Source organism: Osmerus mordax, chromosome 2 (assembly GCF_038355195.1).
Source record: "Osmerus mordax isolate fOsmMor3 chromosome 2, fOsmMor3.pri, whole genome shotgun sequence".
NCBI lineage: Eukaryota > Metazoa > Chordata > Actinopteri > Osmeriformes > Osmeridae > Osmerus > Osmerus mordax.
In genome coordinates, this window is record NC_090051.1 from 13,802,144 (window position 1) to 13,863,091 (window position 60,948).

The 60,948-nt window shown below is 45.1% G+C and overlaps 5 protein-coding genes across 9 annotated transcripts in view; 2 read left to right on the forward strand and 3 right to left on the reverse strand.

The window, feature by feature from the left end:
* The window catches only part of gpr156 (G protein-coupled receptor 156), a 12,244-nt gene extending 153 nt beyond the window's left edge, over positions 1-12,091 (forward strand). The window contains exons 1-11 of the mRNA XM_067259810.1: positions 1-72; positions 3,267-3,411; positions 6,206-6,333; positions 6,415-6,553; positions 6,765-6,875; positions 6,989-7,114; positions 7,268-7,363; positions 7,464-7,700; positions 8,475-8,530; positions 8,746-8,848; positions 9,931-12,091. The exon at positions 1-72 is cut by the window's left edge and continues 153 nt beyond it. Of these exons, the coding sequence (XP_067115911.1) occupies positions 3,295-3,411; positions 6,206-6,333; positions 6,415-6,553; positions 6,765-6,875; positions 6,989-7,114; positions 7,268-7,363; positions 7,464-7,700; positions 8,475-8,530; positions 8,746-8,848; positions 9,931-11,316 (2,499 nt within the window). The 5' untranslated portion in view covers positions 1-72; positions 3,267-3,294 and the 3' untranslated portion in view covers positions 11,317-12,091. The remainder of the gene's footprint in view (positions 73-3,266; positions 3,412-6,205; positions 6,334-6,414; positions 6,554-6,764; positions 6,876-6,988; positions 7,115-7,267; positions 7,364-7,463; positions 7,701-8,474; positions 8,531-8,745; positions 8,849-9,930) is intronic.
* Positions 3,452-6,317, reverse strand: LOC136965634 (E3 ubiquitin-protein ligase TRIM21-like). Its single transcript, XM_067259820.1, has 2 exons — positions 5,944-6,317; positions 3,452-5,225 (listed from the first exon to the last, which is right to left on the reverse strand). The coding sequence occupies exon 2, from the start codon at positions 5,221-5,223 to the stop codon at positions 3,571-3,573; it is 1,653 nt and encodes a 550-aa protein (XP_067115921.1). The 5' UTR covers positions 5,224-5,225; positions 5,944-6,317; the 3' UTR covers positions 3,452-3,570.
* Positions 12,092-13,965: 1,874 nt separating the features above from the next.
* gsk3ba (glycogen synthase kinase 3 beta, genome duplicate a) lies at positions 13,966-32,174 on the forward strand. 3 transcript variants are annotated; one of them, XM_067259857.1, is made up of 11 exons: positions 13,966-14,746; positions 18,914-19,107; positions 22,792-22,875; positions 25,800-25,910; positions 26,059-26,189; positions 26,331-26,437; positions 26,661-26,758; positions 27,014-27,121; positions 28,316-28,502; positions 28,821-28,919; positions 29,141-32,174. In XM_067259857.1, exons 1-11 carry the CDS (start codon positions 14,659-14,661, stop codon positions 29,206-29,208), a joined length of 1,275 nt encoding a protein of 424 aa, XP_067115958.1. In that variant the 5' UTR covers positions 13,966-14,658; the 3' UTR covers positions 29,209-32,174. The 3 variants fall into 3 exon arrangements, 2 of the variants coding, with proteins under 2 accessions (XP_067115958.1, XP_067115966.1); XM_067259865.1 differs by having other exon boundaries at positions 27,014-27,109; XR_010879322.1 differs by lacking the exon at positions 29,141-32,174 and having other exon boundaries at positions 27,014-27,109; positions 28,300-28,502.
* Positions 32,175-32,241: 67 nt separating this feature from the next.
* On the reverse strand, positions 32,242-41,864 carry nr1i2 (nuclear receptor subfamily 1, group I, member 2). 3 transcript variants are annotated; one of them, XM_067259832.1, is made up of 9 exons: positions 41,707-41,864; positions 39,061-39,245; positions 37,111-37,241; positions 36,829-36,998; positions 36,412-36,731; positions 36,186-36,331; positions 34,759-34,875; positions 34,347-34,452; positions 32,242-34,188 (listed from the first exon to the last, which is right to left on the reverse strand). In XM_067259832.1, the coding sequence occupies exons 2-9, from the start codon at positions 39,237-39,239 to the stop codon at positions 34,047-34,049; spliced, it is 1,311 nt and encodes a 436-aa protein (XP_067115933.1). In that variant the 5' UTR covers positions 39,240-39,245; positions 41,707-41,864; the 3' UTR covers positions 32,242-34,046. The 3 variants fall into 3 exon arrangements, with proteins under 3 accessions (XP_067115933.1, XP_067115941.1, XP_067115948.1); XM_067259840.1 differs by having other exon boundaries at positions 36,186-36,293; positions 36,398-36,731; XM_067259847.1 differs by having other exon boundaries at positions 34,091-34,188; positions 34,319-34,452.
* A 1,058-nt stretch (positions 41,865-42,922) lies between these two features.
* On the reverse strand, positions 42,923-48,400 carry cfap91 (cilia and flagella associated protein 91). The gene is made up of 17 exons (XM_067259956.1): positions 48,294-48,400; positions 48,082-48,158; positions 47,124-47,281; positions 46,954-47,037; positions 46,572-46,628; positions 46,224-46,408; positions 45,936-46,113; positions 45,682-45,839; positions 45,318-45,500; positions 44,925-45,058; positions 44,733-44,846; positions 44,530-44,601; positions 44,265-44,411; positions 43,969-44,190; positions 43,725-43,873; positions 43,431-43,522; positions 42,923-43,218 (listed from the first exon to the last, which is right to left on the reverse strand). The coding sequence occupies exons 1-17, from the start codon at positions 48,379-48,381 to the stop codon at positions 43,010-43,012; spliced, it is 2,307 nt and encodes a 768-aa protein (XP_067116057.1). The 5' UTR covers positions 48,382-48,400; the 3' UTR covers positions 42,923-43,009.
* Positions 48,401-60,948: the final 12,548 nt, after the last annotated feature.

The following is a 60,948-nucleotide window of genomic DNA, read 5'->3' on the forward strand; positions in this document are numbered from 1 at the left end:
GGCATCAGCAAGGCGCATGGACTCGGGCGCTCTTCTGACATCGATCGTGGCTTTGAAACCCAGATGAATCAGGTTCGCTTTATACTTTTCAGTTTGATTTGTTATCATTAAGAAATAGCAATGTGTGTTGGTAAACATGTAGATATGCTAACACATCATGATGGATAGCGTACCAGGTTGATGTTTCCCAATTGTCACCCATTACCCAGCCTACAAATCTGACATAAAACGAATAGCCTAACGACAAAATAATCATATTAATAATACAATTTCAGTTGTGGCAATATCAAACATAGTAGAACCGCAGTTTTTTTTCTTGTTAATAAGATTTTACTATTAGCCTTCATTTAAATTGAAAATGAACCATATAAAGATAGCCTTCTTATGACGTGTTTGATTCAGAGGCGGTTGTATACACAGCGGTCGGAAAAGAAAGAGCATTAATGCTTTAGCATTAGGCCCAAGTTTACTTAAAGGGCTTGTATGGCAAAGTGTTAGTAGCCTATTAAAGTGTATTTTAAAGTAAGGTATTATGAGCTACAAGTAGGCTATAGCCTATACTTTCATTTACACATAGCCTACTTCTAGTTGTAGGCATATATGTGCCCCAAATTGGACCTAATAATAATGTAGGTCCATAGCTCGCAGAGCCATGTGGTAGTTTCAATCGTGTCTTTGTTGGCTCGAGGTGAAGGCATGAAGTGCCAATAACGAAATTCTAAAACTTGATCAGCTTAGAATACATTGCTAAACGGATTATGGACCGAGCAGGAATGTTTCAATATTGGTCCTGGAAAACACTAGTCGCGCTTTGTGCAGGCACCTTATGCACGCGGTTGAGCCGCGCTGCTCCCCCGCTACACTTCTCTAATCTTGAAAGGAGGATTATGCAGGAGAAATTGACAGGCCAATAAATGGATTAAACTCAATTTCTGATAAAAGAGGTTTTGTGAGTAGTAGTAGCATAGTCTAGGCTACAACGTGGAATTGTCAATGTTGTTGTGTCGTTTTGACAGTAAATGCCCTTTGGGCTTCAATACTGTAGCAACAGTGGTGGATTTCAGATAACTGATTTTAGGCTATAGTAGTAAAGCATATAGGCCAACATACCACAAGCAGCTGAGGAATTACTTGTGGTTACCGTGGCTTCTAAAGACAGACGGAGACACACCTTACCATGAGCACTGTCAAAACATGTTCTCCTCTATGACCTACCTTGGCATGTCCCACCATCATGTTCATCTGGGAATGACCCCCCCATGGCTAGGTGGTGAACAATCTTTAGTGGCCCCAGCACAGTGGAGGAGTTTTGTTCATAGTTCAAAACCTATAGAGGAAACACCTCTTTTGACCGGCAGTACCAGCAGGAAACCTGTGAAGCTGGTAAAGCTGTGATCTAAACTGGGAAAGTGACGAAAGGATGAGAGGAAGTCACTACAGGCATTTCCAGCCATTTCCAGGCACCCAGAAAGGAACTGCAAGCATTGTCTCTTTAGATTTCCACTGCAAACAAACTCATGAATGCGGGGCATTTGGCACCGCTTACAATGTAGCCTTAATTCGGACCAAATTGTTATTATAAGCCTAGTTAGGTTACTGAAGATTATGTAGACCTGTTATAGTTATCATTGATGCAAGAGGATTCATTTCTCTAAGGTTTAATGTTAACTTGTTAATTACTCAGGCAGATTGAAAGCACTTGCATGTTGAAATGTCTTTGTGACAAAATATTGCCCTCATATTTCAAGCAAGATCTCATTGGTGTAGTGCTATAGAATTGAGGTTGGCGGCTCGAATCTCACCATTGACACACAGCTGTCTAAAAAACATGATAAACTGTCTCACTGCCAAAAGCTGTCATAATTAATCAGCTATCAATTCTGGGATGATGTGAAGTGGAACCCCCAAAGGGAGTCTCAGTCTGTCCCCAGACAGTGATGTGGTGATGTGACACACACACAGGTGTAGATAGTAGTGCTGTAAGTAGTAGATGAGTCAGAGTGCAGCACTAAAGATGACAACTCGGTGCACAATGACATCACAGTCCTGGGAAGGTAATTGAGCCAGCGACATGTCAGAGCAGTGCGTGTTCTGCCTCATAAAAATGCCTCAGTAGAATGGTGTTGGTAGTCTTTCTGGGTCACTGGATCTCTATTTGTCAGGGAGCTAAATTGATTTAAAACTGATAGTAGTAGTAACATTATGGTAGTCCTGACAGAATGTGTTCGCACACACATCGATAAAATGTGTTATTCAACCATATGGCAGAGATTTTGGTGCAGCTTTGTTAACTGCAGCTCATACCTTTTTTATATATCTATTCTACAACTGCAACGACATTGCACACCGTCCAACACTACTGCTTTCACTACTGCCTTTTTACAATTAGGATTATTTTGTAATTGTGCACACAGTTACCTGAACACTTGAATCAAGTATTCAAGAACTGAATTGAACCTTTTTCTCTGTCTCTTTCTGTTTCTGTTTCTCTCTGTCGGTGTCTCCCTCTTTATTTAGTTTGGTCATATACAGCCGTGGCCAAAAGTATTGGGAGCGACATACATTTTGTGTTTGCAAAGCTTGCTGGGCCTTGGCATAAAATGACTGCTAACATAATTTCAGTAAGTCATATCATCAGCACAGTGGAAAGTGTGAACTGGTTCTAGCCAGGTGAAATCACTATCATTCTGATTGGATTTTAAGAGCAGATTGACTGCTGTAAAAGAGGGGACTATTTGCATATATTGAAAATGTTCGCCCCAAAAAAGCTAAAAAAAATATGAAATGTGCCTTATTGTGATTCCGGTATTCTATAGAAACATGTGAAAACATTTTCCTCAAATACTGAACCAGCAAACTTTGCAAAACACTTATGGCCAGGACTGTACCATCAGTATGTTTCACACGCCTCTAGTCACACGTCTGTTTAGTCAAACTCACATACTTCTGTGTATTTATCAGCATCTTTCCATGATATATGTCATGCCAAGCCCATTGTTAATGCATCCATGTTAGTGTGCAAGGTTCTTAAAAAATTACTAGTTCACATGGAGGTTTACAACAGCACCACATTGTGGTGTATCAGGGCAGGAGTCGATTGAGCGATTTGGGGACACTTTCACTGTACAGTAGAATATCAGCTCATGCAACGCTAGTCTAGCAACATGATGAATGGGTTACTCATCTGTTTTAGAGGGAGAAAATGTGTCAGTGTTGTGTGCTGTTGTTCATTGTAGCTGTATATTTGTGTGTGTGTGTTTCCTCAGAATGTGTGTGTGAGAACCCGGTCCAATCATGGAGTCAGAGCTTAACTGCAGCTCTTACTGTGACTCCCAGTACTGCCTCATCCATCCTGGAGTCAACACACAGGAGGGTCTGGACATACTGCAGAGGCTCTGCACCCTGACCACGGTAAATAGTATACACACACACTTAAGAAATGCAACACAGATTCCTTCAAAACATATTTATTACATTAACTACAGTAGGAAGATCCGAAAGGTTTACACTCTTCTCTAGATACTACTGTAAATAATACAAACTAAAGTATGTTCCTTGAGAGGGGGAGTCTCAGGTGTGATTGACAGGGGAGATAATCAATGGGGCCGAATTGACTCCTCCTTTATTCCGATGGGGGTTGAAGTAGGGCAAGAGTTTCTCAGCGAAGGAGTAGCCCGTGAAGGAGTAGATATGAGAGCAAGATTCCACATCATAGAAGGACACCTGCCCCTCCTCCCAGTCTACATATACCCCCACTGTCTTGGGCTTGTCTATCAGAGGAAGGGGCACAGGGGTGGGGGTGAGGGCCCAATAGTCCTTACCATTCCTCAGGCCCAGGGTCCAATAGCCACTCTCTGGGCTCAAGGTGTTCCCCCCCTTCCGGTTGACTGACTCCTTCCCCACCCCAACGTCCCACTCCACCTTGCCTTTCACCTGCACCTCAAAGTAGAACCTCCCAGAGGAGAAGCCCTGCCTGCCCAGCACGCTGATGCCTGGGAAGAACCTGGCAGGGCCGTCAAGGAGAGTAAGTGTTTTGTCTCCGTGTCGGACCTGCTTGCCATTGTCGGAAAGGAACAGTTTGGGGTGGGCGGTGTCGGGATCCAAGGTGACATCCACCTCACATTCCTGGGCCCTCCCCAGTTCTATGCCACACAGCCTCTTCACCTCCACCCGCACAGCTTCCTCCAGCTGAAGGGTAGCCCTGCGCACCGCTCTCCTCACCGTACCCACAAACAACACGCCGTGCACCCCCAACCCCGACCACTTGCTGCTGCGCGGCGGGGCGCCCGGCCTTTGGAGGTTGTGGAGCAGGTAGAGGTGGTCCTCTGTGTGGGAGAGCTGCTCAAGCTCAGTGCTCCTCCTCTGGAGCTCAGAGATCTCCTGCTCCAGGTCTTTGACGAGCCCCTCGGCCCTCCTCTCCGCAGCTTCCTTCTTCTCCTGGATCGCTTTCAGAAGGTCCGCCTGGCTCCTTAGGAGGCATTGCACCAGAGCGGCGAACACCTCAAGACTCTCCTCCACTTCCCTCTCCGCGTTCCTCTTGCTGAGCTGGACCGTCTTTCGGATGTCTCTCACCTGCTGCTGGCGGCCTTGGATCATGTTCCGCACCTCTGCTTCCGCCTGTCCCAACTGCACGCTCCTCAGCCTGCTCTCCTCCTCCAGGGTCACCGTGCAGTGGCCCCTGTGCTCTCTCCGGGCACATACCTGGCACAGATAAGTCTGGTCCGTTTGACAGAACAGCTCCAAAAGCCGCTCGTGCTTGTGACACATCCTGTCTGCCATGGTCAGTAACGGGCTAATGAGCTGGTGCTTCTTGAAAGAGGGCAGCACCAGGTGAGGCTCCAGGTGGGTCTCACAGTAGGAAGCCAGGCAGTCCAGACAGGAGCTCAGGGCCCTGACCCTGCTTCCTGTGCACACGTCACAGGCCACCTCCCCAGTCTGGGCTGGGGTCTGGTCCCGGAGAGAACCAGAGGACCTCAGCTCCACAGACTTCTGGAACTGGGAGGCCATCTCTGATACGAAGGTGTTGACTTTGAGCTCGGGTCGTCTGTAAAACTTCTGCTTACACATGGGACACTGGCAGACGCTGGAGGTGGTCCAGTAGCCCTGCAGGCAGTTCTTGCAGAAGTTGTGCCCGCATGGGGTGGTGACGGGGTGGGAGAAGACATCCAAACAGATAGGGCACAGGAAGGACTCCTCCGACAACAGAGCTCCAGCCAAAGCCATGACTGGGAACACAGCCAGGAACATAACAGATGCATCACTAATCTTTATGGAGTCAGCTGGTGGATCAAAAAAAACTTTCTCTTTTTCACTTTGTTCCTCAACTTCTATCTATATCTTCCAGTCTCTCTCTTTAGATCTGTTTTAAGCTGCTCTGGGCGCTTTTCACAGCTATACCCAACTTGTCATCCAAACGTGATTAAACATCAATACCAGAAAGCATATGGTGTTATGTTTCATTGAGACGTAATTTATGTGCGGCTGATAGGGAGTTTACATGCTGGGAAAGACTCATACTGACTAACAATAGAGGGAGAGAGAGGTTGGCAGGAAAACGTCACCATCTGTCATAGCATATCATTCACTCTACAACAGTCTACAGGGGTATACACAGTTAACTGTCTAGCACTATAACACGAACACAACACAAACACAGTAGAAATGTACTATATTCTAGGGGCGCCCTGCCCTGGTGGCTCACCCTATAGAGCGCGTACTGCTTGGGCTAAGGCCCTAATGCAGAGGCCCGGGTTCAATTCCGGCACAGGCCATTCTCTGCATGTTTTCCCAACCCCCCCCCGCCCTGCCCGGCACACCCTGTCACTGTTTTTGTCATACATATAAAGCAGGAAAAGGCCCATGTCAACTAGGTTTCAGAAGGTCTAAATATTTGTCAAATTAAATAACTCCAAACGAAGTAACTAATGAAGTAATTCCACTTACCTATGTGTGTTTAGAATGGCCACAGCAGTTCAAGAGACAACGGGGCTGAAGAAAAGCTTGTAGAGAGGGGCTCTCGGCTGTTAGTTTCTATTTTGAAAGTGACAGCATGCCTATCCCCGCCTCATATTTATGGACCGGGTCACTCCAACCCCCCTTTTAAAGGGACAGTTAAGTTCCTAATGTTCCTGGACGTGAACACAGACACATTGACCCCTAACAAAGTGTGTGCTTGCGCTATCATTGTGTGTGTGTTTGGGTGTAGCCGGCAGAGGAGCTGCCGAGACGGTCGCTCTCTCCGGTGTTGTGTGCCGTGGTCTGGACCCTGCTCTCCTCGGGCATCCTCCTGGCATTCGGTTTCCTGCTCTTCACCCTGCGCTTTAAGAACAATAGGTAGGTTCACACACACACACCTGAGAATGCTGACGCTTGACACTGGAGTGTGCCGACGGTGTTTTGTGTGTACTCTCTCAGAATAGTGAAGATGTCCAGTCCTAACCTGAATGTTCTGACTCTGTGTGGGAGTGTCCTCACGTACATCAGTGGCTTCTTATTTGCAATCGAAGAACATACACATCTGCAATCAGGCGGAGAGGCCAGAGCTGTGCTACAGGTAAACCCATATACTCTGGTGGTGACTGACTCATTCATACTCACTCACTCACTTACTCACTAAACAACAACTCACTCATTCACTCACCCCACTCACTATACACTGACTCACTAACTCCTTTACTCACTAACTCATTAAATAACCATGTCTAATGGATGGGTGCATTTCCGGTTTCTGGTCCTGCTGACCTGCTGCGTGGTGTATATCCTAGGCTAGGCTGTGGACCCTGTGTATCGGCAGCACACTAGTGTTTGGGCCTATCCTGGGGAAGACGTGGAGGCTCTACAGAGTCTTCACACAGAGGGTGCCTGACAAGAGAGTGGTACGCTGACTACTCCTCACTGTGTGCGTGTATTTGTGAGTGTGTATTTGGGTGTGTGTGTGTATTTGGGTGTATTTAGGTGTGTCGCTCCTCTCACTCTGGTTGTGTTCCAGATCATCAGGGACATTCAGCTGATGGGGCTGGTAGGTCTGCTGATCCTTGTGAACATCTTGGTTCTGTTGGCCTGGAATCTGTCCGACCCAGTTCAATGCTCTCGCTCCACTGGTGCTGTGGTCAAGGTAACCAAGATACCATCTGTATTATCATGGAGTGTTTTTTATTTACTACCACATCATACCATGTCAAACATCAGATGGAAATCTAACATTCCATTTCCCAATGTTTGTGTGTCTGTGTGTGTGTGTGTTCTGTGTATTTCTGTGTTCTGTTAGGTGTTGGAGAAGGACGTGTCATACTCTCTATTTCAGACAGACTCTTGTTCTTCTGTCTACTCAGACCTATGGATCATTCTTCTTGCTGTGTTGAAGGTAATAATACAATACACGGGGGCCTAAATACATGCATGTTTCAGATATTCAATTTCTTCTCATAACGTCATGACATCATTGCCTCTTCTCAACTCTCCAGGGTAGTCTCTTGCTATATGGGACATATTTGGCTGGTCTGACTAGTAATGTCAGCCTGCCTCCAGTTAACCAGTCCCCCACCATTATCACAGCGGTAAGCCTAGTGACCCTCTCCATGGCCGTGGCTCTGCCTGTCTGGCGTTACCTCCACGCCTGGCCCAACCTGGTCTACAGTGTGGTGGCCGGAGCCATCTTCATCTGCACCTTTGCCACCAACTGTCTGCTGTTTGTGCCTCAGGTAAGAGAGACAGATTAGGCCATACAGTGTCAGTCTGGTTCGGCCACATATCAATCCGCTGTGAGGGGGGGGGGGGGGCGAAAGGGTGTTGAGAGAGGATACTGAAAGAAAGAGAATTGAAGGGAACGAGACAGAACAAGGAAGAAGGGGGTGGGGGGGAGACCGGAAGAGGAAAGGGGGGGTGGGTGTGCAACTTGATACAGAGAGAAAAAGGGGGTGGGGTATGGAAGGAAACAGAAAGAGATCAAATTTGGGTGATTTCATTTGGAGACAAAACTCTCTCTTAGAAAAGCGGGGGTTGAGACAGCGGCTCTTTTGTCGGAGACCAAATACTAGCTCTTTGAGACGGAAACAGAAAGGACGCCTGTCTGACAGCCATCATTCTACCCAGACGGACAGACCCCGGCCCCTCTGGCTTACTATGAGTGCGTATGTGTGCATCGATGTTCCTGCCCTTTTTTCCAAGGGTATGTGACTCACACATAGGTTGTTGATGAGTCAACAGCATGCAAGCTGTGCAAGCCACCTTAATGACACTGTGTTGGTTTCTGCTAGGATGTGGTGGGAGGGGTGGTTTGCTGATGTAAGGATGAAGGAATGCTTCTCCAGAAGACAGAAACAATTATCTGAACAGTGAGAAACACGTACTAGCCCACACCCGGTGTTCTGGTCAGCACCTACATGTTTTAACAGCTATAATATATCCATTGTAATTGTCCAACCATTGTCCTACACCCCTCTTCTACAACCCCTTCCCCCCAAATCCTTCCACAGCTGACCCAGTGGCGCAGGTTCAAGGAGGAGAACAACAGTCCCAGTCAGATGGCCAGGTACCTCAGTCTATCACAAAGCAGCACTACAGATACACTGTGGCTCCATAGACCCTGACATTGGGAGAACAACTCTGAACCTTACCCAAAAAGACTGCAGCAAATACATGCTTTGAAACGTATGACAGTAAACTTGCTGGCCTGAAATACAGAGTGAACTAAAACATCCGTCTGTATGTGTGTGTGTGCGTGCGTGCGTGTGTGTGCTGTTGCAGGTACTTCAGCAGTCCCAGTAAGAGCATGCCATCTGCCTACAGCCAGGACGAGGTCTATGACCTGCTCGGGGAAAACACCTCCATGAAAATGCTCCTCAATGAGGTTCTATAATTAATCTAACTTCTTTCATAATGCACCTCGATAAATAATGCATGGTTCAATTTTGGGGTAATGGGGATGTGCAACTGCCAGAATAACAAATATAATGTAGCTGCAAATGGCAATTCCGGTGTTCAAGCCAGCTCTTTTCTGCATTTTTACAAATAGAATAAAGGTTATGAAATCTGAAACTGTGTGTTTTGAAGAGTCTGTAGAGTCTCCTTGGTAATCTAGTCCAGATTTGACTAGTTACTGGAATTTATATAGTTCATAAGTAATTTGAAAAAAACAAAACTACTGGATAAAATTATTACCGTTACGCATTACCAGTCAACACTGATCTTTTGTGGCACCCCCTTTTGGCCAATTTCAAAATATGTTTCCAAACTTTGTTCAATTTGGTAAAAACCGACCACGTTTTGTGAAATATGGACAAACTCATTGATGTATGGCGCAATTTGCACCAGGCCCACGGAAATGCCGTCACTCCTATTGGTCTGTTTGGAAAACACTGTTTGTTTGAACAGCTCAATTCAAAATATTCACCAGGTTGGTGATGTTTGGACAAACTGATTAATAGCCGAATCTGTGCCAGGTCCGTGCACATTATTGAAACTGGTGGCTCCACCTATTGAGCGATTTCTAAATAGTTTTACTCACGTGGTTCAACATTGTTATGAAACATATCCTGTGAGTTTGAAATTATTGCCCAGTTTCCGATTTATAGTCTGATTTGTGTTAAGCCACAACCATGTTTTGCATTTGTAGCGCCCCCAATTTCTCGATTTGAAGGGAACTTTTAGGGAATGTTTTAGGTATTTATGTGGACATATCCTGTGTTTTGGCCCAACGGTTGTGGATTTTTGTGGATTTATTTGTTGAGCGACACCCCTTTTGTAGTTAATTGGTCAATATTAACTTAATAAGATATCAACAAGCTTCATACAACTTGTGTTAAGCTTGGTCCAACAATGATTCACCAAAATTATTGTAGCAATCAGACCTGAACCCCAAATAAATAAGCACAAAACCAATAAAGTTTCAGGCCACTTCATAATGTTTGTGTGTTTGTGTGTGTCTGCCAGAAAAACGCTGCAATCGACAGTCTACAGGAACAGGTCAACAACGCTAAGGACAAGCTTCTGCGCCTCATGTCAGCAAGCCACCCCCGCCAGGACCAAGATATGGACTCTTCCACTACCAACCTTAACTCCTCCTTCACCCAGACCACAGTCCTTCAGTCAGAGGGCCCTCCCACACCCCTGCCACCAAGAGACACTGACTCTCTGCTCTCTTCTCCACTCCTATCTCCCTTTCCTGACCCTCTGTCTTCTATCCCTGCTGCTTCTGCGTCCTCTCCACCTCCTCCTGTCCTACCCTTTGCCCCTCTCTCCGCTTCCCCAGATAATGGTGGGAGTGGGAGCCAGAGGAGAGCAAGTGCAGACCCCCAAAGTGCAGGTCAGATGGAGGGGCCAACCCAGCCTCCCTCCCTTGCTCTGCCTCAGATGTCCATGTTGACAAGGACAGGACTGAGGACAGCAAGGGAGAGCGAGGGGATGCAGACCATTTCCAGTGTCTCTCCCTCCAAAGACGTTGCTCACCTCTGTTCCTCACTGGGCTCCAGACCCACAACCCCAGAACCCATACGTTGTCAGGGCGACCAAGTTGCATTGCCCTGGACACCAGGATTTATTAGCAATGAGCAGCTACGGGAAGTCCTCCAGGAACTGAGTGTGGATGCTGTCTTGGAAACAGCCTTGCGTTCACCTAATCATGCACGGGTGTCCAGGAGATCCTCCCAGCCCTCCTCCACAGACCCGTCTGTCCCAACCCCCCACTTCCCCCATCCGCCCCCTGTCTTCTGCTACCCAAGTATCTCCCCCTATGCAATGAGGAAGCGTCGTCCTCCCTTCCACTCGCCCAGATGGGGTGCCCCTGCCTGTTTCTATCCAGGATCGGAGCCCCCTGCCTCGGCTTGGAGGAGGGAGGTCACCGGACCCCTCTCGCCTGACAAACATTCGTCGAAAACACAGGCGGAGACGGATGCCATGGAGACCAGCCCCCTCTGGCTCGTAGGCAGTGATGTAAAGGAGAACCGAGTAAAGGACAGGCGGGCCAGGCGTGTCTCCAAGACAGCTCCCCTTCATAGAGGCTCCATCTCTGCGTTCTCAGGACAGGCCCCCCTACCGGACGGAGAGGGGGTCGGGGTTGGCGAGGTGGGGCACGTTCGGGCCGGAGGGAGAAGTGTCAGAGACTCGTGTGGTTACTGCGACACAGACTCCAGCAGCTCAGCTGACTATTGCTACTACCACCGTCCCTACTGTGACGCCTGCCTGGAGCATGGCTCCTACCCCCTCACAGACAGCTCTTCAGACTCCTCAGACAGCGAATACGAAGGAAACCCCAGCCTCTGGCGCTCCTCTCACCCTGTCGTAAACTTCAAAGAGGACCTTCAACCCACCTTTGTGTGACGGGAGCAGAGATGGCAACGTCTAGCTGTGTTAAGTATGAGAAGCACAACCTCTGACACAAATGGAGCAGAGCAACAGACTAAGGGAAGCTGTAATGCTACGATTTTACGGGACTCCCCCTAAGAGTCATAGGTCATTTCAAACCCTGGACAAGAGTATGTGTTGTTATACTGTAGCTACTGTATGAACCAGAAGCATTCCTCCTCCAATCTGCACTTTACAGTCCATGACCAGGTACAGCACATGCCTGCTCATACTGTTTTCATCTCAATGGCCAGTACTGTTATGTTTGACCAGTTGTACTACTGCTGTAGTACTCTAAGTAGACAGTGAGAGCAATGCTTCACAAGCAACACTATGAACTATGTGTGTGTTGTTGAGTGTATCAGTTTGTGTCAGGTTGTTAAAGCTGATGTTCAGGATGTCCTTGTCCTTTTGTCCTTGTGTTTTAAGGTATTACTCTGATTGTCATCCACTGCCTCCTCATAGGAGGGCATACTGATATGCTTCTACAGCATACACTGATATATTTAGCTTTAGTACAATGGCTTTAGTCTTTATGTCTTGTTTTTTTATGCGTATTGTAGTTGTTATCAAGGGCTGTCATGCATTTGGTAATATTGCCACCTTACATGACATATACTATACATTAATGTTTCTTATTGTATGTTTGATTTGTTTGTAATTGTTGATTGTTGGTGTGTGTGAATGTGTGTTTGTGCGTACATCTGTGTGTGTGTGTGTGTGTGTGACTGTGTAGATCCATACTGTGGCATATCCCATCTACATTCTAGTTGTACTACACTAGATTGTATTAATTAATAAATTATAAATTATAAATACATGCATTTTACATGAATCAATGTTTTTGTGGCATAAATTAACACAAATGCTAATGTTCTTTCTCCCTCTTCTCCTTCTCATCCTTCCCAAGGCCCTCTACCACCCCATATTTCCATGGTAATGGTAGAACACTTGTGTGTGTGTTTGTGTTATCCACAGGGAGGATCGGCATGAAGAGAAAACTGCCTCTTCCGTTGCTTCTGCACTCTGCACTCTGTTATAGCTGCCTTCCACTTGGCCATGCGTTATTACCGCCAGGGAGACAGCCTTGGAGAAACTTCTTTTGATACTTCGGAGGACGGAACATACAGACTAAAAATAACAGCACAAAAGTTCCATTAACTATGTTGACATAAGATACTGATGCATGGGGGAGAAAGGGGATCTCTCCCTAGCTTAACATTATTAACGCTCAGTAAACTCTGTTTTGCTAAGATTTCATTTAAGGTTCGTTCATGTTTAGTGGGCACTGGGCAGATCATCAAGATGTCATACCCCATTGAATTCACCTAATAAATAGAAGATGTATAATGTATCATTACAAAGGGTGGATGTTATGTTACCTTGGAGTAATATTTTGTTTTTATATGTTGGATTACCATGTTAATAAGCAGCTGTTAATGTGCTTTCTGAGGACATTGTGCCTGCACAGAGAACATGGGCAAATAATGTATAGAAAGTTTAAGGACTCAAAAAGGAGAAACAAAGGTTCCAGGCATCAGAGGGAGTGGTGGAGGGGAGGAAGAGCATGGAAAGAGATGAGCCAGGAGGGATGATGAGGCAATATAGTATTCTTCTTATTCTCTAGTGGACTCTAAAGTTATCTCCAAAGTGACGAAGGACTTGCAACCTCATGATCTACAGTGAAAGGCTCTACCACTGAGTTATACTCATGCTCTTGTCAGGCTATGAGAGTAGGTGGAAGGAGGTTTCTAACTGCCAGCTTTTATCCTATGACAAATATACTTCTGGTTTGGAAATTCCATCTGGATTTGAGGACATCAGATGGGTTAAAAATCCCAATTTAGAAATAAGCATATGAGAAATACATTTGGGTGACATTTGTTAAATAAGTATATAATCCAAAGCAACACTGAAGGCTATTGGCTAATTGACACATCTGTCCTATACGAGCGTAAAAGGTAACATAGTGTCGCATGGCTCTCGGTATTGGTTAGATTTCCAGAACTGACATAGCAACAATGCTGCTTGACTACCGGCGCTTTGTCAACAGCTGTTGGTAGCTTGTAGAAGCAGACCGTTCCTTACGTCCCATTGGTTCAGTCGGCCATAAATTATTTTTTGTACCCTGCCCCCTCCGTTGCTGATTTACTTTTCCCTACGCTTTGTAACCTCCATTCCGCATATTTAACGGAAAATGCTAGGTGTACGCAACGTCTGTGACACCCCGTGCTTTAAAATATGTGTATGGGAACGGAGAAGTGTAAACTTCAAAGAGAAGGGGGGAGAATTGCTACCTTCCTGGCTTGGGGCTTTATCGCAAGGCCAACAAGCACCGGCGGAGGCGGTGCTAATAAAATGATGCCATGTGTTCCAAAAGAACATCTTTGTCAGAACGAGTCTCTCCGCCTATCTTTGAGTCACGCGTCTCTGATTGGCTGAACTGCCCACCGTAGATTCACCCTGCTTTTGCGCAATCTTCCGATTCTTCACTGCAGTGCTTGCGTAACCCGTCGCCATGCGCATCCACCCAAAGAATCATCCCTGAACATTTACGAAAATTGCGTTACAAAGGTTCTTAGTGACAAAGGCAAGGCAGTCCGAGACCTATGGGGAAGGAATAAAAGAGAATTTCAGCACCATCGGGCCCCACGGAAGACCATCATTTTGGGAGTGCACATAGCGGCCTTGCATCCCGGAAACTACGGGGACCTAATTTGGACTGTGGCGAGTGAGGAATTAGAACAATCGTAAAGCAGTGGAAACAGTTCGCGCAAAGGTTGAACACTGGCAGATTTTCCGATTGAATAGTCGGTAAAGAGCGAGGGAGCCGCCATGGCAGTCGGATCATTGAGTCTCCATATCGGGATATGAGAAGGAACTGCATGGTCTCGAAACGATAGGAATATATAATATTCATCCAGGGGATTGATTAGATACAATTGATTAAGATTGTTCCACTTGTGAGAATTTGTCTTAAACGTTATTCATATTAGGGAAATACATTACCTGTGGTTTTATAAGGGGGGCACAGGGAGAGGCCAGATCCATGACTATTTTAGTCGAAGACGTGTCTCAGAAGGCCTACCAAGAGAAGAAAAACAAGATTTAAAAGGAAGAACTTATGCTTTGAGCGTCAGTTGTGGACTAGAACCGGAGTTTATTTGGGTAAAACAACGTTTGAGAAGGAACATTGTCTAAGGGGGAGTTTAATCCTATTGCGAACAATACTCAATCAACCGACTGAAGGATTGGAAGATATAGTATAACCCCTAAGCAAATTAGTCTGGTAGTCAAAAGGATTTTCAACATTGTACCATGTCGGGTCGGCCTAGAACCACCTCTTTCGCGGAGAGCTGCAAACCAGTGCCGCAGCCCTCGGCTTTCGGCAGCATGAAAGTCAGCAGTAAGTAGTTCTACCTTTTCTGAATGATCTAAAACCTCACGGCCTCATGAACTCAAGATGCAAACCTCATCTCGTAACCAACTAATTGGTCTTCTTATTAACCATCGTTGAATCTTTGCCACGGTTCAACAGTTCTAGCAGCACGGGCTTCTCATTCTGTGTCACCGACTGAGATTCGTTGGCAGTTTTGGGGGGAGGGACCGCTGCTCCGTGACGTGCGCGGCAGGGTTGGTCGATGGCCAGCGGTAGAAGGCCGCGCCTGAGCCAGGGATGGCACCGACCCAATTACACATCGTGGTGATAGTGGAAATCGTTACTGCTGATTTACGTTAGCAGCGTTAACGTTTTCACATTAATCACAAGCTTATGGCCACATTTCTAGACTTTTAAGTGTTGTAGATACAGACAGGAATGGCTACCTTACGCAACTGTCAAACTGAAGGTGCGCCCATGACTTGAACGTGACTCAGGGACCGTTTGGTTGGAGATAAGATGGCTATTAGGCTAGATATCCTGGAAGCTGAACTGTTTGGTACAAAAACGTCACGAAACTGGAAAGAGTATATTACAGTGTGTCAAGCCCAGGTCGTCAACATTTTGGCACTGTCACACTGTAGCCTTGAGACTAGACATCTTGAGATGTAGTGATCAGAACACATTGGGTCTTGAGGGGTGTGGGGGTTTTAAGAGGCAGACTGTCAGTTGTGATCTTATGCAGAAATATTTAAAATGAGTGATTGTTTGGGGAGATTAAACAGTTATTTCTAACCTGTTCAAGAACATTTAGGTAGAAATTACATGCACACCTGCAGAAAGAAGGACACACCTACTCTTCACTGTTAAGAGAGCAGCATGCCTGCTGCGGCAAGTTGAATGCACCCAGGACTTCACAAACCATTAGTGGGGGCCTTCGATCTGTGTGTGTGTGTATGTAATGTGTGTGTGTGCGAGTGAGAGAAAAATGGGGCCCTTTAGTAATGACAATAGATTATATTTGACAATGCATGTGTCCTTGTCTCTGAACCTGAAATGGACAATGTGCATGTTTGGGGGTATGCGTGGGTGTGTATAAGGAGGGAGAATTTGGAATGGCAGTATGGAATGGCAGAGGTCTGCGTTTAGCTTAATGAGTTTTGCAGCAGACACCCCCCCCCCCCCCCCCATCTCTCTCTGGGTTATAAATACTGATGTGTGTTAGTGGGGCGAGGCTAGAAAATGAAAGGTTGGCAGTGGAGGCTAGGGTTGTTGCATGATGGAGTGCTTTAAGGTGGTGGGAGTGGACTTGGACACACAGGAGGTTTGAGGCCAGAGGAGGTTGGGGAGGGAGGTGAAAGAACTGGAGGCAGAGATGCAGGGGTTTGGTGGAAAGGTGGGGTATACTTGAGAGGCATTTACCCAGGGGATGTTGGGGACAGGAAGCTGGTTGAGGCACGGGGGGTAATACAGACCGGTCGGGGGGAAGGCTGGTTAGCTGGAAGCTAAATGGTTTCTGGGGGAAGCTGGACATGGCTGGGTGAGGCTAAAGACCCAGCACTACCACTACCCTGCCAACAGGCCTGTAGTCTCCACCAGGTACCTGTTTCTGGGTGAGTTTCCACCTCTATCTATTTCTCCCCAACCCCCCCCCCCCCCACACACACACACGCGTGCACCAGTGTGTGTGTGACTTACTTGGCTGATGAGCTGTAGCAGCTATCGCCAAAGTGTGTTATCCTTGAGCACTGCCCCCCATCTCTCTCTCTCTCACACACACACACACACACACACTCCTGGTTTTGTTTTGGGATGTGGCAGCTGGGCAAGAACAATGAGCAGCTTGTTTAGCATTTCAAAGCTCCCGCTCTCTTTCTTTCCTTCTCCATGCAGAGGAGAACAAATGATCAAATTAAACGGGCTGTTTGATACAGAGAGAGAGAGAGATAAGACAACAACCTGAAGAACGGCCCAGACAGAGACAGGGAGATGCTTCTTCAAGGCTTTAAAAGACACAGACAAACGGAGAAAGAGAGAGAGATAAAGGAGGGAGGATGGAGTGTCTGTCAGACAGGGTATCAGCTGTTCCTGTGCCTGGCTGTCACTACATGAAACAGTAGCTGAGGTATTTCCCAGAGTCACCAGGACAGCACCTTCCTCTGCTCTGGATCTGAAATAGGGCTGGTAGGCTTCCCTCTTTCGAACCTCAGAAAGCTACATATGTGTTATGGGGCTTTATACAGCCAGCTGGTGGTTAACGACCTAACTGTACATACTTTCTCCCTCTCGATATTATCTATATTTATATCTTTATCGCTGTCTCTATTTCTCCCTGGGACTGAATGTTCCAGTAATATAGCATTGCTGTCCTGTCTCTGAGTACAGGAACAGTCTGCTGTAGTTAAGTGTGTGTCTGTAGTTTTCTTGTCGTTTTAGTCCACATTTGTTTTAGAACGACAAATAAAAACCTACTACTACTATATTGCAATTAAGATGTCTACCATCCAAAGATACTGCACTCTGTTCCACGCAGGCATCCCCAATGCCACCGTGTGCCTCAGTGTCATGCTCTGTGCAGACTGTCGTTTCCTGCTACGGTGATTGGAACTGTGGTAGAGAGGGGGTTGGAGAGTACCTGGGTCTGTTTGCGTGTGTGTGTGTGTGTGTGTGTGTGTGTGTGTGTGTGTGTGTGTGGTGTGTGTGTGTGTGTGTGTGTGTGTGTGTGTGTGTGTGAGAGAGAAAGTGATGGTTTTGACATCAGTATCAGTATGCCCAGAAAGGTGGTGTCGTAGGTTGCTGATGGAGAGCCCAACCATGTGACCTGACACAGTCCCTGTGGCTAGGGGGGACTCACTCTCAGAATGGTGTGGTTGTGTGTTTGTTAGCCGGTACATGGTCATTATGGAGTGTGTATGTGAGTGTGTCATCACATCCTTCTAGTAGTCTGTTCTGTCTGTTTCTCACAGTCTGAGACAGTGCAGAGGCATCAACATCTCAGTCCTGGTGGAGTATTTGGGCAGAAGATTTCTTCCTTTACTCTCCTCAGCCCCCCACCACCCTCCTCTCTTTCTCTCTCCACCTCCCTATATCCTATTTTGGTCACTGTTACAAAGAATCTCACTTCCTCTCCCCTTTCCTGGATGGGATCCTGCTGTGTGTGAACATGGAACCTCTCTCTCTCTCTCCACATAATCACATCTGAGCAACTGGGTCACTCAAGACACTTGAACACCAAACGCTTGAGTGTGTGTGTGTGTGTCTCGCACACTGGTCCTCGTGCATGTGTGTGTACCAAAAGGTACAAACACACTCAGACATTTTGTGCTAAGATCAATACCCCTGCTGGAAAATCTGCTTACCCGGTTAAAGACTTGAGGTTAGGGGGAGAGATTGACAGAGAGAGAGTAGAGAGGAAGAGATGGAGATGGGATAGAGGGACAGTTGATGAATGGGGAGAGAGATATGGAGGATGACGATGAAGTTTGGGTTTTTCCGCAGGTGATGTACAGTACTATGCAAAAGTCACCCAAGATGTTTTACATTCATATTTTCTTAAATATATATTTTTTTGTTTTCTGTATTTGTGCGGCAGTATAAAAGTGCAAAGTTGAACATTGTTGTTTAGTCTTTTCATTTAATGATTTCGTAAACCATCATTGCTTTACTTTATAGGATCCATTATTTGTGTCTTTTGCCCTGTACTGTATAAGACAGATGTGATTGATGAGAGTTTCTCTGTTAAACTGACCCCACACAGAAACACACACAGACTTCCGGGCTATTAGCATGCACCACACATGATCATCTGGTTATCCTTTAACAAGGACCTAACACAGACTTTGACCTTATGATACTCACAATTTCACACTTAAGTTAAAAACTCACTTAAACAAAAGCAGGTTGCCAAATAATATCCTTTTGAAAAAAACTTCCATCCTTTTGATTTTAGAAAGGAAAAAGGTTCATAATGATCTCCCTGGTCCTGTGAATGTGGGTCACGTTATAAGTTAGTTTTGACTTTCTTTTAATCACAAATGATATCTTATGATACAACAATCTGTGGCTGATTCAGCATGAGTCAAATGGTGATGTCATACACTACTAGCTTTGGCTGTTTCACTGATGGGTCATTTCCGGAGTTTTCAAAGACTACCTTTTAGACTTACCTCCTCCCTTTCTCTGTCTCCCCCCCAGGAGATAAAGATGGCAGCAAGGTGACCACTGTGGTGGCGACCCCTGGCCAGGGTCCGGACCGGCCCCAGGAGGTCAGCTACACTGACACCAAGGTGATTGGGAATGGCTCCTTCGGGGTGGTCTACCAGGCCAAGCTGTGTGACTCTGGAGAGCTGGTCGCCATCAAGAAGGTGCTGCAGGACAAGAGGTTCAAGGTGAGAGAGAAACAAGGCATACACACACACACACACGGACATATACAATGTGTATATGTACAATACATACTATAATTAGTATTTTAAGTGCACTGACACTCATGTTGACACTGATACTGCTAAACATGTTCAGACACAAGTCTCTATACACAAGTATAGAGACTGTGAAGTGTCGGTTCAGGTGGGATACACCGCTGCTAGGTGTTTGATCTCCTATCATGAACATGATGATCGGTAATACCTGAGATCTTGTAGTAGTAGTGCTACTACATAATCATCAGGAGTATATCGTTGTTAAGCAGAATTCTCTCAAACAAATGCACACATGCCATCACACCTTCCATTGTGCCTGTGTGAAAGGGAAATGAATGTGAAGACAAATAATGCTGTTGCCTTCTGAATCGACACAAATAGTCGGAGAATCAGCCAGATCTAATATGCATTGTGTCGATGGTAAGAGGGGAGCTGTCAGTCAGTCAGTGCAAGAGAAAGAAAGAGAGCAAACATGTTTGGTTGGTGGCATCTCTTCTAATCCTAGTCATAGGGAGTCAGTAGGGAGTTAGGTGGCTGAGTTGTGAGGGAATCGGGCTAGTAATCCGAAGGTTGCCAGTTCGATTCCCGGTCATGCCAACTGACGTTGTGTCCTTGGGCAAGGCACTTCACCCTACTTGCCTCGGGGGAATGTCCCTGTACTTACTGTAAGTCGCTCTGGATAAGAGCGTCTGCTAAATGACTAAATGTAAATGTAGTCATGCATATGACATTGTGTGTTGGGTCCAGGGGTAATTAGAGCCCTTCCCCTACAGGCACACTTTCACACTTCCTCTAGAAGCTGAAACCCGGAAAATACGATGTTTCATGTTCAGGGTTGCTGCCATTGACATCTTCATTTCTCGCATAGCCTCGCTTGCCTAAATAAAGCTCCTGGATCTCTGGATATCTTCTGTGGTCTCGAGGTTAGATGTCAAACATCTATTTTCGTCAACCTCAGGCTTCAATGCCACTGTCCTGGAACTAGGTAAAGTTAACTAGCAACTGTCATTATATAACAGCATCAGGGGGTCGCGCTAGCAGCAGTAGCTTCCAAGCTGTAGCAACCCTAACCACTGTACTATAGGAAACACCAGGCTAGCAGGATGTAGCCGCTGTAGCTGCTTAGCTAGAAGACTCTGAACTAGCCTGCTACAGCAGCCTCAGGAGGTAGTTTGGTTACTTTGCTTGTTGACACGACAGCAGAGCAGACAGTTCGCCACAGGCATTTTTCTCACACTTGTGTCCAGTGTCCAGTGTTCCCTCATTAGCTGCTGCTTTCTCTTATACCTAACACCCCTCCCTTCTTCTCTCTCTCTTGTTTTCTCCCTCCTTCTCGCTCTTTACATCTCTCTCATTCCCTGTACGGGCTGTTACAAAGAATGAACCGAGCGAGGGCTGAGTCTCCTCACATGACTGCCACATACCTTGCTTACAAAGTGTTCACATACAAACATACACCTGTGTTCTATTTCCCTCCTCGGTCGCCCTTTTCTGTTCTTCTCTCACTCTGTTGTTGGCCTCACTTGTGAAGTAGGCCCCAAGCCTGGATGTCTTCAAACACTGTACACACACACACACATTTTAGTTATGTTAGATTATTGTATCTGTTAGTAACTTTCAAGTGCATACATACCGGTAGACACATACACACAATACACATAGGTAGTTAATAGGCACATAAACAGGTGTACACTAGTGAAATGACATGTGACTAGGCATAGGATATGATCACATGTGCCTACATCTCCACATAGTTTAGACCCAAGTTTGCTCTATCATTCTGAGACACACCTCTGTAATCAATAAGAATGTAACGGTGTGGTTTACGTATTGAGAGAGGCAGGCTGGTGATCTAAAGACTGCTGCTAAAGATGCTTATATTAAGAATGCTGACGCGTGCAGAATGCCAGGTCAGCAGATATGACTGCATGCCGTCTTGTCTTCTCCATATGGCAGCAGCACTATAACTTTTGACTTTGTTTCCTCTTCCTCTGTTCCATCTCTTTCTGCCTCATTCTCCGTCCCGCGCTCGATTCCTCTCTTTAGCCCCCTTTTTAAACAGAGATCCCCCATTACTGCCGTAAAGAAGTCCCGCCTTCGTGCCGTTGTAGCGTGTTTCCGCTAAATCAAACAAAGGCGGCATGATGCCGCCTCGTGTGTGCTTTTAGATAACATGCCGGCGTTCCGGAATCAGAGGTGTGACATCGGCATCCAGCTTGTGTAGCCCCACCATGCCGGCACTCCCTTTTATGTCGATTCGGCCCTGTGACTTCTTCCGCTGCTGGCTTAAAAGGGTATTTTACACACCCTCTCTATCTCATCCATCCTGGGTAATAGAGGGCTTGGCCTTTCCAGGCCATACCGTGTACCACACTGCATGCTGGTCAGGTGACCAGGAAACCAAACCAGAGGAGGATGATGTCACTGGTATGGGATAATGGAGGGGAGGGTTGGGTGTGCGTGGGTGGGTGGAGTGACAGGATGTTGAGGGGCAGAAGAAGATGGAGGTTGACTAAGGATTGAGGAATATGAGGAAGTGTGATTGAATGTTTGTATGTGTGTTTGTGTGTGAACAGCGCGTGTATGCTTTACTGTGTGTGTGTGCTCGGGGTCAGTAAGCTCGCCGTAACCTGACTCTGCTTCTGGCAGGATGATGACGTCTCTCCGTGGACAGGCATTGTACGAATGTTTTCATCAAAGGGATTAAACGCTAATGAAGCGATGTACTTTCAGTTCTGATTCCTAGTTGGCCATGAAGCCCCCTTGTGCACTCTTTCTTTCTTCCTGCCTCTCTCTCTCTCTCTCTCTCTCTCTCTCTCTCTCTCTCTCTCTCTCTCTCTCTCTCTCTCTCTCTCTCTCTCTCTCTCTCTCTCTCTCTCTCTCTCTCTCTCTCTCTCTCTCTCTCTCTCTCTCTCTCTCTCTCTCTCTCTCTCTCTCTCTCTCTCTCTCTCTCTCTCTCTCTCTCTCTCTCTCTCTCTCTCTCTCTCTCTCTCTCTCTCTCTCTCTCTCTCTCATCTTTTTCTCTCTGCATGATCTAGCCAGGTTCCTGGTGTTACACTAACTCTAGTCCTCACAGTGGAACAGTTTTCTCATTCTGCGTCTGTGACACCGTTGTATTGGCGGCAAATGACTGAGACTGCTTTGGGCGGCTTGTGTGTTCAGAACGTTACATAATCACTCCCAACAGAACCAGTGTTGGGTTAGGGCATGAGAAGGGTTGAGGGTCTTGTGGGAAGACAGAGGGACAAGGAGAGCTGGTGTAACGAAGCAGTTCTAGATGTATCTAATATTGGAATTCCTGTCCTTCCGAGGAATATTAAGTATGCCCACACTATACAACACTACATTACACTAACTGACACAGATACATACACACACGCAAACTCATAGTGCTGGAGACATTTATTTTCATATTCATACACTTAAAATATCCATTGTGTGTGTGTGTGTGGGTTGTACGCCTTGAAACTGTCCAGACACAGTTCTTTGACTTCTGCTCTTTGTCTACTATAAGAATCTTGCCACAGAGATGCTCTTTGAGTCACCCTTTAAACTGTACAAGCTCCTATGCTAATTTATTTCCTTCTTGGTCTCTCTGTCTCTCCCTCATTCTCTCCCTCCTGCTTCTCTCTCTCTCTCTTTTTCTCTCAGAACCGTGAGCTCCAGATTATGAGGAAGTTGGACCACTGCAACATCGTTCGACTGCGCTACTTCTTCTACTCTAGTGGAGACAAGGTGTGTCCACCATACTGTTCCTTTGTCTGTCTGTCTGTCTGTGTCTGTGGCTGTATGTGTCTCTGTCTGTCTGTTTAAATTCAGGACCAGCATCATTTGGTCTTGAAGAATGGGTTTGTTATATATGAAGGGTTAAAACCATGTTTAACGCTGAACATCAGAAAACAAGCTTTATATCCAACAAACACTCATACACATGGCGTCAGGTCCATGACTCGGCAGTAATGAAAATCTCCCCAACACACACGCACACACAAACACAGTCCCAGGAATGGCAGACTAGAGCAGGGGTGACCGGATGGGGAGATTGAGGATGGGGGGTTGCCCCAACCAAAGGGCACCTGCTAATTTTAGATGTGACCGTCATTTCTGAGCCCCCCACCTCACCACCACCACCACGTGCTGCTCGCTGACTTTTAGTCAGTGCGCTAGCGTGCTCAGCGTAGTAGCCCAGTAGGGACACCAGAGAATGAGTTCGAGTTACAGGCATGCTTCACCCTCTGTCCCTCCCTCTCACTCCTTCCGTGCCCCCCCCCCCTCCACACGCTCTCATTCTTCTTTCCCCTTCTGTCCTTGTTCCCATGGTAACTCTCTTCCTTACCCGCCCCCAGTCCTTATCCCCTCCCTCTTTCTGTCCACTCCCCTACCCAGTCCAATTGTGGAGCCTGGCATGGTGTGATTTGTATGGCCATTACATCTCTGGATGGCAGACTGAGTGGGTGGGGGGTGGTTGTGTGTGAAAGCCTTGGCTTGTGTCTATGTACATCTGGCAGAATGGGGCAGCTAAAGAGCCTACTGGTCAGGAAGTGCGTGGAAGTAGTTGGTAACGTGTTGTGTTTAGTATCGCTAGCAGTGTTAGCAAAGTTAGACTTTTCACACTAAAATCTGCACCGTTTTGCATGCTAAGCGCTACGATGTTAGCCCTGTTGACTGCTAGTGCTAGAGCTTATGTAATCACTGGAATCTGGACTGCCCAGGAGTTCTGCTCACTCTTTACCCACTTACACAACGCAGATCAAATAGAGTGCTACTGAGACGCACACAAGCACACGCACTCCCTAAAGCCTTGGACACACTATCAGTGATTGTAAGGCCCCTTGTCTAAGCCATGCCTCGTGTGCAGTTGGCAGCCTTGAGAGAGTCAGTGCCAGCCTGAGGGCAGAGGGAGTAGTACCAGTCTGTAGCACGGGGCCCTGCCAGTGACCTTTACATGGCTGTGACAATGAACCATGGCAGCATGCTTTACACACAGAGGTGTGCTCTATAACCAGTATGTATGTGCGACATACAGAAAGAATGTGTGTGTGTGTGGGTGTGCAAGTGCATGTAAGAGACACAGATAATAAGTACTGTATAAGTACTGTGTGTGTGTGTATATTACATTTTACATTTACATTTAGTCATTTAGCAGACGCTCTTATCCAGAGCGACTTACAGTAAATACAGGGACATTCCCCCGAGGCAAGTAGGGTGAAGTGCCTTGCCCAAGGACACAACGTCATTTGACGCAGCCCGGAATCGAACTGGCAACCTTCAGATTACTAGCCCGATTCCCTAACCGCTCAGCCACCTGACTCCCATTATATATCATGTATCACATATCATGTATCATGTACACACATACTGACATGTATGCATTCATACACAAACATCTACACATTATACGCTATGTCCAGATTATGTCGAGTGGTGTGTTTGTGTGTATTACGTTAAGTGGTGACTTAGCTAGTAACTTGCAGAATTGGAGTGCACCATTGGACCCAGAGGGCCAGCCAGAAACGCACAACTCACTTCTCCGCAAGACACAACACGTATGCAAACCAACACATCCACACACGCCACTTCTAGTAGTTAAATACATCACAGACACACACACTTAATCTGACAGGGCACACTGTGTACACTTCACAGTTAAGCTGGAGTACTCACACATGAAGAGCATAGTGCCTCGGTAGTTGCTCACGTAGGCGCGAATGGTGTGTTAGTCGATTAGGATTCGGCTGGGAGGCGGTTAGAAGGCAATCAGGCCTCTGCCTGGGCAACCAGCTGGGACTGAGCTGAGGAAGTGCCTCTCTAGACAGGCAGGAAGTGAGTCATTGCTGTTGCTAGGCTAAATATAGCCTTGGAGCTACAGTAGTAGAAAGTATAGGAGTCTCCCCCACCGTTCGGATCATAATGTTATCCATGTGGAACACGCATCAGGAGACACTACCGGCTGTCAGATGTCAGACAGAGAGGGAAAATGCATGTGTGTGTGTGCTACCATACTGAGGGTAGCCTTTAATCATCCTTGTGGATCATATCACCAAGTAGCTACTACGATGCTAGCTCACATCACTTGAAACCACTACCATGAGTTCACATTGCCACAAACTACTATGCTAGCTCACATTCCTACAGATGAGATGAACGTTGTGTGTGTAGAGTTGGAGAGGAGGAGGTGGATGAATGGAGAGGAGAAACGTGTCTCATTTGTGTGACCTCCACCCCTGTGAGGGATGTGCCAAGGGTGAATACAAGTTTGTTGAATATTTTGTGAATATTCTTTGCGTCACCAAGGCCCAGAATACATTAAGAAGGAAATGACCTCACTGTCTGCGACTGTATGATCGCTAAAACCAATGATGCATTTCCTGTCTTGAGGGGAAACACTACACAATGGTCTGCAGTTAGCAGCCATGGTGACATCATCATGCAAACAGGCTGTTGCTCTTACATCACCGTGGCAACGTGTGTCAGAGCACACTATAGTGGAAATGTATGATGCGGTGAAGATGAGGCAGATGGACAGATTCTTTTTGAGTGACTGCATGCCATACTGATCTGTCACTAATAACACCAAAACAATGGGCTGTTTGTCTCGGGTCTGTAAGGCCGGGACTGTATGTGTGTGCCTTGCATCTAACCTCCTCTCTCCCCTACAGAAGGATGAGGTTTATCTTAACCTGGTCCTGGACTATGTCCCTGAGACTGTCTACAGAGTGGCCCGGCACTACAGCCGAGCCAAGCAAACTCTGCCTATGGTGTTCGTCAAGGTAGGCAACACTGTGGGGGTTGGGGGGGTGATGGAGAGAACTGAGGGTTGTGGGATTGTTTTAAGATTGTGGTGTGTCTTGAGATTGTGGTGTGTCTTGTGATTAAGACCACAGGTCATTTTTTCTCTCTCTGTGTGTGTGCGTGTAGCTGTACATGTACCAGTTGTTCCGTAGCCTGGCCTACATCCACTCATTTGGGATCTGCCATCGGGACATCAAGCCTCAGAACTTACTGCTGGACCCAGAGACTGCCGTCCTCAAACTCTGTGACTTTGGCAGGTGAGACGGGCTGGATGATTAGGATGATGAAGATTGAGAAGAATTCAAAAGATCATGAGGTAGATTATGTCTATGATAAAAACAAGTTTGTTACTGACTGCACTGTGTGTGTGTGTGTGTGTGTGTGTGTGTGTACAACAGCGCCAAGCAGCTGGTTCGCGGAGAGCCCAATGTCTCCTACATCTGTTCCCGCTACTACAGAGCTCCAGAACTCATCTTTGGAGCCACTGACTATACGTCCAGTATAGGTAACCTCATTATAATGAAGGACTGTTGCTGCTCTTCGGTTAAATGAGGAACATCTGTAACTCATTCGTAGCTCATCTTTCAGAAATTGCTTTTGGTGCTAATGAGGCGTTTAGTGAGCTACTGTGAGTAGCACAGTAGCTTTTCGCTACGTCTCTTGTTGATACCCTGCCCTTTTGATGTGCTGATTTCCTCTTCCTGTCTATGCTCCTGCCACTTCTTCAGATGTGTGGTCTGCCGGCTGTGTACTAGCAGAGCTCTTGCTAGGGCAACCAATCTTCCCTGGTGACAGTGGAGTGGATCAGTTGGTTGAGATTATAAAGGTATAAAATATGTGTGTTTGTTGCACAGAATATACAGTATATGTATTTATGTATTTATTTATCTCTAGCAATTACATAGAATGCCTCTTTTCTTTCGTTTTTGTTCTGTATTTCGATATCCACCTCTCTTGTTCCTTCCCCGTTGACCTCCTTGTTCTCTTCACTCCTCGATGCTTTCCTTCTTTTTTTACCTTTTAATCCTTTCATTGACTCTCTACTGTTTTGGTCCCCACCCCTTCCTCTCCTCCTCTTCAGGTTCTAGGAACTCCCACCAGAGAGCAGATCAGGGAGATGAACCCTAACTATACCGAGTTCAAATTCCCCCAGATTAAGGCACACCCTTGGACTAAGGTGAGTCAACAGGTACAGGAACACTTTTACTACTCTTCACCCCTCCCCCAGCATACCCACCCTTCGCTCCATCCACCTGTCTAGTGTATCACACACGCGTACATGCATGCCTATTAGTCACTACCATAATGATCCTCAGTCATCCCCATCATCATCGTCAGTGTCTGGGTCAAGTTTATCGTTACCCTAACCCAGCGATGTGTCTGATATGTATCGAATTTGTAAATTATATGTTTTCACCTAGGGATAGTTAGGTATGAACTTTCAGAGAATCCATACAGGGAAAGAGGAGGCCCAAGGAGCACTGTCTGTAGCTTCCTGACCCCTCTCCAAATGCAAAACCATTGGATATCGTCTCTAGCCAATGAGAATGCCTTGTTGTATTACCTCAGCTTCCCTCTAGTGGTGGATGCATGCAACTACAGCCACTCAGGCATTCGGTTTGCCAAGTAATGCATCTCTGCTCAACCGACCCTGCAGTAGGGTTGGTAGAGCCAGACACATACTGCGGATTGAATTATCCTCCCAAAATAAGCCTGCCTGAGATCATATAAAATGGAAGATAGATGACCTATTCTGACTAGTAATCATTCATAGTCAAAGGGACAGTTTGCTCCAGAATAAAAAAAAAAATGTTTCCTCTACCTTGTAGTGCTATTTAATGATCTGGATAGTTTTGAAGTGACTTGGTGAGTTTTTGGAGATATTGGCCGTTGAGATGTCTGCCATCTCTCAAATATAATAATAATGTTAATAATAATAATGGAACTAGATTGGGCAAGTCTTGTAGCACTCAAACCGCCAATTAAAATAAATAGCAAAGAATTTCCAGAATTCTTGAGCTGTTTACTCAAGATAATAATCCACAGACCTTGGGGTGAGCAGTTTCATGTTGGAACTATTTCTGTCTAACTGCATCATCCAACCGTATCAATGCATAGAAGGAATCGTGCGTCTAGAAAGGAAAATGAGTAAGAAAGTGAATAAGATTTTTTTAATTTTGGGGTGAACTGTTTCTTTAACTTACCCAGCTACATAGCATGCACACTTCCACTGGCCTCAATACATGCAAAACATTAGCATCTCCATTTGAACCAATCAGAGGCTGAAGCATGTGGCTTCTTTCACCCTTATTGCAATATAATCGTTGATTGGCTAGCTGGTTCTTGTACCCCCCCCACGTGACTCAGTGCGATTTACTGCCAGGTGTTCCGACCACGCACGCCCCCCGAGGCTATCGCGCTGTGTTCTCGTCTGCTAGAGTACACGCCCACGGCTCGCCTCACTCCCCTGGAGGCCTGCGCCCACTCGTTCTTCGATGAGCTGAGGGACCCGAGCATCAAACTGCCCAACGGGAGAGAGAAACCCTCCCTCTTCAACTTCACCACCCAGGGTACAAAGCTGCTTCACTCATGCTCACTACTATGTCCATCTCTTCCTCACGCTCGAGGATCTGTCTCTCTCCCTGCTCTCTCTCTCTCTGTATTTTCCCTCCTTTCGTTCTCTCAGTCATCCGTAGGACCTGTTTCTGACCTATGTGCCAGACAGAGGTGTCCGTTGTCCATGTGTAATCTGATGTGTCTCAGTCTGCTGTGTGGCAGGAGCAAATGATGCGTAGTAATCGCCTTCATTCACCTGAGGGTGGCTTTGATGTGCTTACCTGGTCTTGCCTTAATCTGCTCTAATCTGTTGCGGTTTGTCTTTACCTCAGAGCTGTCCAGTAATCCCTCCCTGGCCTCCATTCTGATCCCCGCCCACGCTCGCAGTCAGGGTGCCGCCTCCACGCCAACCAATGCCTCTGCCACCACAGGTCAGAACATCTCAGCCTTTTCTTTCTTGTTATGATATTCCCTCTCTCACTCTCTCTGTCTTTATCTCTCTCTCCCTCTATCTATAGGGTAAAAACCTTTTTATTTAGCTATATATGCTTTGTTCATTAAAGTTCTCACAACACTAACCCTTTGAGGTGTGGTGAGGTGTGAGTTTGCATGTGTGCAGTATCCTGACGTCTTCTCCCCTCTCCCTCTGCAGATGGTAACAGCACAGAGCGAGGCCCCACCACTACCGCCTCAGCCTCTGCCTCCAACTCCACCTCCTGAACCACCCTAGTCCCCTCCCATTGCTCTGGCCAGGGGGGCGTGTCCAGCAGTGTAGAAATCAAAATGGCTGTGCGGGCACCATGCTAAGCCTGACTACATCAACCAACCAAGCAATGAACTACAAATCCCCGTCAGACTGAGCCTTGTTCTCCTGTGCTACCCCCCCTCCCCCCCCCTCACCTCTGATGATGTATGTCTGCTGGGAGGGGGGGAGGGAGGGAGGGAAGAGGCTGCTTCCTGTACTCATTATTAATGTACAATGTTATGTACACAATACTACAGTACTAGCCTGCTAATGTTTCTAAAAGGACAATCTGTATAGATGTCCTAGAGCCGAACTCTTTCACCCCCCCCCCTCACCCCCCTTTCCAAATGAGTTATTCCTCTCCAGTCCACATGAACCCAGCACCTTGGTCATGGGGTTACCCTGGCTCCTCCTATAGTGCATGGCCTGAGTATGGGTAGGATCACCTAGGGTTACCCCTCACCCCTGACCCCCGCATCGACCTCCAGCTCTGCTGACTAGGCATGACGCTCACATACACTCACGCACACACACGGACAGATGCATGATGGTCCTGATAATTGTGGAAAGAAGCAGTCTTGTCTCAGCCGAGGATTTGGACTTAGTCAGAACTTTGCCTGGGGTTGTTTTAAATGGTTAGTCCTGGTTTTATTCTACTCTGGTTTTATTTTCCTATATATTTTTTTTTCTTTTTTTTTCTGGGCAAATTGTGGATGGATATGTGCCATATCAGTGCACTGGATCTGTGTGCTTGTATTATATATGCTGTATATACATACAGCGCATACACACATACAAACACAGTTTATATATTGCTTTTCCTTATGTACAAAAGTATATATAGATATGTATATTATACTTCCGTGGTTCAGAATTCATAGCCGTGAGCTCACACATAATATGTGGTGGACCAGTGGCAATATTTGCTGCTGTCTAAAGCCAATGTCAGAGGAGGTAGTGTGGTTTATCTCTTTTATCTCTGCTACTGCTGTAGATCTCTCTCTTTCTGTGTCACCCCCCCCCCTCTCAGTCTCTCTATGACCCTTGCAGGATGTCCGCTGTATGTCTTCCCTCTGAATAGGTCTCTTGTCTCTTTTCTGGAGATATTCCAGTAGTTCTTAATTTCCCAACCAATCAGCACTGGATCTCTCCTGATTGCTGACACCATGTTTACTATTGCTCTCTCCTCAAGTCTGCCAAGACCTACTTTAAGAAAAGAATCACCATGTTAAAATATGAAAAACACCACATCAGAATATGTATATACAGACTAAATGCTCCTCACCAAATTCTGACTTGTTTGTTGTTTTTGTTTGTGTATCTGTTTATTTTTCATGTTGTGTTAAAGGTATGTATGTATACAGACCCATGTACTGTTTATGAGCAAAAACAAAGATGGGGTTGGAGAGGGTGGGTTGGGTACATGAAGAAAAAAAAAAGAAAAAAAGGTGCAAAACTGACCATGTTTAGTATTGGATATTGTAGATGATGATGATGATGATTACAAGCTTTATCTAGCCATCTAGTTCAATCTTACCTGTACAGGAAAGTAGAAGACAACTGTATTATTGTAACAATAACTAGTCATGTATAGTGTATCTATAGTTTGGAGTGCCTTTGCTTTCATACACCTTCACCTTGTTCCCTCCCACCCACGCCCCCCCCCCCACCTCCAACCATCACTTCTTTGTGCGTGACTCCCTCTTTGGTGCTGTAGGAAGTCCTGCCCCCGAGACACACACAATCAATCATCCACCCATATTGTACTGAATGACTTGTTTCCCCCTCTCCCTTTCCACCTTTCCCATCTTTATATGTAAACATTTTTATTGCAAATATAATGTCAATGTAACATTGTTTTTCTTAAAAGTTATATGGACATGGACCTGATTTTAAGAGAAGTCTGAAGAGAATGTGTTTCATTTTAGTTGTTTTTAATCTTGGCTTACACACACCAGAGTCTCAGGTTGGAAGAGGGGGCACACAGGGTGTTACTCGTTGCCGGGGTCAAATACATGCATCAAACACTTGGAAATATTCAAGATGCATTTGATATGTCCCAAAGTTTGCACTTTTGGGACTGATGGTTTGGCCTAATTGTACTTGTGCAGACTAAATCAAATGCACCCTTTTTGATCCAGCTCTGATATTAAGCAGTAAATGGTCACATGCAGGTTAGATAGACTCCATTCAGGGCCCTAGTTGTGAAGGTCATGTCTGGTTCTTCTCTGGGTTGGTTCTGGTGGTACCAGAACCAGTCTGTGATGTTGTGATGAAGCCATCCTCAGAATCAGTCATTCACTTTGTCTCTCTTCCTGTCTCATTCTCTATTCTGTTGCCTCTCACCTCACTACCCCTCCCCTCACACACACACACACACACATCTGTGATGGGAGGGTTGGTTAGTAGCACCTAAAGGGGGGTTGGTCTCATAGCTTTCCTTGCAGTAATTTTTGGCATCCATGAACATGTTGCTTTCTTTATCTCTCTCCAACACCACCACTAAGCCTGTAACCACTGGGCTACTCCCCCCCCCCCCCCTCTTCAACTCCAGTTCAGGAGTGAACCATGAAGAAAAAAATACACCACAAAGGTCACCAAAAAAGACAAGCCAGGATAGTGGGCTACATATTGTATTACAGCGCACACACTCTTGTTGCAGAAAAATATGCTATCTGGGTTTAAAGAGTAAAAAAAAAAAAAAAAAAAGGACAAAAACAACCTGTATAACAATACTACTACTTGAATGCCTCTGTTTGTGACTGACATTTTTATTTCATTTGAGATGTTTTTTTGTTTCCTTTTTGTTTTGATCTGTGAAGGTATGCTAAATGTGCGCCTGTGTAAATATTCCCCCTGCCCTGCGTGCTCTGAGGAATAGTTTCCTGGTACTGTAATTTGCATTAAATAAAGAGTAGGATAGCCTGGAAATGATACAAAACCCCATCTCTCCTGCTTTTCTTTCTTTGCGATTGTGCGTGTGTACATCTACACTGGCTCTTTGTAAAGGGGGTTCATTAACTAATGGATAACTGGCTTGTTCTTGTTGTAGCATGGATGTACAGCAGTACATGACTGACTACAGCTTGGACTCTTCACACAGATGTCAAGCTGGTTGGATTTGTGACATAATTATGATACAGCTTGTACATAAATGTACCATTATGAAGAATAAGGCTGACCTAAAGCCCTTTAGAATCATTCTCCAGCTCAATAATCTAACCTTCATTATACTTACACATTCTACATTTGCCACATTTATTACCTTGTTTTTGCAATGTACAGCAGCAGAAAGGCCCCAAACCTCAGACATTAATCCTCCCTCCCCTGACTCATTGTTCAAGGTGATACCTGATCTACTTTGATTGGATAGTTGAGAGCCTGTGGATATCTCAAAAGCTGATACCCATCCAGTCACATCAGATCAATGAATGAGTAGGCTGGATGTGTTGAAAAAGGACATGTAAAGGTTAGACAATTTGACAAGCGAGCAGGGAGTAGCAACACAGGGAAACACACACACACGAGTGTCCACCAAAGAAAATGTTCCTCTGCATTTTCCCATAATTCCCATTCTGCTGTCCTTCCTCCCAGGGCAGCAAGGAGCAGCAGTCAGCCACATCAACGGGGGCCAGGAACATGGGTGGAAGAGAAATCTGTTGAGTATGTTTTTATATTGAGTTTGTTTTCTGTGGAGGGAGGCATTGGGGAAAACAAACAACAACAAGCAGAGAGAACTGGCTGCGGCAGTCATCCCCACATGCTGACTAATACTCTACGTGCCCCTGCAAATTCCACCTCGGGGTCAAATAAAGTGTTTGAATTGAGTTATACCACATTTAAACCTTAGCTTTTAACCTGTTCTACTGTGTTGTATGACACAGATTTTTCCAACCTTTCTTTTAAGGATTCTTTTGGCTTCTTAGGCCCATCCATACTCTCCTTTGTGAATCTTTTCCTGATTTCTTTAAACATGCTATTATTCAGCCTTCCGTTGCTGCTTCACCTAACTGCAGCTTTTAACGATTCTCTTCACCTTAGTAGGCGTCAGAATTGGGTAGGTATAACTGGGCCTCCCCTTGGCTGGCTTGCCACCTATTTGAGAGTTTTCCAGAGGCTATCGATAATTACGTCTCCTATATTGCTCTGTTGACTTGTAGTGTGGCCCAGGGTTCAATCCTTGGTCATATTTGTTCTTCCTGTACAGTACATGCGTCCCAAAGGTTTCTTAATTAGTGTTTTTCTTATTATGAGGACGATACTTCACTTTCATACCGAACAACATTAGTAATCTCTGTACCTTTCAGCTATCAAGGACTGGATGCCATATGACAATGTACAAAACAGAAGTCCTTATTATAGAACTTGAGAGCATTTCAGATAAAGTAGAGCAGTGTGTCAGTCCTTTTGAAGCAACTGTTTAGTGAGCCTCAAGAAACCGTGAACAACTACACGTTAACTTTGAGGTGAGGTGGAAAGAAAGTGGTCCCATCCTGTTTCTTCTTCAACTGAGAAACATGAACACAAAATAAAAATGTGTATCATGCTTTCAAGACCTGGCAAAAATATCATATTTTTGTCTTCAATCTTGCATTATGATATTTTGCAAAGCACTGTTCACAACCCTGAGCAACTCTGGTAGTAATGTACTACATCACAGCAACATCACAACAAATCACTGGTAATTTGAAACCACATTAGGGTGGATGTCTGTGTAAATTATGCCTTGATGAGGCTGTGTGTTAGAGGTTAGGATTAGGCTTCTGTGAGGGTGGTTAGGTGTCCTGGATGATGCCTGTGTGAGACGGGGTCCTTAGGGGTCCTTGCTGACCACCTCGAGGATGAGAGGGGACACATCTGGCTGGATGTCCTGGATCTGGAGCACCTGCTTGGTGTACTCCTCATTCATAGTCCTCATCTCTGTCAGACAGGCCATCACCTTGGGATACAACAGACTGGATACACACACACACACACACACACACACAGTAAATAATTAAATATTGACTGTAAGTCGACTCACTAGTGATCTATAAATGTGATTCCATGACTCAAGTCTACAGTTCTCATGTAGGGGGGACCCACCCCATCAGGTTTTGAGTGACAGACTCACTGTTTGTCCGGCCCCTTTCTCTTCGAGTCAATGTGAGTCTTCAGTGTGAAGGCAACTCTTTCCTGGAGCGAATCGATAAGATCGCGGTTTTTCACGCCCACACGATCTGCCAATCACAACGCAGCTTTTCCACACAGTGTTGAGGCATTTACACAACTGCAGCTGATTCAGAGCTACGGTCATCATTACTGCCTGCAATGAACTTTCACCCTGGAGTGCTTCCAACCCTTAGTTGTGTGTGTATGAGTGAGGGTATGAGTGTGGGGAAAGGGCTCTTCCCTTCAGCCATTGGTTGACTTTCTGCATTCTTTCTATTTTCACTATTTCTTTCCCCCCCTGATCACCCCTCCTTTTAGAGAAGCCCATTTGTCCTCCTCGTCCTTCTCATTCTCTCTCCCCTGCCGTGTTTTACCTGGAGAGAAGAGGGCGATGGCCTTCATGAGGACATACTCCACTTCCTGCAGCCCCAGGCTCTTCAGTGTGTAGTGGAAGCGCATGAGAGGGTCCAGCAGGTGGCGTTGGAAACCAGCTACAGAGAGGCAGAAGGAGAGAGAAATAGAGAAGGATTGAAAACAGAAGAGATAAGGTGGGAGGTAAACGTGTTTGTGGGGGCCTACTGTCTGTAACCCTAAAGACAGTAGGCTGTTGGAGTAAGAGAATGACTCATTTTAAGATGCAAAAAAGGTACAATTCTACAATTGTGTGGCTTTGATTCTCTCTCCTGATAGCGCCACAAAGCTGTTTCTGACACCTACAGATTACCCAGATAAGCATTGGAACCTGTGAGCTGTCAGACCAAGTTGTCACTAGAGTTCTCCATGACTCACAGAGAACAATGGAACATAAAATTCTCATTTGTATTCTTACTTTCTCCTTTATACATATGCTACTAAGTAAAATATAACCTGGTACAGTGTATTACTGACTATAGAACAGGCTGTATATACTTCTAATGGAGAACAGAGGCCAGTACAGTAAGCCGTGTTCAGCCACAATCTGGACTGGAGAAGCTTTCCTACTTTAAGTTACTTACTGAAAATCTGATAAACTTTTTGTAGTCATTCTGATCAACCAACAGACTGAATTCTTTAAAATCCAAATGAAATCTTAGCAGGCAGGCATACAACGGACTGGTTAAACCACATTGTGACAGGCACACACAAGTGGGCAGGAAACCATTTCAGATACATGAACACACAAACACATTCAGGAGAAAGCTAGGTAAACCTCCACTGATTCATAAAGAACTGTCTCAGTTTGAACACCAGGACACACATTAAATCTATAATAGATGTCATGGCAGATACAGTGGCCTATAATTTGAATTGAAAACATAGAAACAACTAGTCTTTCTCTGCTTCTCTGATTTACTCCCCCACCCCCAGGTAGGCTCTTGATACCTAATGACCTTGCATTTCATCTCCCAGCTACACTACCACTCCACGAGCTCCTCAATTCCCTCCTCCTTCACATTTTCTCTTCCTCTTTCTTGTGGTTTCTTCTCTGCCCTCCCCTCTTCCACAATCTGCAGTATGTAAGGGCCAAAATTACATCATTCATTCCATATTCAACAGACAACTGTGCCGTTACATCTGCACCGTGTTGCTGCTTTTTCTATAGACACAATAAGTCTATAGAGAAAGTATATTGCTATACTTTGTACATTTACGATAGTCAAAAAATGTATCTCGATTCATCAAGTCACAGCATTGGCGCTCTATGCTGGATGTATGCTATGCATGATTTAAATGTGATCGTATCTCATGTCGAAACTTTTGTGGGTAGGCTGTATGAGAGTGTGTGTGTGTAAGGGTATGCATGTCCTTTTGCGTGTCTCACCTCTGACAGCGTCATCCATGCAGTAGGTGAGTGGCCCACACTCCCACATACCGGTCCTGGAGTTGAACAGCATGTTGAACCGGATCTGACTCATCTCAAACGTAGCTCCTTTCAACAGAGAGATCTGGTCCTCAATCACCAAAGCCCTACCATACACACACAGTGTAAAGACCATGACAGGGCCATGACAGGGACGGGGTTAGGAATCACACCTGCACACACGAACCTGAAGGACGGGAGTCCTTTAGCAAAGCTGATGATGTTTTGGATCATGTAGGTCGTGAGGTCGGCCACGTGAGGCAGTGTGCTAAACATGGTGGTCTTCTCTGATCCAACCCCTGCCCCCTTATCCTCCCCACCAATCAGCATGAAAGGGGATGACAAAGAGGAAGAGGAGGAGGTCGGGGAAGAGGAGGAGGTTAGGGAGGGGGAGGAGCTGTCGGAGGCTGATTCATCTCCACTCCTGCAGTAGCCTTTCTGAGGAATGATTGCCTGGCTTGCGGACTGGTTGTATGGGAACATGGGGTTGAGGTTTCTGTCAATAGGCTGAAATGAACACAGAGAGACATATGCCTTTATTTGGCTGTAGGTAGGAAGTTGCACGCACAAACAAACACACAAACACGTTCTGATGCACACATACTCTAAACCCGTTGAAGCGGGAGAAGGTGATGTCGAAGGTGTTGTGATGGGCTGTGACCAGTTCCTGTATGGTGGCTTCCTGTTGGGGTGTGAGAAGGACAGGAGCCCTGCCCAGCCTCTTCCTTTTGATGCCACTCCTCCTCTTCTCCACCGCCTCATCAGACATAATCACTACGGTAACAAAGACAAGAACCAGGTCACCTCGGAAACGTCATGACACGATGGCATGATCAATGACTTTGAATACCAGTGGGTGTGTGTGTGTTTCTCAGGACCCACTCACATTCTTTGAGCATGCCTATGGCCTGGCACTTGCGGAGTCTGCAGGCTTGGCACTGCCTGCGGTTGTTCTTGGTGATGACACACTTTTTCTGGAGGGGGCAGCGCAATGGCATGATGCGCTTCATACTTCGCCTGAGACACACGTTATAGACACATCACACACATGGACGGGGGCAGGCGAAGAAAGCACATCTCTGCCTGCAGCTATGAAAGGGACTTTGAGCAGGCAATACTACTTTTTAACTTGTTTCAACAGGTTGTGTTCGTTGTGCTTGGTTATATGAGGTGGTTAGTTAAGGCGGTTGTGTATGTGGATGTTGTATATTATTGTCTGTCAGACGCAAACAGTGGTTAGACAGGATAAGAGAAACTTACTTCTGAACAGACTTTATTTAATCATGCAAAATATGTTGCTAGCATGTCGCTGTGTTGTCTTCTATGATGTGGAGTTAGCTGAGGTTCGGAAAGAGAAAAAAGCACACCACAACTCCCATCGGCCACCTCGACTATGCACCTATCACTTACACACCTGAGACTCATCAACTAATCCACTGTATCACTAAGGCTAGTCAATAGCCATCAATAAATACAACCTCACTGTACTAGCCACTCATGCACCATACTCTTGCTTGGTAAACCTCAAGCTTCGTCTTACTCACAACACTCCTACAGTATCTAGCTGAATTCTATCTGTTGTTGAATCCTGGCTAAATACCCTGGACCCCTCTACAACTGATGTCTCATAACTGCCCGACAGTGCCTCGGATCTCAGGAAAAGGCACAGTCTTCCACTATACCACTCTCCCAGAGGAAGGCACACTCTTCTACCTCACTACACTTTCTCACAACAAGAAGGTCCTGGGTGAAATTCCCACTTCGGGCACTATTTAGTGATCTCCCAGGACTTTCTGTGTGGAGTTTGCTCTCCTGCTCACGTCCCTGGCCAGGAATGAGGTGAGCTCTTGGACTTGACCCCCCAGTCGCCTTGGAGGCCGGCCTATATGGCTGATCACTCCTCCTGGCTGCACTCGGAGGAAGGAAACAGGATGGGAAAACGCTGAGAATTTGTTTTACCTGTTGTCACTCGAACATGTGCGTGTGTTGGTGTCGCCACTCCCTGCACGCGTGTGTTGTCAGTTGCATGACAATTAAAGGTTTCCTCTTCTAAAGAAGAGCCTTCCCTACACTTCCCTACACAACGCCACTCTTTGTTCCATACCACGCCACTCTCTTCTCCATACCACTCGGAAAATGGAGGCCACACACAAATACATCTCTCCAAGGAAAAACAAAACTGCTCCATGAGAATGGCACTACCCTCCTCATAACACGTCAGCTACTTCTTTCAGCTCCATAGCTGTCTCAGTGGCAACTAGTTCCCCTCCACTGACCACCAGATACAGAGATCCTCTCCTCCAGTACCGAAGATCCATGCCTACATTCCCGTTTTTCGGGGATTGGTATAGCTCCAAAAAAGCCCTGTCGAAACTCTAGGACTCATCCACCACACATAAACTTAAACTTTATTTATTTATATAGCGCATTTCATACCAGAAGGATCCACAATGTGCTTCACACAAAGTCTTCTGCCTATGTCACTTTCACTGATTGGGGGAAAAACACACATTCAGTTGGTGTGGTTTTTGAATTTCTACTGTCTCTTTCTGTACTTGTGTAAACAATTGTATACATTATGAGTGTTCCTCTTAATGTTCAATGTCCCTACGGTTACATGTTCCTCTTACCATACACAGGTTGTTCTTATTACCACCACAATCACAAGTGATGTTTGTGCCTTGTTTTTTTCTGTACTCAGAAGTCCGAAAGAGGTTGGCAGCAGGGACCCAGACCATGCAGTATGGTGGATGAAGTATGAGAAACAGGGAGAAAATATGTCTGTGGGGGAGGAGGGGGGCCAGTATGCATGCATGCAAGGGTGTTTCAAACTCACCTAAAGAAACCTTTGCAGCCTTCACAGGTCATGGCATTGAAGTGGTAGCCGGTGGCCTGGTCACCACACACCTGGCAGATCTTAGACTCTTCTTCTTCTTCCTCCTCCTCCTCCTCTTCCTCCTCCTCCTCTGCTGTGCTCTGACAGGGGGTCTGTTTACTAAAGTTGCCCTTACTCATCCTGACCTGTGGGGAACAAACCACCATACACCACACCCTCATGTTAGGGGCAATTACAAAGACAACAATTTCCTCCTTCTGTATGTGTGAGTATGACCAATAGAAACACAGGAACAAAACAGCCAGCAAGTCAAACACAATCTCTTTATCTCATAAAGAGATTTCATTGTTTGAAAAAAACAATTCTTAAGAGAATTGAACCAAAGCGAGAAAAATCTGAATAGTGACAAAAATTAGTTGTTTTTAAATGACGTCTGTCTTAAGCATTAAGAATAATGCTTGGGACACAGCAATAAGTTGTAAAGTAGTAACGTTTAGAACACTTTTGCATATACTATGCATGCAATGACTGACTGAAGTCTGCAAGTCAGACATCACTCTTGACTATCTTTTCTGGTGATGCTCTGCCAGGCCTGCTTAAGAACTGCTTAAGAACCTCTTGGCCAACTAACCTGTCCGTCCTGTTTTATGGGTTAAACTGTGATTTGCATCTTGCACTCTAGTAGCCTCTGAATTTATGTTCATGAAGTCTTCTGCGCACAGTACTTAGTCATTGACACATCCACACCTTCTGAAGAGTGTAGAATGGGAATTGTGTTTCTTGCTCATGCAATTAATTCAGAAGCCAGAGAAAGAACCCCCACCCAAGATGTGGGTGGAATAATTGCCAGTGATGAACTGGCTGGTACTAGCACCAGAGCTCTCTGAACTTGCACCAGGTTCTAACTGGTGTAAAAGTGGCATATAAGTGGCTCAGAATCAGAATTACTTTGGTGAGCAGGTGCATGCTGTAAACAAGAATCTTTAAAAAGCGTACAGCAGTCCTTAAATATAGTGGGTTACACTACAATACAGTTGTCCAACAGTTCAAACTTCGCGGTTGTGTTAGGATAAATTAACGCATTAATGCGTTAATTTAACGTAACTTTACCAAAAATCCATATGGATGCGCAGTAGCCTATGTCTAACCGAACTGCAAAAGGTTTGGTAGCCTATATGCCAATCGTCAATTGCTACGGTTGTTATCCGATTTCAAGGTCAGAAATTCTGTTCTATAGGCCTAATAGTATTTAAAAATATATATTCTTTCAGATATATTATTTCAAAATAATATTCAGACATATCCTGCGGCTTATAAAAAGCGTTTTAAAGAAGGCCTATCACATGTTGAGTGGCAGTAGGCCTACCTTCAGAGTTAGGCTATAGGACTTAATCACATCATCAGCATTTTACACTGTAAGAACAAACCAGTGTGTACAAAACACGCGGGAAGAGTTCTAGGCTAATCCTATATTTTAGTGCCTCCTATGCCGCAATCAGTAAAAGTCGCGGTGGGGCAAAGTACAGGCCCAACAGTAGCCTAGCTTACACACACTAACCACACTAGCCTATAACACGTAGGTTAATCCAGGTTGAATCAAGTAGCTACAGTACTGCTAATAGCCCATGGTGGTCTCCTTATATTTCTATCAAAGTTGATGTAGCCTATACGTGTTCATGTTCTATAAAGATGAAGCAATATTGTTCCAATAGTAATTCAGGTAACGGGATAAGGACCGAAAACACATTATAGGTTGGTCCCCTGAAGGTTGTCACTAAAAGGTTCTGCAAAGGTTAGCATTGATACAGAGGAAAGGTCCTATAATGGTTCCCTAAACGTTCCCAAAACGTCCTGAAAGGCCCCGAAATAACGTCCTCCTACCCTTTAAAGAACTCCACATTGAGACCAATATGGGACGTTCTGGGAACGTTATAAGGCGACGTCCTTTACACCAACGGGAACGTTCTGGGAACGTTCTTGGGACGTACAATTTCTAGCTGGGTAGCCTATATGTATACATACTAAAATAACAAAATGTCATGATGGCTGATTTTCGGCTTTAACAAAGACTCAAATTGCAGGCATACAGGCAGTGCTCCATGATGACTGAAGTTGAACAAAGGGCAAAACAATGTTGGACTAGTGTTTATAAACTCTAGTCTGACATGTTGGTTTAGGGGTATTGCGATCTGTTACTTCCTCTAACTGCCAACCCATCATCAGACATCTGCAGGTTACTAACCTGCATTCAGCGAAAGCAGAAGTTCCAAAGATCTGGGAGATTTATGAACTTTGCTTCAAATGCTCTTTAATCTTTCTGTGTTCTGTGATATAGTTTAACAAATGAACAGGATTCTACCACAAATATGCCTACTTTTGTATAGCTATAACAATCCACTCAAGAACATAGAACAGCGCACCTGTTGTGGTGGTGGAGAAACGAATCGACGACGAATTAAAGTGCTTCGAAGTAAAGGATCTAAACATTGTTTCTTTGCACGGAAACACGCAAACACGGAAACGTATCCTACCTGCACCTGCTACTTTGGCCAATTACTCTGTAGTTTAAAGTTTTGCTACTTACAGTCTGGCTAGTTGAACTGCTTTCACAATGTCTAGAATCTCAAGTAACAAATACGCACTAACACTTACATTGCCGTTCGCAGGTCCTCGATGAGTTTCCCGTATTACGTAACTAACTACAATTGTCTAATTGTTGGAAGCTGCCCAAAATGTTGAACCTATTTTCCCATTATATTTGATCGCACAATTCTCTCTGTCTAACGCGCCCATATCACTTCCTGGTGACGGTTCCCTGACAGTGTTCAGAAGGTGGAGGAATGTTTTAACTGATGTTTATCTATCAGCAGGGGTGTCATTTAATGTGCATTTATATTTTGTCCTCTGCACGTTAATATGGGGTCAGAGAAGATTACATACCGATCGCCTTACCTAATATGGAGGACCAAACCTGCCATATTTACAAATGAATGAATGAATGTCCACATCCATGCAGGTCACCAAGCCTTTCACCTTCTCTGAGCTTTCCTTTTATACATGGTACATAAACATGGCATAGGCTACAGGCTAATTAGGCAACTTGTTGCTCCAACAACCGTCGCAACAGCATCCCATTCCCAACATAACGTGGCAATGTTTGGCTTTTGTTGCCGTAGTCTTTGTAAAATACGTGCTGTGGGGCATACAACTCCATGTAGGACTGCTACATTTCATCTTCGATGATTAACTTTGTGTCGTCAATCTTCACAAATTTCTCTTCTGCTTGATTGGGGCGATGACAGATCGTCTATCTCGCTCTTACACACAGGACAAAAATGTTGGTTTGACAATCAACAATCAGGATTTTTTATTTTTAAATGTTTACATTTTGAGAATTGATCGGATATCGTTTTTATCGGGGTAAACACATGGTTGGCCGGTCAGCGTAGTGAAGTTGGGTGTTAAGTAATAGCCCACAACTAACGTAGTCAATTCTTTATAACATGTTTGTTTATCCAAATATCATATGGTAAATTAAATTCACCCCCCCCCTAGGCGAGCTTTCGCGAGCTTCACTCCCCCCCCCAGGCGAGTTTACACGGCTGTTTGCGCGTCAATGATGCTTCACTCCGTTAACCTGCGCCTCGTCCGTTACTGTATACAGTAGCTTGGCTACTTGTTTGGCGTTGCCTTTTCAGCGTGAGATATACAATGTGTGGCGTGAGAAATGGTTGAAATGCGTGTCACAAGGCGAAACCGAGAGAATTGGCAGCTCTGTAACACACCATTGTCTTAACGTGCTACATTATTAACATCCAACACATAAACAAGAAGCCCACAGAATAAATGTTATTCTCAATTTAATCCCATGTGCTACATCAACCCTGTAACATCAAGGGGAGACTTAAACTCCTCCCCGACTTTGAGCAGGAGCTCTCAGTAGGATCTTCTATTTCCCCTCTCTTTTGGCTTCTCTCTCCTGTTCCTCCTGCTGCTGAACCTGGCAGAGCATCTCCTCCAGGAGACTTCGAGAAGCTCGGTCCGAGGGGGAGGGGGGTCGTGGGGTTCCCAGTGGGCCAAGAGGGGCTCCGGAGCAGTCGGAGGCTCCGTGGATGATTTGGTGGGCTGCCTGCAGGTGTCTGCGCTGGCTCTGACGCACTAGCGGGAGAAGAGGATGGTGCAACAAGGGATGGAGGGTGGGAGGGAGAAAAAAAAAAGGGCACAGTTTGAAAGGGTTTGATTCTAGTACAGAGAGGAGGGTAAGAAATAAAGGACTGACTGCGTTGGATTTGATTCTAACGTGTCATCTGTGAGACTAGGGTCTAGTATGACGGGTGGATGTGGGGATACTTCTGCTCCTTTTGTTTCACCTCGATCCATAACGCTCGTCTTTTGGACTTCAGGGATAAGGAAGCTGTACACCAGCTCTGCTACTATCTCTTCTGACTGGAGATTGCTCCTGCTATACACACACACATTTTCATTATCAGCGGTAACACAGTAGTATAATATCACCTACCACCTGAACTATGCAACCAACCTTATATAGGGCATTCACATATGCACCGGCGCATCACAGGGATTTCACGACTATATTGTACATCAGTATTTTACTGTCTATCTCTTCCAAGCCAGAATAAAGCTTTTTGAGTGGTCAATCTTACATGTCCTCCAGAGCATGGGCAATGTTGTTGACCTCCTGGGCCTGCCTGCGGATCTCCTCCCTGGCCTGCTCGTCAGCTGTCTGCTCCAGGGTCCCCAGGATAATGTCTTCCAGGTACAGGTCCACCGTCTCCTGATGTACCCTTACCACCTGGGGGGGGGGGGGGGGGGGGGAGGGGCAGCACTTTAACCTCTCTGGATCTCGCACACTGACACAAACAAATGTAAACGAGCACAGACGCATACCTGTCTAAATATCTCGTCCTCCTCCCGTCGTCTGCGCTCCTCCACCTGTCTCCGCCCACTTTCCTCAGCTTCGCGGAGGCGGCGGTCCCTCTCAGCTAATAGCGTGAAGGCGTGGATCCTGCGCTCCTCTTGCAGGCGAATCAGCTCCTTTGAGAGGAAGTCCAGCATGTCCACTAGTTCCGCCCCTGCAACGCCGGCTTGGTAACCCTCCACCACGGACGCCTGGTGGGGACATTCAGACACATCAGGTGCTGCGGAGTGACTTGTGTCCTCAAATGTGTGTCTACGTGTCTCACCGTGTGTGTGTGCGCGTCCCTCTGCCTCTGCATGGCTAGTGTGAGCTGCATGTCTGCTTTCTGCAGCTCCTGTTCCTCTCTCTGCAGGGCGTGAGTCGTCCTCAGCTCCTGAATCAACTCCAGACGCTTCTCCTTCCCCTCAAACATCTGACACACACACACACACACACACACAGAGCTCACATGAAGCAAACCAAAACGAACAAGGTACCGAACGTCGTTGGTGTACCGATGACAGACACACACACACACACACACACACAACCTGGTTCTGAATGCTTCTCCCCCTCAGCAGTTTCTGCAGGAAGATGACAGCCAGCTCTCTCTCCTCATCCCCCTACCGAAACATCACAGGAACGCATCACAGACCACCACCCTTTTCAAACTGTGTTAGTAATACTATTAGAGAACAAAGTGTGAATGTGTGTACGTGCGTGTGCATGCATAAGTGAGTAAGTATGGCTGTACATGAGGGGGCTCATCCACCACTGGGGTCTCCGGTCTGGGTGCAGGCTTCTCGGTCTTGAAGAGAAAACGAAGAGGCTTCTTCTCCTCCACCCTTCCCTTCTTCTCCTTCAGAGCCTGAAGGAGTGAGACCAAAGGTCATCTAGTGTGTGTACAGTGTGTGTGTGTATGTCTGTGTGTGTGCGTACGCACTACCTGGTGTGTCTTCATTAACTCCATCTCTCTGCGTGCCGAGCATTTTAGAAAGCCCTTGCTGGTTTTGGGTTTGGGAGCTTTCACTCTTGGCTCCATCACAGACACAGGAAGTCCTGCCTCCAGCTCCACCAGACCTTTGATTGACAGTCAAGAAGCACAGTAATATTTCCCTATTCTCACAATAACAAAACTGCCGCAACATTATCATCATCATCATCAGTTAGTTAATGTATACAATATTTGGTAGACAGAACAGATCTATTCGTAGATTATTCCAAACTATCTAGTCACACTAGTGTGTGAGGAGTTTGGGTTAGTGAGCGGTTTTATTAGTTTAACAGCTGCTCAACCAACTATGTGGCCTCACTCTGAATAAAGTGACCTGCTTCCAACCTTCGTAGGTGTCATGGTAGCGGCTCCTGACCACGTGAGATTGGTAGGGACGGTCAAGAAACAGGCCCATACGTGACAGAGGTGCGTATGTCTGGGACGAGTAGTCTGTGTAATCCCTGATGATGTCACGGCACTCCAGCTTCCCCTCCACATTCCTCCTCTTTGCAGTCAGCTTCCTTAATGCTGCAGGGGGGAGTGCGCAGGGAACAACAGGCTTATGAATCTCAAACTCCAACCCCATATGTTCCTATAAATTGCCAGCCCATCCCCTTTAGTTTCAGGCGGAACTATCTCGATTGAGGCAGATGTGCAGTGACTGGGCATGTTGCTGAAGCGTGGGGAGAGGACAGCTTTTATGACGCACACAGGACGTAGTGGTTGTGTATCTTCTGTAGGTGCGCTTGCTTGTCCGCCTGGAGCTGGGAGTACTTCAGGTCCAGCCTCTGCACCTTGGTCTCCTCCTGCGATTCCTCCCTCTGTTGCAGGAGCTCCATCAGCAGGGCTAGACGCGCCTCCTGCAGCCTGGGGAAGGTGAGGGAGAGAACCACATCCTTACCACACACTGTACACATGTATTTGACATCCTGTACTCCTTTACGTCGTGCCTCCTTCCCTCACTTCTGTATCTCGTCCTCCCTGAAGGCCCACTCCTTCCTCTCCATCTGGTCCATCATCCTCCTCCTCTTGTCCAGCTGGCCCAGGTCGTTCAGGGGGGGCAGCGTGGCCTCCCAGGCCCTCTTGGCCCGTGCTCGCTCGATCATCTCCACCTCTGCCAAGCCCGCCGGTAGACCCCGCCCTGGAAGAAGGGAACAGTGAGAGGAGGTGAGAGAGACAGAGTACTGAGGCAATATATTGTGTGGGAGAGAGACACAGAGACAGAGATAGAGAAAGAGACGGATATTGTACCCCAGGTCAGTGTGGCCAGAGTCAGCAGCTCTGGGGGGGCAGTTCCAGGTCGTACCACATACTCAGGAGTATAGGGGTCCGTTTGGGCCTCACTGTCCCTGTAGTCAGTCTGCACCCCCACCGTGCGCTGGACTGGTGTGACTGGCCTCTCGGTACCCTTCTCCTCAGCTGAGTAGGATTTAGCTCTGGGAGGGGAAGGAATGTACATGGTGCCAAACACTGAACACTGATATATATAATGAAAAGCATACAGTAGTCCATGAAATAGTACAGCAAGGCTAGTATGGTAAGACTGACAGCTGCAAAACAGACAGACGTGACACTGTGGTGACCTTTCTATTCGCTTACTTTGGTAGAGCAAACACCACATCTGATGGGACTTGCTGGGAGAACGGGATCAGTGGGCTGGGGGGTAGAATGTTTGTGAGAGAGAGAAACCATATTAGCAAATAGTTCAGCGGGCACCTGTGGTGCTTTGGTAATCTTACAATGTATGTGAGCAGTGATTACCATTCCAAAGGCATCTGGAACACACATCAGACAGCCACTGCACACTCACAGAAACCTCTAAAAACCAGACTAAAACCAACAACCTGTCATACTTTATGACGTCAACTACGAGGGTTGCTGTATGTGTGGATCATTAGCCATGACCACACTTCCTTAGCAACCAAGAGCATGAGGGCTATGTTGCTCTCTAGAGGTCCCTCTGACCCTTCACCACACCAACCGTTTAAAGAACTTCCAGCGTTCTGCACCCGTTACACTGCCATGCTCACTCCCCCTGGCATGGAGATGACCACCTGGGAGGGTTCTGTACACACACAAACAGACAACAAAAAGTGAGGGTGTTAGGAGTGTGTGTGTGTGTGTTCGGGTGGGGTGGGGGTGGGGGGTTACCCAGCCAGCTGCTGCAGTGTCTCCTTGCGTCGCTCTGTGTGCCCTCTCCAGCGGCGGTCGATAAAGGGAGGCACGGGGTCAGTGGTGTCCAGACACAGTGCATAGCGTGGGTAGTGCGGTAGGTGGCTGAACATTGACCCAAATTCGGGAACTCTTCTCTAAGCAAGCAGGCAGGGAACAGAAACGGAGGCAGAAAGCCAGGCCGGGAGATGGATACAGAGAGAGACACAAAGAAAGATAAGGTCACTAGGTAATCATTAGGCTAACTATGTTTCATGTGTGCTTTTTTTTACGCCAACTCTATGGGCTAAATGAGGAGGAATTGTCAGCAAAGCATACAGAAAGCAATTCTCATTTGACTAAATATAGGTCAATAATAAGTAGCATATGAATTCATATTAAATTCACCCTACCTTCATAACATTTACCAGAGAGTAATTGATTGTGATATGTCGTCCAATGAAGAACCATTTCAAAAACGTAATGTGCATACTGTACATTACTTGGAAGTGAATGGGTAGAGCAGTCAAAGATGAACAGATATGTCAGGAATGTCTACCTGGTTGTGCTGATCACTGAACTAATTGGAGGCTGAAGGAGAAACATGCTCTGCATCCCAAACATACCTTTTCTTTTTACTTTGTAGTACCTACTGCAGCTGCTCTTACAATGTATGTACTGTTGCATGCAGTATGCACACAATTGGGATATTCTACTTTGTCATATCATTGTGCCTTAAACTTTGACCCTCTTGCTTATACATCCACCACAGTCCATAGCGTCAAATTTAAATATTACATGTTTTACTTTGGAGATACAAAAAAATCTGGAGCTGACCATAGAAACCCGGCCATGGGTCGTACACTACACTGCACACATTCTAAACAGAATTCTTCTAGAATTTCTATAAGTACTAGTAGCTTGCTTTCCTGTTGTTTGACAAGCTAAAATGACTTACCACACGATCCACAGACGCATGTGCCTTGAAACTCGCCCTTGCATGATCGATTTCTCCAGAAACTGTGTACACGGGGTCTGTAGAAACAACCACATTTACGTTGTATATTTAACGCTGGCTATTTGGTTTAGCTATCACTACTGTACAGCTACTGTACAGTACTAGGCTAGTAGCACTAGCGTTGTCAGCGTTGTGCAGTGTATGCAACTTACCATACAGGTAGTCGTGCACACGCTGTTGTCTAAAACCTGTATTTCCTTCATTTTGTTTATGAAAGGTGCGAGTAACAGAAAAACTCATTTTCTAGCTAATCTTATACCTCATAAAAATAATCTGGTTAGTTTTGTGTCTTTCAAATTCAACAAGTTCATGGCAGGTCTAGCTCATTCTGTCTTCTGTGGTGTAACACTTCCCGTGTAACCATGGAGATAGTAAACTACCCTCGAAGCTGCTTTTGTCGCTCATGTTGGTTATCACAGGGGTGGTCACATTACGATCAGATGAGACTTTAAAAGAGGCTTTAATTTACAATCCACTCTCGCATTGTACAAAACGCATCCTCAGACTCTCTTTATCGCTATTTCTGCCTTAGCCAGGGTGGTAATTCAAAAATGTATTTATTTGAGCACAAATATAGTAGCCTACTCTTTTTCGAGCGTTATGTATTTTTGTTGTTGCTTTTAGTCCCTACTAAATTGAACCAGTAAGTAATTGTAGCCTACCAGAGTAAGTCATGCATATGGCACTTTCCTAGTCAGAGTTAGGCAGGGGGTGCATTTTGTGACAAGGCCCAATACAACCCTGCCCTGAAAAGCACCCCCCTGTAATTTTTGTTCTGTGTATCCCAGCATCAAATGATTCTTACTGTAGGACCAACACATGCTTCATTTATGCATGTTACGGCACCTCATGGCACACCCAAAGCGCATTACATTTTGCCTCTCATTCACCCATTATCACACCCTCACATACCAACATCCACGGAACTGTCATGCAAGGCACTGTCCTTCCCATCGGGAGCAACTTGGGGTTCAAATCAAATCAAATTTATTTGTATAGCCCTTTTTACACGCAAGCATGTCGCAGAGCGCCCATTGAACTGCCCCTCAACCAACCTAAACCCCCAAGGAAGACAAGGAAAAACTCCCAGAAAAACTCCCAACAAGAGAAAAAATGGAAGAAACCTTGGGAGGAGCAATTCAGAGAGGGATCCCCTCCTCCAGAGACGGTTGGTGAGAGAGAGGAGCAGAACACAGGCTAAACAGTAAAACACATAGTCATACAGTGTCAGTGGGTTTTGAAACACCAAAATCCATTGTTCAACTTTATAGATGTAGGACAGGACCGGGAGACTCGCGACCAGGTTGCTTAAGGACACTTGGTGTGTGTGCGTGTGTGAGAGTGAGAAGCTATAATAGTATACTATTTGATCCTACTGTATTCTATACTATACTCTAGTGTTTAGTTCAGGGGGTGGATTTAAAAGAGAGGGAGGGAGACAAGGTGTAACATACTTCTTTATTGTCAAATGAAAAAAGTACGTACAGGTTTTCAACAGTAAGAGCCTGATCATAGACTAGTCTTTCAAAGGGTCAGACATTGAAGGTGATTTCATCACAACTTTAGCAGTGTTCCACTCACACAGTGAAGAGCAGGAAGCCACTGAAGATATTGTTGTTGTTTAAAGTTAAGTTACCACCATTGTTCTTGGCATCACCTAGGATCCTGTGATTCTCAGGTAGACGTGTGTAGATGATATCTCCCTTGTCCAGCTCTACAATCACTGTGTTCTGAACATACTGATGATAAGTACCCCCAGGCACCTTCCACTGACACATCAGATGATTGTTATTCTTGAACAGGGCAACTGGCACCCCGGAGGTCTGACGGTCATCCATGCCAGTGAAACTGAACAAGTAGACTCCTCTCACTGGTGCGGTAAAGATTCCGCTGACTGGGTTGTAGGCTTTGCCGATGTTGGTGATGACATTGGGGTAGACCAGGGTTGTGTCTGCGCAGATGGGTCCCACTGGAGAAGTTATACTTGCAGAGAAGGCCACCTTTCTGATGTCCTTGTGCTCTCTCTCCAGCTTCTCCACTCGAGCCTTCAGCTCAGCCAGGATGTCAGGCTGGGTCGTAGGTCCACCACAGATACCATGCGCTGTGTGATCCATCGTTGACGTTCTCAAATCAAGTCAAAGTTTTGAAGTTCAGCATATGCCACTGCAGTTCTGTGATGTTTTATGTTTCTGTGAGGTTCAGTCCCCAGCTTTATATCCATTTGCTGTTCTCTTCCTCCTCTTCTTCTATTGATCTTCCATTTCAGTTCAAAACTGTACATGGTGCCAAACACTGATATATATAATGAAAAGCATACAGTAGTTCCTGAAGTAGTACAGCAAGGCTAGTATGGTAATACTGACAGCTGCAAAACAGACAGATGTGACACTGTGTTGGCCTTTCTATTCGCTTACTTTGGTAGAGCAAACATCACATCTGGTGGGACTTGCTGGGAGAAGGGGATCAGGGGGCTGGGGGAGAGAATGCTTGTGAGTGAGTGAGTCTGCCTCTCCATCTGCTACCACAACCTTCCTTGGATTACCCTGCTTTTGACCAGCCCGCCTTGGCAGTGTTCTTCTCCTATACTGTAGTGAAGATCAGGGTGCCACTAATTAAATCACCACCTTACCACATACCATGTTTTACTACATATTTTTTATATATTATTGATTAGGCTGATTGTACTGGATCAAAGCAAATGAAATAGAACTTTATTTATATACCGCAGTTCATACCTGAAGGAAACACAATGCGCCTCACAGAGGGGACTCTTTGACACTAAATTACAGAGGATTTTTCTGAAGGAATGTTTTTTAAGGAGTGAGCCAATGACAAAAAGGCCATTGGACAGTTGCGTGTCTGTCTTATGATCTGGGATGTGCCGATGACTCTTGACAACTGTGTACTATAAAATGGTGTCTGTAAGTTCTTTGGAGTTCAGTGGGCATCAGCTTCAGAAGTGCTGGTGTCCTACTAGTTCTTCGGTTCCTGTCTAATGTACTAGACGGAGCTGTTTAGCTAAGGGATGTTCTTGGGGATTCATTGGCCATCAGCTTGAGGAGCGCTGGTGTCTGCTGGATTCTCTGGAGCTATGATGCATTCACATCTGTTACTGGAAACCTTCACAATCATATTTCCCTTGTCCATTCCATCAACACACACTAGCTCACACTCACCTCACACACAAGCACACTTACACACTCCTCACACACACATTAGCACACAATACACACGCCTCAAACATGGGCACACACCTCACAAACACACACTTCACCTCACACATGAGCATGCATACAGTAGGGTTTGATTGTCCACTCTGCAGAGCAGTGAAGTTCGAGACATAAAATGTTAACTATTAATACTTTATATTTTAAATATAGATGGTGTTGGTCCTATAGTAGTCGCCTGTCGCTCTGGTTATCTCTGGAGGTTGTGGAATCTGAGGTATTTTAATCCAAGGAGGACAAAATGTAATCCACCTGCATCTCCAGGTTCTCTAAGACTTATCCAGACAGATTCTGAGTACAGCCATATAAATGTAGCCCGGCTCCAATAGTTTTAAACTTCAACAGAGTACCCGCCTTCAAGGAAGTTAACGCTTCTCAATGGAGCGATCCCAGACCCTCTGTACAAATGAAATGTACGAGGGTCTGGTTAGGACCAGGCTAATATAAATGGTCCTCAAAATAAAAAATGCCGTCCATCCATGACTGCATCTGACTCTGAGAAGACATCAACAACATTTAGTATTATATTTCTACAAAGACACAAACTAACAGTTAACACTATCCAGGTAGATTGTGTGAAGGGGAGAGAAAGAGACTGCACCTTGATTCTCAACAAAAAGTGTTCTGCTCTCTGGCTCCAGCTCTGTCCTGGTGGTCTGATGGACAGAATGACCCCAAAGAGGAGATGGAGGAATCCATTGGGCCTCTGGGGTAGTAGTAGAGAGACATGAGAGATGAGAAAGAGTCAATATACTGATAGGACTACAGTATGATTAGTTCAACCAGCCAATATTAATAATATTTACACCATTAGGTTTGTGTCACTTACTGGGGCAGCATGAACAGTCTTGCCTACCAGATGGACCATTTCAAAAAACAAATCAAGAAAATTGAACTGGGTGATCTGAAATCAAACAAGTACATATTTTAAAGAACAATGTAACACCATATGACAAGGATGAAAAAAATCTTACATGATAACCTCATTAATTGCTATGGAATGACTATCTACTCTGATGTCTGGCTACACCTACTCCTGATTGGTCAATATCCTCCATTATAGCCTGTGTGTTTCCTGGCTCGTTTACAAAGGAGACCAGGCGATCATAGGCCTGCTGGAACTCCCTCACATCCTCAAAACAGAAAAGTCATAAAACTCAAACCTCCTATTGAATGCAAAATTCTGTAACACTCATCACCCTGTCTCTTTCCCTCTCAGTATTGGGATTTCTGTATTTACCTGGTTATTGAGCTCAACCAGTCCACCCCAGAACCATCCGCCCAGCATGGCTGATGAAGTTAAAGGACTGGTTGGTATTGGTCAGATCCTGGGAAAATATGGGAAACCATCGGTACACTATATCTACACAAAGTAAAATGTAATGACTCATGCCAAATACTGTTTCTCTAACTCAAAGGCATTGCTAAGGGCAGCCAGTTTACCCTCAAAGTCATTGGTTCCCTTGTAAGCAAAATAGCTCCTGGATCAATAAAATATGAATTGATACAATGAGATATGCTGAAGAAAAACTTTAAGTTGAATTATGTACCCAGCAGAGTAGCAGTACTATTTTCAACCGGTGTTCCTACAGTACTTCAGGGGAAGTTGGACCTTTGGTTCCTCCACAACATCCTCCTGAAAAATCCTACAACACAAAAGCAACAATGGTCTCAATCTCAAGACAATTTTCAATTGAGTGAGATCATTGGCAGAGGTATAAGAAGATGGAAGTGTAGAGACTTTTACCTGAGGAGTGTTCTCAAAGTGGGGTGAAGGAGGAGAGGTGTGAGGAGAATGAGGAAGAGGGTCAGTAAAGGTGGACTCGGTGTTGGAGCATGACCAGTTTGTTGTCCTAGTCTCACCTCCTGCCTCGGAAAACCTCACGTCCACCTCAACCAAGTGTTGTGCACCTGGCCATCCTCAAAATACAGGAACTCCTTCCGTGTATTTATAAGGTGGGACATGAAATTGCTTATCTGTCTACCACCAAGTAGCTAGGGAAGACAAAACAGAACTCATCATTCATAACTAACTGACTCACTTGAGTGTAAAGCTGAAAACCCTGAAGTTGCGTTTTTCGGCTTGTGAACATTAGGCACTTGACTGACCTGAACCACTGTGACTTCCAGTTCAATATTGGAAACAGCCACGAACCCAGAAAGATACACAAGAATACATTCAGTTTCATCCAGTAACAGTGCAATCAACCAGACCTCTGGTGATTGGCCTGTTCTGTCCTCAGTATTCTCTCACCTCGGGGTTCAGGAGGTCAATGTGGAGATGTTTTCTCCACCACAGCTGGGTCCGGTTGTCCATTACGATGCAGATTAGCTGTACGACCCCCTCCATCCAGGGTCTGTAATGAGAAAAATCCCTTGGTATAAATGCAATATGTTGGGGATTTAAATGAGTCTCCTAATTGCTAAGCCAAACATACCAATAGACCTAGAGGACATTGTTTGTTCCCAGGTTGACATTAGAGCTTGTAACTTGCAGACAGGGCTGACCATGACATGTGCATTTCCACACCACCACTACTGTAGGGTGAGTGTGTGTGTGTGTATGTGGTGTTTGATACAGAATCAGAGAAGTCCACAAGATTGAGATGTCTGAGTTACCTGCAGTCGTCCAGCAGAGCGCCTGGTACAATTCAAATCTGAGGCATTCCACAGATCCACCAGGGGTAGGTCTTCCTCAAAGACTTCCTCCCTGTGGAAGCTCTCAGGTTCCTCCTCACTCAGGGATGCCTCCTTCTCTGCATCAGGCTTAGGTAGCAAGAAAACCTGCACAACAAGAACCAAACAGTCACCCTGGCTTTCTGGAATTTAACAAACTGTTTACTCTGAAGAGTTGTTTTTGCTTTTCATTGTACTGCCCATGGCAGACAATTAGTACAGTTGCAAAGAGTGTGGGTTTCCCTTCAGTTTACTGATGATATAAGGTTACCTGTCCTCTGGAAAGGGTTGGGTCCTCCAATTTAATTTTCCCAGCCAGGGTAAGGTATACTTTAGGATTGAGCCAAATAGGGGCCATGAAGAAAGTCTGGTAGGGAAGATATGGAGACATAATCAAGTAAATCATCTTTATTGAGGGTGACTAGTAGGTTTCAGCCAGTGCTTTTTTTCTCCAAACTGTAGATAGTGGATGAAGAACATGGGAGGTGGAGTGAAATAGTTACCAGAGAGTCCAGAGATGCACTCAGTAGCAGCTTCCCAGCCTGAGTCAACTGGAGAACAGGCCTGGATGAAGGAGCCTTCATGGTAGAGGAAAATGAGAGAATCTTAGGACTTCTATGTAAAATCTTTATTTGTACAGAGTAGACATTGTTAGTGCTTTCTGATTATATTACTAGCTATTGTTAATTGGGTGTGCTCAAGCCTTTGGCGAGAGCACAACCTTTGTTCTCTCACATATATATTTTTTATTTATTTTTGCCCCCCTAAAACTCAGTCAATATTTGGACTACATAGACAACCTAGGTGTCAAAAGTTTCGTCTTGGTAGCGATTGAGTTGCTTGTATTTTTATTTACACTCCGTTGCACAGTTTAGGAGGTTACAACGTTTTTGTGGCAAAAAGTGTCTTCTGTCGACGAAGGGTACCAGTGCTAGCCTACGTCACTACGTCAGCACACGTTAGCAACGACGCATGGATACAACGTGATATAGACGTTCTAGCACGCAAATTGGAGCTTGGATTATGAGTGAAAAATGCCAACTCCCAAAATTACCAACCATTGGGTTTTGTTGAGAAAGCAATTTCGAGTGGAACTGCAATCTAGGATTTTTTATTTAAGTCGTGAAAGTCTTTGTAATTTGAGCGAGTGCGGGTCGCCCGTGAGACTGCCTAGGCGGCAGCCATGCAAGCGTCATAGTAGTTTAGTATTTTCGTAATTTTATAGTTCGGTCAATTCTACACCAAAAAACAGAAGGAGGGCAATGTTATGACGATATGACTATTGTGAAGACAGATTTTAATGTAGGTTGCTGTAAAAACTTTGATTGGTTTGCTACGTGAGAGCCCCGTCAGCCTCCGTTGACGATTGCGTCAGCTGTTGTCGATCTCTGATGAGTATTTTCTTAATTTCGTACCAGGGTCAATTCTACATAAAAAGAAATCAGAAGGAGGGCAGTGTTTTAAAGATATGGCGATTGCGAAGATAGCCAGCGGGTCAGCATATTTTTGTGATTTGTGTAAAACTTGGAATTTGAGTGACACCGCGGCTTGTTTTGACGTTAGCCTCAGTCAGACTCGGCTCGCTCACTGGCAGTGTGTGGTACTGTCTTCAATGCCACAGCTAAACTTTATGTCAAAAGAAACTTTCTCATTTCCGGCGCTTTCAAACAATCAGTGAACTGTGGAGCAACAGCAGCTAGCTTGCCTCTAGCAAACTTATTTGGAATTAGCCATTTCCCCCTACATTAATGTCAAACTTATTTACGTTTTGGGGGGCCGGCATATATTCAGTAAGCAGACGGCACAGTACTGTTTGAATCGCGATTCCATACTGCCAGTGACAACGTTGTTACAGTAGCTTGTTTCAAAGGGGGTTCGCAGCTGTTTCAAAGGGTGTTCTTAATGAAATATGCAATATGAGTAGGCTAAATGCTTGAAAATATCACTACAAGGGAAAAACTTGCAACACCTGCAACCGACGCAAGCAAGCACACCTAGTTGCCTGTTACTGATACGTTGATGCACCCTCTCAAACTCTTAACCCCAAAACAGACTTACAGGACGTCACAGGAAAGTTGAATGAACGAGTACATATGTCCTTTAGAGTTCTTACAGGGTGAGTCGTTGTTGCCCATAACACGCTAGCATTCTGCTAATGAATGTAGATTGTATGACGTCATTGACATTTTAAAAGGCTTTTTAGAACAAAAAAGAACTTTCGAATGCAACATTCAAATTACTAGACAAAAAATCATATCCTGAGAAAAGTGGATTTTGAGGGGTATAGCTCCATACACTTACACTCGCCTGTGAGCGCCCTCATATAGAACTTCGAGTGGAACTGCAACCAGTCCAGAAGCTGGAAGTTTCCCGAGAGTGGCGGTTCTCCCCTTATTGGGTGTGCTTTGCCTTCGGCAAGGGCACAACCTTTGTTCTCTCACATATATATTTATTTATTGGGTGTGCTTTGCCTTCGGCAAGGGCACAACCTTTGTTCTCTCACATATATATTATTATTATTATTCTTTTTGCCCCCCTAAAACTCAGTCAATATTTGGCCTACATAGACAAAGTAGGTGTCAAAAGTTTCTTCTTGGTAGCGATTGAGTTGCTTCTATTGGAATTTACGTTCCGTTGCATGGTTTAGGCTTAAGTTAAGTTTTTGTGGCGAAAAGTGAAGCTAACGGTGGCTAATTTGCTAGCCACAGTCACTGACGTTACTAACGTCACTGCGTCACTAACATCACGAAAACCCGCGTGACTACCTTTGGCAGAACATTCGTTTCGCATCTGTTAACTTGGGGGATAGCTAGGCTAACTATAGCTTTACTGCAAGGCAGCTGCAGAAACGCCACAAGCAAAGAGGCCAGGGTGATAACTATTTACTCATTTTACTTTGTGATATGACACACAATTGTCATGTGTAATGTACAGTATAAGCTGATATTATTAAGGAAGTACATCTACTTTCGGAAACAGTAGTCTACTATTTCACTGAAGTATTAGCATCATGACATTAGCCTGTGTTGCCCGGGCAACACATACTACAGTGGTCTATGATGTATCTGTTTTCAATTGTTAAAATAAACATTTCTCACATATACATTTTCGTTGTAGGATTTATTCTGACATTAGTAAACGATTTGTTGGTGAAATTACCATTACCTGTGGTTTCAAACCAGTGTAGCTTACGCGAGACACACTACAAAAACATCTACACTACACAGCTGTTTAGGAAGTCAAACAGTGACAGAACATGTTCGGCACTCTCCTTACTTAAATCAAAAGTCTATCTAACTACTAACCTGAACTTCATTGCCACAGCCTAAACATTGTCAATCTGTTCATGAAAATAATTAATTTCAGCCTAAATCGTACAACGGAACGTTAAATCCAATTCAACCAACGCAATCGCTACCAAGACGAACACAGCAGTAGTCTAGTACTGTACCGTAGTAGTACAATTTACCGGGGCAGCTTCTCCACACAGGGCTATATCGCATTTTGCGTTATTACTGACAATGGTCGCTACCAGTGAGCTTTTTATGAATGAGCGATTTTCCACTAAATAAATGTCAAGCTTATTTACGTTTTGGGGGGCATATTTTCAGTTGGCAGATGGTACTGTTTGAATCGCGATTCAATCTTCTACTGCCGGTAACGTCGTAGAATAATCTTCAAAGGGGGTGCTTTATTCATGAATGAATGCAATATGAGTAGGCTAAATGCTTGAAAATATCACGAGAAGGGAAAAACTTAAAAGGACGTTTAAGTCATAGAGATTAGGTCAATTTTTACACCTGTCTGCCAAATTTATTCGTTTTGATTCAACGATGAGGCTGCCTCTTGCAGGGGAAATGAGAAGACATCTATTTCATTCTACACTTCACTCGTATTTTCAGTTGTAAATGAGCAGCAAAAAAAAAATGCTTTTAAATCTATGTAATCTTTATAAATAATAAGTATGCATTTTTATATGACATATACAGAAATATCAGTTGTAAAAATGTCATTCAAAAACGGACCCCTGTGCAACCGACGCAAGCAAGCACACCCTACAATTTCCCCAGAAATTGTACCCTCTCTAGTTATTATTTTTATTTATTTTTGCCCCCCTAAAACTCAGTCAATATTTGGCCTACATAGACAACGTAGGTGTCAAAAGTTTCGTCTTGGTAGCGATTGAGTTGCTTCTATTGGAATTTACGTTCCGTTGCATGGTTTAGGCTTAAGTTAAGTTTTTGTGGCGAAAAGGGAAGCTAACGGTGGCTAATTTGCTAGCCACAGTCACTGACGTTACTAACGTCACTGCGTCACTAACATCCCGAAAACCCGCGTGACTACCTTTGGCAGAACATTCGTTTCGCATCTGTTAACTTGGGGGATAGCTAGGCTAACTATAGCTTCACTGCAAGGCAGCTGCAGAAACGCCACAAGAAAAGAGGCCAGGGTGATAACTATTTACTCATTTTACTTTGTGATATGACACACAATTGTGATGTGTAATGTACAATATAAGCTGATATTATTAAGGAAGTACATCTACTTTCGGAAACAGTAGTCTACTATTTCACTGAAGTATTAGCATCATGACATTAGCCTGTGTTGCCCGGGCAACACATACTACAGTGGTCTATGATGTAGCGTTATCTGTTTTCAATCTTTAAAATAAACATTCCTCACATATACATTTTCGTTGTAGGATTTATTCTGACATTAGAAAACGATTTGTTGGTGAAATTACCATTACCTGTGGTTTCAAACCAGTGTAGCTCACTGCAACGCTGTAGCTTACGCGAGACACACTACAAAAACATCTACACTACACAGCTGTTTATGTTTATGTTCGGCACTCCCCTTACTTAAATCAAAAGTCTATCTAACTACTAACCTGAACTTCATTGCCACAGCCTAAACGTTGCCAATTTGTTCATGAAAATAATTAATTTCAGCCTAAACCGTACAATGGAACGTGAAATCCAATTCAACCAACGCAATCGCTACCAAGACGAACACAGCAGTAGTCTAGTACTGTACCGTAGTAGTACAATTTACCGGGGCAGCTTCTCCACACAGGGCTATATCGCATTTTGCGTTGTTACTGACAATGGTCGCTACCAGTGAGCTTTTTATGAATGAGCGATTTTCCACTAAATAAATGTCAAGCTTATTTACGTTTTGGGGGGCATATTTTCAGTTGGCAGATGGTACTGTTTGAATCGCGATTCAATCTTCTACTGCCGGTAACGTCGTAGAATAATCTTCAAAGGGGGTTCTTTATTCATGAATGAATGCAATATGAGTAGGCTAAATGCTTGAAAATATCACGAGAAGGGAAAAACTTAAAAGGACGTTTAAGTCATAGAGATTAGGTCAATTTTTACACCTGTATGCCAAATTTATTCGTTTTGATTCAACGATGAGGCTGCCTCTTGCAGGGGAAATGAGAAGACATCTATTTCATTCTACACTTCACTCGTATTTTCAGTTGTAAATGAGCAGCAAAAAAAACATGCTTTTAAATCTATGTAATCTTTATAAATAATAAGTATGCATTTTTATATGACATATACAGAAATATCAGTTGTAAAAATGTCATTCAAAAACGGACCCCTGTGCAACCGACGCAAGCAAGCACACCCTACAATTTCCCCAGAAATTGTACCCTCTCTAGTTATTATTTTTATTTATTTTTGCCCCCCTAAAACTCAGTCAATATTTGGCCTACATAGACAACGTAGGTGTCAAAAGTTTCGTCTTGGTAGCGATTGAGTTGCTTCTATTGGAATTTACGTTCCGTTGCATGGTTTAGGCTTAAGTTAAGTTTTTGTGGCGAAAAGGGAAGCTAACGGTGGCTAATTTGCTAGCCACAGTCACTGACGTTACTAACGTCACTGCGTCACTAACATCCCGAAAACCCGCGTGACTACCTTTGGCAGAACATTCGTTTCGCATCTGTTAACTTGGGGGATAGCTAGGCTAACTATAGCTTCACTGCAAGGCAGCTGCAGAAACGCCACAAGAAAAGAGGCCAGGGTGATAACTATTTACTCATTTTACTTTGTGATATGACACACAATTGTGATGTGTAATGTACAATATAAGCTGATATTATTAAGGAAGTACATCTACTTTCGGAAACAGTAGTCTACTATTTCACTGAAGTATTAGCATCATGACATTAGCCTGTGTTGCCCGGGCAACACATACTACAGTGGTCTATGATGTAGCGTTATCTGTTTTCAATCTTTAAAATAAACATTCCTCACATATACATTTTCGTTGTAGGATTTATTCTGACATTAGTAAACGATTTGTTGGTGAAATTACCATTACCTGTGGTTTCAAACCAGTGTAGCTTACGCGAGACACACTACAAAAACATCTACACTACACAGCTGTTTAGGAAGTCAAACAGTGACAGAACATGTTCGGCACTCTCCTTACTTAAATCAAAAGTCTATCTAACTACTAACCTGAACTTCATTGCCACAGCCTAAACATTGTCAATCTGTTCATGAAAATAATTAATTTCAGCCTAAATCGTACAACGGAACGTTAAATCCAATTCAACCAACGCAATCGCTACCAAGACGAACACAGCAGTAGTCTAGTACTGTACCGTAGTAGTACAATTTACCGGGGCAGCTTCTCCACACAGGGCTATATCGCATTTTGCGTTGTTACTGACAATGGTCGCTACCAGTGAGCTTTTTATGAATGAGCGATTTTCCACTAAATAAATGTCAAGCTTATTTACGTTTTGGGGGGCATATTTTCAGTTGGCAGATGGTACTGTTTGAATCGCGATTCAATCTTCTACTGCCGGTAACGTCGTAGAATAATCTTCAAAGGGGGTTCTTTATTCATGAATGAATGCAATATGAGTAGGCTAAATGCTTGA

Bases quoted from the DNA above. Each gene is read 5' to 3' on its own strand.
- LOC136965634 (XM_067259820.1), bottom strand. From the start codon at position 5,223: ATGGCTTTGGCTGGAGCTCTGTTGTCGGAGGAGTCCTTCCTGTGCCCT.
- gsk3ba (XM_067259857.1), top strand. From the start codon at position 14,659: ATGTCGGGTCGGCCTAGAACCACCTCTTTCGCGGAGAGCTGCAAACCA. The intron at 19,108-22,791 runs GTGAGAGAGAAA...TTTTTCTCTCAG, and splicing joins TGCAGGACAAGAGGTTCAAG to AACCGTGAGCTCCAGATTAT. The intron at 26,759-27,013 runs GTATAAAATATG...CCTCCTCTTCAG, and splicing joins AGTTGGTTGAGATTATAAAG to GTTCTAGGAACTCCCACCAG.
- nr1i2 (XM_067259832.1), bottom strand. From the start codon at position 39,239: ATGAGTAAGGGCAACTTTAGTAAACAGACCCCCTGTCAGAGCACAGCA. The intron at 37,242-39,060 runs GTGAGTTTGAAA...CGTGTGTCTCAG, and splicing joins GGCTGCAAAGGTTTCTTTAG to GCGAAGTATGAAGCGCATCA. The intron at 36,999-37,110 runs GTGAGTGGGTCC...TTGTTACCGTAG, and splicing joins CATAGGCATGCTCAAAGAAT to TGATTATGTCTGATGAGGCG.
- cfap91 (XM_067259956.1), bottom strand. From the start codon at position 48,381: ATGAGTTTTTCTGTTACTCGCACCTTTCATAAACAAAATGAAGGAAAT. The intron at 45,059-45,317 runs GTTGGAAGCAGG...TGTCAATCAAAG, and splicing joins CTACCATGACACCTACGAAG to GTCTGGTGGAGCTGGAGGCA. The intron at 43,219-43,430 runs GTGAAACAAAAG...TTCTCCCGCTAG, and splicing joins GACGAGCGTTATGGATCGAG to TGCGTCAGAGCCAGCGCAGA.